This window comes from Trachurus japonicus, chromosome 15, assembly GCF_045865225.1.
Source record: "Trachurus japonicus isolate A0001 chromosome 15, Traja_1.0".
Lineage (NCBI taxonomy): Eukaryota > Metazoa > Chordata > Actinopteri > Carangiformes > Carangidae > Trachurus > Trachurus japonicus.
This window is the reverse complement of record NC_140921.1, coordinates 17,417,277-17,468,143: the sequence shown is the minus strand read 5'-3', so window position 1 is coordinate 17,468,143 and position 50,867 is coordinate 17,417,277. Positions and strand designations below refer to the sequence as shown.

The 50,867-nt window shown below is 43.0% G+C and overlaps 1 protein-coding gene across 1 annotated transcript; it reads left to right on the top strand.

The window, feature by feature from the left end:
- Nucleotides 1-3,250: 3,250 nt before the first annotated feature.
- On the top strand, nucleotides 3,251-50,198 carry LOC146973481 (zinc finger matrin-type protein 4). The gene is made up of 7 exons (XM_085800075.1): nucleotides 3,251-3,929; nucleotides 17,684-17,800; nucleotides 21,349-21,441; nucleotides 28,698-28,875; nucleotides 32,461-32,718; nucleotides 39,945-40,041; nucleotides 49,893-50,198. Exons 2-7 carry the CDS (start codon nucleotides 17,690-17,692, stop codon nucleotides 49,912-49,914), a joined length of 759 nt encoding a protein of 252 aa, XP_085656201.1. The 5' UTR covers nucleotides 3,251-3,929; nucleotides 17,684-17,689; the 3' UTR covers nucleotides 49,915-50,198.
- Nucleotides 50,199-50,867: the final 669 nt, after the last annotated feature.

Sequence of the window (50,867 nt, the reverse complement as noted above, 5' to 3'; positions counted from 1 at the left end):
AGGCATATCAGTTTTGTAAATAGTTTTGAAACCACAATTCTTGGAGCTGTCCTTGCCCCCCCCTCCTTCCAACTATAATGGGCAACCCACCCCGCTCAGGCTTGCCACCAACTGGCAGCGCCAGCAGGCTGCCCCCGGACCTTGGAGCAGTATCAAGCGGACTGGGGGCCAATATCCCCGCAGCCAAAACCCAACAGATGCATTGCACTGAAGCCGACATCACAAAATCAGGGGGCTAACGTTTGAAATGTTCTCCCCTCACACATAAACACGCGCATATTCACATCTAAATATAAACACAGCCTCAGCTAGGGAGTTAGCAGATGAGTGGAAATAAAATCTGGTGTATCAATTTAATCTCTGATGATTTCTCTTTGCCCTTGCAGCATTTATCTAAGGCCTGAGCTTTCCACCGAGTTCCATTTGTAATAGAAAAGATGAGGGTCCTCCCAGTGCTGGACAAGTTAACAGCAATATTATCATTAACTTTACTAATATATTTTAAGACTATTCGCAAAAATATTAAAGCTGTTATCAGAAGCGTTAGAGTTTACATTGTGTTTTGTTAATAATTCACTGTTTGAGCCTTTTTTACTTGTGAGCATATATAAGTCTGGAACATTTACTATAGATCACTGTAAGCACTCAAACTATTCACAGAGACCACTGAAGAAACTTTTATGTGGATGAGAAGCTCCTCACATCATTGTGATCCACATCCAACACACCAACTCTATAGATTAATTAATAAAAAAAAAAATCGCTTATTATTTTCAAACATCATATGCCCAAAGGGAATAAAATGTCTTGGTACTGTTTTGTATTCAAGGACGAGTCTTGATCACGTCACTATTCAATATTTCAGTGTGGGCTGTTATCAGCTGAAGTAACACATCTGTCACTGACAGAGTTATAAATCAAATTTATACATTTTTCCCCTCGTGTCCATCTCCGCCTCCCTCTGTCTCTCTCCTCACAGAGACAGTTTGATCTATATGACATCGCACAGCTGATCACTGCCAGTCAGTGAGGGAGAATAACTGATGTAAGACAAATTTTGGTGCTGTTTTTTCCCCATTTGAACCTCTCCCCCAGCACAGCTCTTCTGCAGCCCTGACATGCAGCTCTCTAATAGTGGATTAGCCCGGGCTTGTAAATGCTGTAAAGCTCAGAGAATGAACATCGATCTCTCAGTTTAATGAGAAATAACATGGGACAGACCCAAGCACCATCTCCCCCTCCCTCCATTTCAATCTCCATTTCTTTCTAACAAACTCAAGTGCACCCCTTCTCTTCTTAACACCAAAGCACCTGACAATCATAATTGTACTATGAATGATCTTGTTATTTGTTGTTCATTAGCATTAAAGATGATGTATTTGACTTGGGAAAATTAGCCAAAGGCAATGGCGCATGTTGTGTTAGGAGGAACGACTTTACTGTCTAGGGAAAAAAAAAAAGGACAAGTCACACAACGTTACACACACACTCACACAGGCACATCCTGCCCTCTTTCTCCAGACCAGTACTGGCACTATACGTCCTCAGGCCTGCCTTGGCTGGTGGCTTGATAAATTGGCCCTTTCATCTCGTCGATGTGCATTGTGTCAGTGGGTTCGTGTATATTTGGTTCTGTGAGTGCATGCTTGTGTGTGTGTGTGTGTGTGTGTGTGTCTGCCTGGGTACATTGTCTGAGCTGTGAAGTGTTTGGCTTCCTCACTGAGGGCTGCTGTCACAGCCTCTGAAAGCGTGTAATAGGCGCCCATTCTCCCGGAATGAATACACATACACCAGCGAGAAAATGTGGCATTTCAAAAAGACTTGGGATAATCGAACAGAAACATTATTTAAAAAAGGGGCATAGCAATGTCATTCTTTTCAGCTAAGCTCTAAATTGTGTGCATATGATTGTTTTGGGAGGTGTTTGCTGTCCACCGTGACTTAATGCCATTTTTTATAGATCAAGGGTGGTTATTGTTGGCTGCGCAAATCATTCTGGCACCAAATGTTGGGTTTCTGAGAGTTGGACTGTGATTCATTGCTGTGTAATGTCGTCTTGGTTTGATTGGGATTCAAAGGCAACTGTTTGTTTATTCAAATTCCTTAGAAGTACTTCCCCATGAAATATGGGTTCATTTACTGCAATTTGGTTTTGCTGAGATAATGATTTGTAGAGTCTGTGTGTGTTGTGTTCACGTGTGGAGGATCAGACCTACAGTACAGTGATATACCGCAATCACCCTTGTATTGTAAGCTCGATAACGAGTCAGTCTCTTGCTTTCAGGTCCTCAGCTGAACATCAGCACGCACAACATCAAAGGAAGCCACAGGAAAAGTGAACTACCGTGAAGTTATTTGCTTTGCTCGGCTTGAATAATAGGACCGCAACTACTCATTATTTTTTATCATATAGTTGAGCCTATAAGGGGCTGGAAAAAAAACTTCCCAGAACTGAATGTGCTGTCTTCAAATTGATGCCCAACAGTGGAAAGCTCAAGGGACTACAATATGTACACTCAAATATTACTAAAAACACAATCAATTTTAATTATTAGACTATTCATCTGCTTTTCTGTGTAGGTTTGCAGTCGCCAGTCTGTCACAGGGCAAATATATAGAGACAAACAACCTGCACACATGCTCACATTCACACTTACAGGCAATTTATAGTGGCCAATTACCCTAATGCACATTTCTTTGGACTGTGTGAGGGAGCCTGATAACCCATGCTGGCACAGGGACACCATGCAGACTCCACAGAGAGAGGCTCCCAGGAATCGAACCCTTCTTGCTGTGAGGCACTGTGCCGCCATATTAGAATATACAGAATTTTGCTAGTTAAAAGACTTAAATGTATAATCAATTATCACAATGATTGAGTTTTTTTTTTTTTGTCTATGGACTAGTTGGAATATCCCTTCATTGGGATGCATGCTGGTAAAATCATGCAGAAACTTTCAATACCCTGCTATATACAACCAGGATCCATAAAGTACTGTAAGCTACACTTTGGTTTATACTGAGCATTCATAATGTAACCATGGGGTAGAGTGAAATGTCATTGAGTGTGCTGCAAGGTGATACAGTCACACACCTGAGCAGCATCAACACTAATGAGCCAGTAGAGGTACATCATAATCACAGAGAAGACTTCGCTCTGTGTGTGTCTGTTCATGTTTTTATTTTTATGTAAGACGATATTCATGTGGGTGCTCTGCGCTGAAAACCTACTCAGTCGACCAGAGCTCCCACTCACTCTCTCTGCAAATCAAGCATTCAGTGTACACACACACACACACACACACACACAGGCTGAGAGAGCGGTGTCTCTCTGTCCGTCTCTTATGTCTGTCTCCATGTCTGTCTGTCCGTGTGTGTGTCTGTGTGCGTGTGTGTGTGAGTGAGTGTGTGTGTCTCATTCATCGCGGTGAAGGGCTGCTCACACTTTCTCCTCCTCCTCCTCCCTCGCTGGGGTAGCTTACTTTGTTTGTTGTTCTCCCTCAGCGGTGCCTTTCGGTCGGAGTAGTAGTGGATGATATCAACAGAGCTCCCGTCTCCTCCTCCTCCTCCTCTTCTTCCTCTTCTCCTTCTTCTTCTTCACCTCCGCGCGCGAGCACACGGAGCAGAGAGGAGTCGCCGGAGGACACGCGCATCACGACAGAGAACAGCGGAGGAGGAGGAGGGAGACTTGTTTCTTTTTTTTTCTTTTTTTCTTTTTTTGGGGAGTGGACGACGCGATTTAAAACAAGACAAAAACAACAACAAAAAGATAAAAGAATATATCAGTGTCGAGCAGCTGCGTCGCCGCCTGACGAGACGCTGGTTAAGTTTGGACGGATTTTACAGCTCAGGTGCGTTTGAGGATTACGGACGGGCAGCTGGCGGATGGTTGACGGTTTAGTGGAGAGGTGTCACTGCCTCTGCGCAAGGTGAGTGATGGACTCCCGGGATGAATGGGACACACTGACAAGTGCGACTTTGTTCAACAGATGAATTACTGACCGGCTCGTTATTTGGCTGCTGGGTTGTTTGACGTCTGCAGAACGACCAAAGTTTTGGCACCTTTAAAAAAACAAAACAAAAAAAAAACTCAATTTCAATGCCGTTCCTGCTGGGGACAGTGGAGTTTGTACGTAGCGACACCTGCTAACTTTGTGGTATTTTGAAAAAAAAGTCTGGTCACCTAATGTGCAAAATTTACTGCTTACAATTTTCTTGGATATTCTTATGTCTTTTACACAACAATTTCTGATAAAAGCAAGGTTTTCTCAACATCAACTCTGTTAGTGTTTTGATTGACTCAGGATGTCGACCACGAGGTGCTGGATTAATGCAGAGGCTTACAGTACTTCACAGCGTGGGTTTCAACTAAGGATTATTAGCATTTTCTGTTCGTAATCGATGCATTGATTGGTCTGGATACAGGATGACTGAGGATAGTGACAGACGTCCACAGAGTCTGAGCTAAGGTCTTTAAAGATTTGTTCACAGATCAGATCAGTTTACGGAGATACACGTACAAGGGCAGAAAAGTAGATCATCCTTTCACTGGAAAAGCTAAAGACAGAGAAACCAGGTTTGAGTTTCTGCTTTATCATTTTTCTGGCATTCAACCCAACTATATAATCTATTAATCATTTCAGCTTCAAAAAGTTAGGAACCTGTGGTCTGGACATGGTTAAACTTTCCCTGCCATCTAAAAACTTTTCACACCATTGCAAATCCGAGCTCTGCCCCACCTTAATGACTCTGTGTGAAATATGAAAATGATACATCTACCAGATTTATTATGGATTAGTTCTGAGACTCCGCTGCATCGCATTTCACTGGCTTCCATCCACCTCATTGAGAGAAGTCTCATTGCAAGTATTTGTCACTTTGGGAAGAATGTCCAGTCAGCTTCATACTGGCTGTCTGTGGCAGGATGATACCAGCTTATGGCCTTTCCACAGCACTCGCCTGCCTTTCACACACACACACACACACATACACAGTACAGGCTATCAAATATCACTCATTCAGACACACATGGGATGAAGTGTCACAATGTAAAACTATTCTGTTAATTTATGTTGTCACATGCCACCATCACTTCAGTCCCCAGAAAAGGACATTTAACCCCAAGCTGCAGTCGTTACAGTTCGTCTGTACGCTGCCTTTTCACTTCCACTGAGTTGCTCTGGGTGTATTCTTCCACCTGCAGCACGACAGTATGTGCTGAGCTGAGGCTTCATACTCTGTTTACATACGGTTATTGATCAGGAGTCAGCGCAAGAGATCTTCAGTCTTGGGCTGTGATCGATTCTGCCTGCACTGACTTCCACTGCTTCAGGTCGCTGCAACAACACTGGCAAGATTTCTCCCAGCATGGACAGGAAATAGAAAATGCTCATATGTTCAACATATTAGAGCTGCAACTAAATGGCAGATAATCGATTTATTGTGTGATCTAAAAAAAAAGAAGCACAAATCAGTTAAATAAATAAAATGACAAACAAAAGGTATTCCCAAACAAATGTCTAACCTGGAGCTGAAACAATTTGTTGATGTACTGAAATATGTTCAATAAAGAATAACATCTAGTCCTTGTATGAGCCTCTAAGTTGGTAGATTTGTTGTTTTACCTTCTGTGTTTGTACATTGGATTTCACTAAACTTTGGAGGACAGTCATAAACAAGACACCTGAAGACAGATATGATAGACAAGTGTCACATTTTCTGACATTGATAATTGTTTAACCAAGGAAACACTCAGCAGACTCAGTTCACTGTCGTGTAAGACAATGCAAAGCAGGAAATTACTTTTGGGAGGCTGGAATCAGAAAACATTGGCCATTGTTCCTTGAAAAACAATCATAAACCAAATATCTCAAGTGTTTGAAGACATTTTTTAGATCGACTGATTGTTATAATCAATGAATATTTGACACATTTCGTCATAATTGAAGATAATTTCATTGTCCTGACTGTTTAATGGGGGTGTGAGGAATCAATTCAACATTGTATCACGATATTATGTATGGCATTTTGGTTGGACACCAAGCATCAGGGTTTCATTCTTTTTTCTTTTTGGGACATAATTTGCAGTTGTACAAGGAAATGAATCATAAATGTATCATAACAAGCTCCTGCAACACTGAGGACATTGCAAAATGTTTAAAATCGCGATAATATCATAATGTTACTGAAGTATTGTGATGATATCGTATCATGTGGCCTACTGCATAAAGTTTAGTAGAATGTACTGTATAGAAACAAGGTAAAGGTAACAGCGCAGCTTGTGTTCATTCCAGCCATGTTCTCTACGCTATGTAACCTCGGAGCTACTGCTCAAAGTGAAGCTTTAAAGGGTAGCAAAAAATACAAAAGAAAAAAACAACAAAACAAGGCAAGTTAATTACCATGTTCACAATGTGGAACATGTGCAGTGGATCTCCCACCAGCTCTAAACCATCGAGAAGAACAGTAGCCTGTTTCACTCTCCCTCTTGCTGTCTCTCTGTCTCTCATGAGGTGCTGAACTGCATCTGGGGAGGAATCTGATTAACCGACTGGCATAATTTACACAATCCTAAAGGAATAAACATGAAGAGAAGTGGTGCTGTTCTTGAAAAGGGATCGTTTTCCCATACACACACACACACACACACACACACAGACACACACACACAAATAAAGCATGTGCACACTCGCATACAAACAATTAGACACACGCACAGTGCGAGAGCAATCATTTTGGCAGTGATGCTCTTGAAAAGTAGCTGCTGCTTCCTCGCCGTGTTCAATAGGACAGGGATTGATTGAGCAAGCACATACACCTGTGTGTGTATTTGTGCGTGCGTATGCTGGTGTTTGCGTTCAAAGGCGGGCAATTGTTCTGGTGTCTTTACGATTGATAGAGCACCACGTGTAGGTGTGTTATCTTTGTGTGTGTATGTTTTCCTCAAGGAGTGCTCCATAGCAACAGGCAGCACATCTTCTTCAAATATCTTTTTCTCACACACCGTATGCTGTGACCTTTCTGTGTGCACGCGAGCCTTTGCATGGGTGCATCAGCATCTGTGTTTGTGTGTGTGTGTGTGTGTGTGTATCAATGTACATCAGTGTGTGGGCCATTTGACCTTTCTTGGTGTACATTCATTAATAGCTGCATCATAACTAATATGGAAACGCACGCTGTGCCTGTGTACATGATCAAGATATTGACTGTCTGTCTCATAGCAGCATCAGTGCAGTGCCAACCATCTCCAAAGAGCTTTTTGTGTCTCTCTCTTGAACAAAGCAGATATCATCACAATTGTGCAGCAGTAATAATGATTTGCTATGCCGTGAACAAGTGGTAGTTTAGCATTTTTAGCCTATTTCATGTATCTCTCAGAGGGAACAAGAGAGACATCTTTAAAATATATCTTGACACAGCTGTCGTGTTATGTTAATATCAGTGTTAGACTAATAACTGGTTGCATATTTCATATCCGGGCATAGCCGACAAAGCTCTTTAGAAATCAATTTTCTTTTGCTCCATCACCAAGTTCGGAAACTGGCCCGCTGCCAGACAGGGAGGGAATAAGGGAAGGAGAGAGGGGGTATAGTGGGTACTGTGGGTGCATTAGTGAACGAGGAACCAAAAAGATGCGTATCAGATGTAGGATACATTCTTCTCCATGTTTCAATTTGTCTAAATAAGTCAATTCCTTTCTTGAAATGTCATAGAAGTCGTCACAGACACACCGAGGAACCAGATGCAAGGCGACAGAAGTGCAGACACTTGATCATAGCTCACAGCTTCCTGTTTATATAGGTTATGTGCTGCAAGGTCATGCCCTGTTTAGTGCATGCCAACGGGAGTGTTTGTGTGATGCACACACATCACAGCATGTAGTCTCAGCTCATACATATCAATGGCATATTCCTTTGTGTGCAAGTGCGTGTTGGCTCATAATTTACACAGCACAGTATGATGTTTATATGCTGGCAAGCATGCTTTATAGATGGGGGTAGTGTGTACGTGTGGAGACCATATAACTCATAACAAATAACTTACCACTCTATCAAAGACTCTGAGCTGTACTGTATGTGTAAAGGCTTGTTTGCCTCCTTTATCATTTGATTCTCAGGACATATGTTTTCTGAATATGACTTTGAGTTTGAGAAGAGAAAAGTAGCTGAAATATTTTGTTTATTTTCTCTTCTGGAAATATCTCTAGGAAAAGCAACAGAGACCAATTTCGTGTGACTCAAACAGACAGTTTGAAGAGTGGTATGCAAGGGAATATGATTAATTTAAATTTTAGCAGCACTCTTTTGATTTTAAGGCTTTTGCTACTAGTAGTTCCAAGATATTTTTTGCCCATCTCATTTACCTAAAATGGCTCGAGATTTTAGTTGCTTTTCTTTCTCGGGTTTTAACATGGAATTTATTGCCTATGATCGATCAGCCTTGTTCTTTTCAAAACAACCAAACACACACACACACACACACGGCCAAGGGCCAAGTAAATTCTACCAGTTGAACCCATCTTAGAGGACAAAGCTCCCATCAAGACTGAATAAACAAAAAATCAGTGCCGTGTGAAAGTTAAACATCGATCGTCATCACCAGCCCATCCTGAAAACATGTGGCGTTGCCCTTTATCACCTCTACAGTTGCTTGACCTTGATGTATATAATGACTTCACCGTGGTTACGGAGTGCATTATACAGCTGGTCGTTCACATAACAGCATTCAAGGGTGTATTTGTTTGCTTTTGTACAAACAAAACAATGTCAAAGAAAATACTGCACTCATACACATGCAGAGGCACACACCTCGCACACAAGGTGCATTAATGAGCAGCTTCTCTTTTTTTTTTTTTTTTTTTACCTCGGGCTTATTGTGGGGATCCCTCCAGGCATAGCAGCTTACAGTACATTTACTCAAGCAAACACACACACACACACTTAAACACAGACACACAAATACAATACAATGGGATCCCAGTGATTGACAGTTGATCCCACATGGATATTTGTGTACATGTCCCCTAAGGACCAAAATACATCATCAACCCTCAGCCATATTGTACTGAAACTATTTATACACCTGCTTTATAGTCAAACCACCAGACTTGCAGTAAGCGTGAGATTGAAATGTACTACACCGAGTGATATTGTATTGACTCAGCCTTTTGTGCCACAGAACAAGGGGCTTATTTTACTAATTAGTTAGATGGAAATTGTCATATTGCTAATTAGATGCTGCAGTCATATCAGTTCAATGGTGGGGACAATGAGGAGGAGAGGAGTGTGAGTTAGCGAGCATTGAGAGATGTGGTGAGTGGAAAGTCATTACAAATATTGTTTGAGTTGTGTCACCTCAGTTGTTCCACTCATTGCAATTTAATGGCTGATTTCTTTTACGCTTCCTATTCTTGTTTCCAATATCTGAATTGGATTTATTGTTTTGATGTCTCATTCCGGCTCAGTCTCTTAGGTAATGCTTGTCTTGTGTGTTCAGGTGCATGCTGCCTCATGGGAAATCTGTTCTGTCTCAGTTTTGCTCACTAGTACAGTATAACACATATTGTACTTGGAAATACAGCGTAATACTGTTCATGTTTGTTTGGGTTCAGGAAAATACATTGATGAAAATATTGAGTTCTTATATTACTATTGGTTGCTCTAATCCCCCTTCCACTCCCTGCCTTGCCTTGCAAAGAGGGCCGATGTGTGTATAGCAGTATCCGTGTATCATTCGTTCTTTCTATTTTCAATACACGGATTTAGCAGCATGTGTATTACACTGAGATGAATATGTGCTGCCACCAGCCAGAGTCCTTGAAGCCTCTGCTTCTGCGATCAGTGCAATACCAAGTTTAATGTCGCTCTTTTTATTGTTTTTATTGATCATACCATTTCCTTGGTTTTATTGGCTCTTCAGACAATGCTTTGACATCACTGCGACCTCAGGTCTACAGCACTGATGTATGGACTGCAGGTGTTTTGGTGCTGTGGTGGAAATTTGCTATGATTAGTATTCTCCTTGTAATAAGTAGTAACGTAGTCTTTGAAATAGTTGTAGTCAAACCTAGTAGCAATCCTGTTAACTCCATCAGTGGAGACATTTGTGTACTGACTACAATAAACCTGGGGGCAGAGGAAGGACACTAGGATGACCTATGTACAACCTTGTTTACTAACTGATCTAGGTTGTAAATTCCTATAGGTAAACAACAACTGGGGTAGACATTTGTTATACATCTGTTGAATTGTTTTATTGCCTGAGAAAGCTAGAAGTGTTTGTAGTAGTAATGAAGTAACCATGTGGGATATAAGAAGGGACTGCAATCTCTGTTCTGAGGGCACTAGCCTACTCTGAACTGCTATCTGCTGTGTAGTTCTGTGTACTGTTCCCTTCTCTATAGAGAATAAACTTGGGTGCATGCTACCTCTCCGGTCTTGTTCTTTGACTGTCCACCGGCAGAACCAAAATTTCCACGACAGTGCAAAAACCAGATCAGTGTCTCTAGCAGCCCTAAAGGTTTCATGGTGGAAATGTGAAGATGGAGGAAAGTCTGGAAAGTTACACTAAGAGCACAAGGCAAAAATGTACCAGAGTTTAAAGACAGTGCAATTAGTTGCTAATGGAACAGACAGACCCCAACAGTTTTGTTGCCACCCAGCATAGCATCCTCCATATGTTACAGTAACACAAGAAACCCCATTCAAACTTCAGGCCACCTTTTGTCACCCCCCATTAACTCAGTATGCCTCAGAGTCTGTTACTGAGCGCGCACACCCCCAGACAGACACGGGCAGAGGGAGATGTGCTCGGTTAAACTGGGAAAACTGGGATAATGGTCTTTATTCATCCTCTAATGAATCCATATTGTGGCCTACAGCAATAGTGCTATTAATACCATTAACAACTAATGGCCCAGGGAGAGAGATTTTCAGAGATAAAAGTACCACACTATCCTCATGAATAAAAAAGGTCTCATAAAGGCAGTGAGGTCATAAAGTTGAAACACATGAGATGAATACAAGTCGACTAACGTTTTGCCTTACTAACCGCCTTGCTCTGAGACAGCACTGGTGGGGAGTGGGGACCTCCTGTTCAATGTCACATATCCCCAGATGAACACTTGATGTTCTTTTGGACTTTAAAAACTCAATAAACAACCAAAAGGATTTTTTCTTCCGACTTGCAACTGTGCCATTTCCCTGCATCAGCCTCTATAAATGTGACTGCGATGGAACTAAAGAGGTTATATCGAAGGTTTACTGTGATGTTAATGTGGTCAGATACTGTACTCTTGTATCTCATCGGAGTCAATTGATCTATTGCCGCTCACAGCTCTGTGACACCAATAAGACAGTGTGCCGCCTTGAGCTAAATTGTTACATTGGCACCGATAAACTAAGATGATCAGCAAGTTATTGAAATTGAAATCCTGAGAGAACAATATCAAAAATAAAATCCAAATAGCAAACCATCCAATTGCTTTAGAGACATTTCACTCCAAGTCACAATTTGTGCCTCATGGTGGTCGATACGCCGTCTGGGAACCATGAGTGTCTGTAAGCTTGATTTATTCAGAAACTCTCATTAAGATCATGATCTCTTTCGTAGAGGCAGAACCAAGAATGATTATGTACACACATCGAAAATATAAACAATATCAGCAAGTATCCCTCAGAGGATATGAGCATCTCTAACTTCAAGTTGCGTCACCATTTATTCCAGTAGTACAGTGCATAATACAATAGCTTATCTTGCTGCTTTCCCAAGTGTATATAAGTCTAGCCTAAACCATTCCTCATGAATAATCTCTGCCCTCAAGGCCATATTTCCACCACTGGAAGAGGAAGGAGGTAGACGAACTGTGGAGAGGGAGACAGAGAGACGAGAAGCATAATGCGACTGTGTGACTATTTTTGAAAGTCAATATCAAGATGCTCCACACACAACTCAAAGAGGAGAATTGTGTCCAAAATAGAAATTGGGGCACAACAAACAGTGAGCAAAAGGGAGAGAAAGAGTCACAAAAATATGCGTATTCACAAGCACAGATGCACAAACACAGAGGGAGCTGACCTTGGCAATAAGTCCGCAGGAAGAGACAGAGACATACGTTGAAACAACCAGTGGTTAACAAACAGCCACTCTAATTTTGTGTCACTTATTTTGGAACCAAACAATTTAAGCTCTCCTTTTATTATATTCCAAAGCGAGACTTGTGTTTGTGCCCTGGCTGTATTTGAGTTTGGGTTTGTTTGCAGTTTGCAGTATTTAGTGAGCATGGTACAAAGTGAGCTCCTGCAGTGCAAACAGAATGGAGGTGGATTTGGATTCAGAGTCTTGCTCCAATGCCTTTGAAGACTTTATTCCCTCAGTCTAGTACCTTTGATTGCTACTGTACAAAGGGGAGGGCTTTTAATCTTGGAGAACGTAAAGAGAGGGGAGGGTGGTGTTCAGAAAGATTACATTACCGCGACTGAAACAGGGAAAAAATTGTAATGTTGAACATCAAAGTGACACAGTGGAGTGCCTTTGCGATATAGGGTTCCATATTATTAACCCTGCAACTCGTTCTCTTGTTATTCCCACTAGTGAGTCATTAGACAGGTCATTGGCTCACAGGCTGATGTCAATATTTCAGCATCTGTATGCATAATTTGACAGTTAAATCAGCGCAGCACTTCATTTCAACTGAAATGGGAACTATAAAAATGTGAGTGCAGGGAGAGTAAGAGGGGAATACTGTAGGCAGCCCAGTTCACAGGAGCACCAACACAGGAAGAGAGATACTGAGGAGGGAGGGAAGAAAGGTGGGAAGTTAAAAGAAGCCCCAACCACCTGCTGTTCTTTTCTCTTTATCCCTCAGTCACTGTATGTGTGTGCGTATGTGTGTGTGTCTTCCTCTCTTGTCCTCTACAAAGTGTGGGGCAAATTTCTCTCATTTTACCAATAAAGGTATGGTTTCAGGCAATAAGAGAACTGAGAATATATTTGTAATAGCAGCAGTCTGAAGCTCCCCTACTGGGGTAACACAGTACACTACATCTCAATAGGGCTTTCATTTTGTACAACGCTATCTAATTACAAGTAATATTACAAACTAATTAATATTCTAAGCCCAGGCGACAGACAACAGTCTAAGTGGATGCATTTATAAGGAAAGAACAAAAAGGCACGTCCAATTCAATGCCAGCTTTTTAATGAATGGTGGGCCAGAGGCTGAGATTACTGGGAGGGCTCAGAGTTCACATCCATGTTAAATACTTGATGTGGTCTTAAAAGAGAATCCCCTCAAGGTTCATTCTGTCTTCAGATGCCTCAGGCTTTCATGCTCTCACTAAGACTTGTCTACTTTTTTCAACCCTGTGTCATACCGAGTTTAGGGCTTTTTTTATGTTTAAAGTGAGCCACTGTTTGAGTATAATCATCTCTGTCCTCACTTGAACTGTTGTTACACATTTGTTGATGTTACACTGTATAGTTATCTCTCACTTGGATATTCCGACTCCAATTCTTTGTTATCACTGATAAACTTTTTAGATAAATTACATTTAAGGTGTTTTAAATAATGTAAATCTCTCTAATCATGACTGTGGGGGTGTAGTTTACTTTGACAACAGCTTGGCAACATAAGCCACCAACTGTCATCAGATTGTGAATCAAATATTCTAAAATCTTTACGTGGTTGACGTGCTGTGAGCTCGAAAAAGAAAAACACGATCACCAGAGTTCAGATGTCTCAAGTTGAAGTACAGTATTTAGTGTAAGATTGGTGCCAAGGAGAAAATGGTGAACAGTACAAAGACGAGCAAACAAGAGACTCGGTGGTGCCACGAGAATATCTTAAATGTTCGCTCCTGGATATCCCATAGTTGCAACACTTTCCCCTTTTACATGCATCACATTTAGTTCACAGTAACTGTTACAGAATGCGAGTTGAACATTACAAACCACACAGCTGTGATTGAACTGTGAAGCATGTATGAAACAAAAAGTCAATACATTGCTCTCCTGGACTGATGCCACAGCTGATGTTTGGTTTCACATGGTAATCGTTCGTCTTTGTTGTGTCACAGGCTAGGGTTCAGTTTGGATAATGTATTTTGCATCCATCTGTGCACCAATAAGGTGTATAAGGGTCATAACAACCTCACACTGTGAGACAATGGTTCACTGTTTGGTTTATATTATGACTGTCAATGTCAATCTTTGTCCTCTGTAGCAAGGAAACCCAAATCTGGTAGATAAGAATTCAGGGAAAAGAGTAACTTGGAGAGTGATTACTGTCCTTCACTCATCCTCCACTGGACTGGATGACCTATCTCTGTTAAGGGCTCTCTCAAAGAGAGGCGCCTTTGCTGCCAAATCTAACTGTATAATCATTGTTATAAAGGGCCAAATGGTTGGCTCTGTGATGAAACTGTCTCTAACTGAACTTTGGCAGTAAATCCTGTGCTCACATAGAACCCATCGCTCAAATTAAGAAGGCCATTGAGAAAATAGGGCCGTTTTTTAAAGGCTTTTAAATGTCTGACTGCTGACTTGAGATCAGCCTTATATATTTACAGTACAAACTCTTGTTACTTGACTTGTTACACACCTCTGTCAGCACTGATTGTACAGTTTCCTGTGACCTCTGTGTGATCTGGGTGAAAAAAAAGATGCAAATTAGACTGTAACTCTAGACTGCTGACCTATAGAGAGGAAACCAAAAGATGAACTGAAGTTGAACTGTATGCTGATACTAGATACTAAATTAAAACATGCCTATGTGGTTCACGCTGGCTTTGGAATTGATGAAATCTCATAAACATAACAGTAATAGTAAACACAGAATATCAGCTCTGGTTTGATGTGGTTGGAACTGAACCACATTTCCATTGAGATCTCTAAACCCATACATGAAGATATCACGCTCAGTGCACCAATTATAAACCTCCCCCTTCCTCTCCACCTCCTCTTTTCCCCATCTCTCTCCCTCCCTCTTTCATTATTTTTGCCACTATCTGCCTCTCAGTCTTTTCGCTTGGTTGGGCCTGCCATTCCATTAATCTCACCAACAGATTGCCTCTATTAATTAGTCTACATCTCCCATCTTGCATGTAATAATCAGAGGTAATAGAGATATTAGGGAAGATAAGGATATTTCTGTAGTCACAATCACTTTTAATTAGCCGGAAGATTAAAAGATAGACTCACTTCTGCCTGGCTGACGTCCAGACAGACAGCGCAAGGTCTTTTTGTTGCCACAAAATTCTAGGAGCAAATTTAATGCGTCAGTTTGCAAAATCTATTTGTTCCATCATGTCTCACAGGACACTTCTCAAAGTGGAGGTTATAATGCGTCCACGCCTCCAGACAAAACAAGTTTCTAACTTGTCATCGGTGGCATTTCAGAATGAATATTATACCTCACAGATGCTTACAACTTTCCGAGAACACATAAAGGAGATAATAGTCTAGGTGTGCTAAATCAGATGTTGCTGCTCTGCCATTTAATTTTAATGTATGGGGGTTGCACTGCAGGTTCAATTAGATAATGGAGTAAGTGTCTATACAGCATGTCTGTAGTTAATTGGAAGGTCCCGGGTGCACTAAACAGACAAGATGAACAGACAGGGGTAATTACCAGTATTGTGCTAAGGTGTATGCGCTCTCCTGTGTCCGTGTGTGCGCGCGTGTAAGAAAGAAAGAGTTAGTGCATGTGTGTGTGTGCGTACATGGAAGTGTTGAGCAAGTGTATTGGCTGAAGGTAATTATACACTAGACTTGAGATAAAGAATACCAATGTCGCTGCTTTTCCCTGCTGACACATGGAGTAGATTTTGTCTGATCTCATCACTCACGTTGCGATTCTCAGGAAACCGCACCAGATAAAGGGGCCTATTCTTTCAAAGTTACTTGAGCCGACCTCTGCAGCATCCATGTATCTCAGGCTATGAAATGCATTGCCCCTGCAAACACCCAGCCCTTCCTCGGGGCACCCAGCTCATCCAGTTTAATGGTTGATGTTCCGGGACCATTCCCCACAGACCCGTTACTCACCCTAACCCTGTCAAAGCATGTGCCTTCGGGGCTCACGTAATGAAGAGAATAGAAAATTGAACACAAGACCCAAGAGCACATCATTAAACCATTTTCTATTACGGTACTCAGTATGAAAGTGAAAGAAAACACTGGTGCCAGGTTGTTAAGAACCCAGAGCTACGGCTCCCAGTGGGACGCTCAGGTCTCTGTGGTTTAACTGGTTGGGCAATCCCAGTACTGACAAGGTTTTAACACACTTTTCTCAGCACGTTTCTCACAGGGGCACCTAGGCTGGAGACCTTTTAAGAGTTTACTTCAGAGACTATAATCCTCAACAAAGTTGCTCTTGGCTTTAATGTTCACTTTATGGCATTTTCGTTACCCATTTTCCCGTACTATTCGAAGGTAAGGTGGTGTCTGGTGTTTCTTAGCTAGAGAAGCTACAATTTTTACATTTTAGTTTGTTAACACAGACTTTGGGATTGTTTCTCACTACAGCACAGTGCAGAAAGATAAAGTTGGAAAGTTGAGTGGACCCCCAGAGACCTTAAACTGAAGACAACCTTGGTGTAGGAGAGATGAACATGTTCGCAAAAACACGCTAGTACGCCTAATTTTAGTCTTCTGTTTTATTCACTTCTGTGCCAACAACACAAGTACAGTGAGTGGCTGAGAGTGCTGCTAATACTCTGGCTGCTACTCCCAGAAAGTTAAGACCCAAGATTCTTAAACTTTCTTTAAACTCTTAAACAATGTTCCCCATCACTTTTAATTAGTGGCCAGAGGTCAGACAATGGCAACATCCTGCTCCAACGCAGTAAGCAGGTCAAAGCAGGTTGTTCCACTGCATTCATTTGTTTGGTGGAGTTACTGGTTATAATGCAGACCATGATTTAAAATGCCAAAAGAATAAACTGATGAAACAGCTGCTATTATACACGTATACACTGATAAAACAGCTGTTATTATTCACGTATACACTGATAAAACAGCTGTTATTATTCAAACAGCCAATGGTGCATCATATTGTGAAGATTAGGATTATATTTTACCAACTATAGTATGTACATACATAATCATAAACATATGGATTTATCAATAACCTAACAATATGAAAGGACCTCTGTTTTTACTATTATATTTACTGCATTCTGTACAATGATAGATGCACTTAAAATGTAAAAAAAAATGTCATTTTCTAATGTAAATCTCTGCAGGCCATAACAACGATATACACTAATGTGTTATGGTTTTCAGAGTTCCCCTGTTTCTGGCTACATGCTCAGTATTTCTGAATTATTCCCACAATATGTATACATGTATATTTATTTAAAAGTTTATTGCCAAGTAAATTACAGAAACTTGAGCCAGAGCCTCAGGGTATTGTTTCCAAGAACTGGAGCCAACCTCATCAATGACAGGATGTTCTGACAGAGAGGATCAACATATTTTGGGGTTAACTGTCATGATGAGTCTGTCATTTGGAAGAGAAAAGTGTTTCTGAATTGAGATGAGCTTACATGCATGCTACTGCACCTCTTACACATACTGCAAGGTTCACTGACATTTTATTCCGCTCTGAATTTTAATCATATTCATATTTGCGTATGTCTGGCCATGGGTGTGTGTGTGTGTGTGTGTGTCTTTGTGTGTGTAGTCTCAGATGAAGATGAAGTCTGCGGGCGTCGTGGATGGAGGCTTATTCACAGAGAGCTATTGTAACATCTGCAATGCCCAGCTCATCTCCGAGTCCCAGCGCACCGCTCACTATGAGGTGAGTCCGCCGTTGCTCAGGATTTTCCTCTTTTTGGCACACACACAAGGCAAACAGAGGAACACAAACAGAACAGATTGCACAAAACAAAACTTTAAAAAAAAACATGCTGCTACGATTACTGCTTTGACAGGCAGATTTATGCACTGTACACTTTGCATCAGCCTTATTTGTACCAATTTGTGCTTGTGCCGTTCAAAACAGTGCTCATCCATTATACATTGACTTAATGCAGCATGGTAATGCAAGTCACTTGCACACAAACAAACACACATATGCACTTTTTGTTGTAATGTAGTCTACCTCTCAGCAGTCTCCCTGGGAGTAATTTAATGAATGTCCATTAAATAATCAGCCCTTTGCATTATTTAACTAGAATATATGCATGTGTGTGTGGGTGCACAGGCACACGTGCATGTACACTTGCTTGCACGTACTGCATTGAGGTCGCTGTTGATTACAAGACACAACTGAGATTAACAAGCAAACTAATGAGGACAAGGATTTCATCTTGAGAAAATTAGGCAAGGACAACGACAGTGTGCACATGTCTGCACGCAAGTGGACCAACTGCATTCACCTGATGGTAATCTATTTCCGTCTCTGACCCTATGTCTCGCAAAAAAAAATGCACAGCTTTGAGTTGTGCAGACGAATGGGCACTGCATGAGTCACCGCATGTCCTCAATGTCACCCTTTACAAAGACTCTCTGCAGAGGTCAGTGGATCAAAGAGACAATGCTAGAAATAATTTGAGGGCACGTAGGTTTTGCGTGTTCGATTCAATCAGGATAAAGAGCGAGGGAAGGCAATAGCATATTTCATGCACAGGGTTACTGATGAGGTTTTGCATAAGACCTGGAGACAAGAACAACAGGCTAAAGAAAGGATTATTTTGTATTATTTTGGGGATGAATTACAGACTCCCCTTTGAAGCCTCTGGCGCCAGATGCTATTTAATAAACTTTCATTTACATTGCTCACAGAAATATGCATCTCTGTTATCCATTGGCCAGATCATAAATCTGATCACAGTCCATATTAATCCAAACTGTCTGTGATGCAGTCCTTCAGCTGAGCCTCTGATTGGTTGGGGCAATGTTAGCTCAGGCCTCCATTAAAATTGGCACAGGAGAGCCATCCCAAACCACAGCAGCAGCAGCAACACAACAAACTTATCAACCTTGGCCACTTCCACCCTTTGTATAACACAACATGGTGTCAGTCACAGTCAACATCTACTTCATATAGTCATATGTCTTGTAATGCTGCCACTGTTTGTGTGTTAAGCTTTGATAGCTACAGATCGCAGCAGCTACAGTAACATTAGCCTGTCAAAGCTAACAGCGACAGCTTAAACGTGAGCTGGATTTCCACAACATGAGCAGGCTACAGTCATCACCGTTCAGTCTGTCAATTGTCGATATAGTCTGATTAATGTGTGTGTTACTGTAGCAGCCAGGAAGTCAGTGTTTTCTGTTTGTTTTTTTTCTCTCTGGAGTTCTGGCAACATGACATCCTGACTACAGTAGTAGCATGTTATTTTGCTGTTGCCAAATGACTATAAAGAAAAATGTGTTAATTATTTGTTTGTTGGAGTACATTAAATGCCTAGAATAAAACTCAAGTTGATTGTTCTTATGTAAACAAGCCGAGACTGGAGACAATGTCTGAGCTGAGCACATCTGTCATAGTAACATTGTATATATTTATAATTATAAAAAATGTGTTTTGTCTTTTTAGTTTAAACAGTTAGCAAGTTAGCAAACAACTATCCACACCCTAACACACGGATGCCTCATATGAACTATGAGCAAAATACAAGTTTAAGTATCTTCACACATTTAATGCCCAACACACACACACACACACACACACACACCACTGTCAGTCTTAAGATATACAGTATATTCTGCAGTTACACACAAACACATGAGCACGATGTGGAGTATATTTTAATATAGCTGTCCTCTTAACCTGTCTGTCTCCTCCAATTCGATTGGACACTGAGAAAAACAGAGGAAGAGGAGACAGGAAGATGTGCACAAGCCATTAGAGAGGGGTGAGCACTGAGGGTCAGTGCAGAGTAACCATGGTGACACAAAGTCCTGCTTTTAGCCTGTATCCCAGAACCATCGACTACATGACCATTTATACACCTCTAAACACAAGCATATACTAAGACACACAAACACACGCGCGCGCGCACGCACACACACACTGACAAAATGCATTAAAGTAGTCTGACAAGTGAGGAGGCAAGTGAGGTAGAGGAGGAGGGGGGGGCTCTCTTGTCCTGGGGGCAAAGGATCCAATCTAAGCACTGGAGCAGCAACTACAGTGTCTTGTCAGAGTCTCCTGTTCGGGTTCTTTGTGTGCTATTCAGCCATGATACACACACACACACACACACAAGTACATCTTTATCTCAACAATGTAATTCCATAGATCTAACGGATTAAAGCGTAAAGAGAGTCCCTCTCAGGGAATTCTAGATAAAAATACTGACACATTTGACAAACACCCGCATTCTCATTCAATCGTCACATCCATCTATCATCAATCCAGAGTTTTCCCCCTTGATGCTTTTCATCATTATGATCGACTGGTATCCCTGCAGTCTACAGTGGTATATGGCAGTAAAAATACAATCTCTGCAACAGTGTCAACATTTGCTTCTAGAAAATTGTAGCAGCACAGGACTTTATAGATAATAATAGATGTTACATAGCAGGAAGGAGTGAAGGTCAGAGCATGCCAATAAAATGATCTGTATGGAGCAAGATAAGTGTCAACCTTGTACACAAACACACAGAGCTGTCTCACACATGTGCTGGTCTTTACCCCACAGTGTGCCCATGATTTTCATTGTTCTGCATTAAAGTGACAGTTAACAGCTTCAAGGACAGCTCACTGCCACTGTCCCTTCATATAGACTCTGCTGTATATCCCTGCTTGCTACTTGTTATAGCTTTTATAGTGTAAAGGCCTGGGACAAAAACACACCAGTCAGGGTGAAAATACAACAATAACAAATGAGTAACCGGTACAAAACCTTAATCAACAGTATAGTTAAATATTTGAACTATTAGTCCTTTTCTATTCTCTGCTTTTTTCTGATTTATTATAGTCTATTATCATCATGGGCTCCACAAAAAGATTTTTATTTTATTAGAAACCGGGATATCATCTTTTCAATTTTACAGTAATTCGAGCCACCAAAATGACTCTCTCACTGCCTTCAGAAGTTTACCAGGCGAGAGTGTGAAGGTGAAGTTAAGAGTCGCTAACCCCCTGCCACTTTCCCCATCCTACATCTTACTCAGGGCTGCCAGATAGCTGAGGCAGGCCTGGGCCATTAGTCACCTAGCCGGGGGCAAAATGTCTGCTAGCATCATCAGCTGAAAGAGAGATAAAAGCTCAAGAGCCAGTTGTCAAGGTGGAGTGACAGTCATTGATTTTTCTCCCCCTAACTCTGCTCACTTGATGAAATAAAGTTCAGTTTCTGTCTGAGACTCTTACTCTCTCCCTCTCCCTCTCCTTCTCAGAGTAAGAAACATGCCAACAAGGTACGCCTGTTCTACATGCTGCACCCAGAGGACGGAGGACCACCTTCCAAGAGACTGAGGCCAGATAACCCAGTACGCTCTCACTGAGTGTGTGTTTCTGTGTTTGTGTTAAGTAACACACAAAGCTAATTACATTTTATTAACTCCAATGAATATTTTTAATCATCTAAAGGGCCTGTTCTGCAGTGGTTGTGGAAGAACAGTAATTTGTGTGCTGAAATAGTTTGTGGATTTTGCAGCATGTTGTGTGTGTAGATGACAAAAATCTGAGTTGAGCTGACTTGCCTCAGTCTAATCTTTAACCAGGCATGTCCTCTCTCAGGCTTTCCCGTTGCAGCAAAGTGCTCATGGGAATATTTGTTTGATCTGCTGCATGCAGTTGTGTGCTGTAATTCTCCCATGAGAGGTTGTGACTTAGCTGTGGCGTTTCTGGTTAGGACTTAGCCGTGACAGATGCCGCCAAGCAGCCCTGTATCTGACTATTGCAGGCCATGGCTAGGGAGGTCAGTGTATTAGTGTATGTGTGTCTGTCTGTTTGTCTGTTTGTCTGTATGTATGTGTGTGTGCTGTAGGTGGGCCTTTGTGTTTGTGCATTTCTAGGGTCCTATTTTGCAATTGTACCAAATGCTGAGATGGCAGTTGCATCCGTAGTGAATTGTTAGGCTTCCGACTACTATTTTGCAGTCGATTAAAAATGTTTGCTTTTGTCCGTTTGTGATTTTGTATGCTTGTGTCTGTTTTTGTGTGTGTCTGTGTGTGAAAAGAAATGTGAATGTACAGTAATAGACTATTGTGAAAAGGGAGCTTTACTATAGTACACTGTGTGCCCTATTTATCTGGCAAGCCCATTGGTCCCACATGGAATAGTACACACACAATACATACAATACACACTACGAGGACACAGCTGGTGGAAAAATAAAGTTTGTCAAATTAACTGACAAATCTCACCGCGCCAAAGAGGGAGGAGGGAAGGAGGGGAGGAGGTGGAGCGTCTCCAAAAACAGTGCAGAGCCAGAGCCAAGACCTTGGGCCGTAATGCAGGGCCAATTACCTCAGTGCAGCAATGACCCTCTGTCCTCCACTGGCAGAAATATTCTTCATAAAAACTAAGGAACTGAAATGTTTGCAGATTGCACTTGACAAATGAGCAATGCAAAGTTTGACATCCTGGAAAAATAATGTTCAGGGCTGCTGCAAGCAGACATCATCAAAGGAATGAAGTTAAAGTTTATTTTCAGGTTTCTTCAATTAAAATCCAGTAGGGCTAAAACATAAAGACAAAGCTGGATTAACAGTTTCAAATATGCAGAGTCAAAACAACTAGGGCCAGATCTACTTAAGGTTTGCGTGTATAAAACGTGTGCAAACTCCATATAGCGTGTTTGCCTTAATGAATATGCAAATATGGGCATTTCTGCCAGAAGGCGCAAAATATTGGGAGGAGTAAATGCAAATAGATTTATTTAGTGCACGCAATGTGATTTACCAAACCTGAAACAGATTGCGGTGGCAGTTTGTCTTTATTCAGGACGTTTGAAAGGCAATTCTTAACTGGTAGAGCTTCGCGCACAAATGTCAGCAGTCATTGAATTGACATCTGCCAAGGCTAATGTTCTTATATCTCTGCATTTTCTCGCATCTGGGTCATTCCAGCGAACTGTAGCAGTTTTCCAGGTGTGTTAAAAGTCCTTTCACTCCGTCTCTGATCCCTCTGATCAGGGCTTTTACTTTAGACCCAAGTGTGAGCTCTGTGCCATAGCGCGCACCTCCAGCCCAAGAAATGACAGCAGATATCTCAGTTACGCTGCACCTGCTGCCCAGGTTTTATGATGAACCAAATTTTCTTTTGTTCTTTTCCTTATCGGCCTATCTCCTCATCTTCTCTTCACTTCATCAATTCTCTTCTTGTTTTACCAACCACAGATAATCTCCACGTTTCTTCTGCTGCGGCTCTACAACATTTACAACATTTATTTGCCCCTCTCCATTGATCCATCGGATCAAATTTTCATTCTGTGTTTGCGGTCATCCAGCTCTCTATCCACACTTTCCATGGCGGAAACGATTACCACGCGCAACACACTCATTTAAATACTGCGGTTTGCGCGTGTTGTCATTTAGCGGGTTACTCTTAGGAGATGCGCTAACCAAACATGCAAAATATTACCATATTACCCTTCTCTGGGATCTTAGTAGATCCGGTAGGAGTTCTTTGTTCTGGTCACATGTGTTTATAGACTGATGTTCTTTGCTGTTTTGTTACCTTGATTTGTTTTTACCAACCTTGTCAATGAGCCCTTCCCCTCACAGCTGACAGTCACACATATTGCACCTCAGCACATCACCATAACCCTTAACCCACATCTAAACTGTTAAATATTACTGGCCAAGTTATGCTCCAACATAACTGGTTTATACAACATAATGTCTCCCTGACATCAGCCATTTGTTTCTGTGGAGCAGTTGTGGAGTTCAGAGTGGGCTGCTCCCCCGTTGCCATCTTGGCAGTGCCCAACTCCTCCAAACTCCCAGTTAATCCAAAAATGAACAAAGAGGTTGGATTTTGGTGCACGCCTTAAATTATGCACAACTTTAAGGCCTAATAAAATTCAAGCAGACTAAATCTGCTGTAAAGTTGGCCGTTTGTACACGGGAGTCTTTAGGGATTGACTCGCTTTTGGAGCCAGACTCAACCGGCCAATCAAAGAAGTGCAATTTTCTGGCTCTTTCTGTGTTGGTTTTATTTTTTCATCCTCAGGGTCTGTCGCTCGGCCAGAAGGTGAATTTATTCACAGCTGTTCAGCTGCTCTTAATGGCCACACAGGTGGAGTGAAAGGCCGGCCATCAGGGAGAGCAGGGACACAATAATCTCTTAAATGGTTGGCTAACAGCACATATTTTTAGTCTCCCTCTCTTTCCTGGAAGGCTTTTCTAGTTTTACACTAGTTTGTACTTTTGGGGGCATTTTTTTGCCTTTATTTGATAGCATAGTTGAGAGAGACAGGAGGGGGAGGCAGAGAGAGGGGTATATGCAGAAAAGGGTGCCCGATGCGGGATTTGAACCGTGGCCGACTGCAGCAAGGACTATAGCCTGCTCAACCCACTGTTCCACACAACGCCCCCACAAAGTTTATACATGTCATGATGGAGAAATAGTTGTGTAAAGACCAACAAAGGAGACCTCACCAAATGGACAACTGAACCACAATTATTAACTGCCACAGTAAAACTAGACAAAATGTAAAACTTCAGATCGATAAAACATACAGTGAATCTGTTTTTATGTTAATTACTGAAATAGTTGAGCCATGTCTCAGCTTGTATGATAAAAAGTCTAATGGTGATAAGCCCACAACACACTGCAGACACTCATGAAGTAGACATGTGAAGGTGACATGGGTTTATAACCACACACTCACACATACTGTAGAAATCTACACACCTGCGTCTCCATCTGTCTCCCTAAGTGAATAAGACGTGACTCAGCCCCTCCTGGCTTTTACCTCATATGGGACACTGAACACACAAACAGGCCATGTGTGCACACACACATGCATTGCACACACAAACACCCACTCACCTTATCTACCGTACTGTAACACACTGTGAGCGCCGCAGCTCGCACTTTGTTCATAACCTTTCACACTGAGATCAGATATTGATTATCTGACAATGCTGGAGAACCCATGTAGGATGTGCGCTTCTCCAGAGATGAAATTCTCACCGTTCAATTTGGGATAAAGTTTCCTACTTTCATCTCTTTCTTTTTTTGTTCTCCCAGGGGGATGTTGCGCACGTCATCTCTCTGCACTATATCTTAGTGTTTTCGCCCTTGTGTTCTGGTACTGACTGACATGGTGCAGTCCAATGGGAACGGCAGGAAAGGATTTTCGCGCAGTGAATGAAATGCCAGCGTCTACCCAGTGTAAAATGCTGTGCCTTAAGGTTTGTGCGTTTGTGTGTAGGTGAAAGTGTTTGTCACAGAACAAACACAGAGAAAGTAGGTCGTAAAGGTGCTCCCAGATGAAAGGGGAGGGGGCTTGATTCGTTTTTCTCCCCCCATTTTCCACCCTGCTCTCTCCATCTCCCTCTCTCTCTCTCTCTCTGTGCAGTCTTCCACCTGCGCAAAGGGCAGGAGATAACAAAATGCTATTTTTCCTCGCCTTTTATTCTCCTCTATGCTATATTTGCACTGTCGCTCCTTTCAATTTACACTTCCAGTGCTTTCTCAAACTCCAAAAGAGAGTGTATGTTTCCCCGTGCTGCTCCGTGTGTATATTTAGCAATGTTTCCCACAGCGCCTCGACACAGAGCAGTGGGAGAAGTGAAGGAGGAGCAGAGAGAAAGCAAAACAGGAGACGAAGATAAACACAGCTAATTAGGAGTCTATTGTTAGGTGCATGAGCAGGATGAAGCCACCCAAACACAAAATATTCTGTGATATAGACATCACTGTCAGGCAGCAGATAAACAGGCTTACATGCAGCATGTGGACACGCACACAACAATTAGGTCGCATGCAAATAAGTCTCAACAGATGTGCGCGCGGTGCGACAGGTAGAGGCAGTGAGGGACGAAATGCGGAGCGGTGGACTGAAATGAGCGATGGCGGAGCTCTAGAAATCAAAAATGAACAAAAAAGAGATGATAACTTTAAGCGGAGACGGGCGATGGAGGAAACAGTGAGTCAGAGATGCTGATTATTGTTTAAAGTGGTTGAGGAGAGTGGCAGCTGTAATGAGCTGACAATTACTCATATGTCAGTCACCCACACGCGCTCGAGACTGTTCAAAACTTTCCCCGCGCTGTCGCTAAATCCCTGGTGTAACATCTGTCACTGAGCAACATCATTTGCCATGCCTTCCACTTTCAAGTACATACTTCTTTGTGTTTCAGTCCCGTCTCTGTCGGCTGCCTCTTTTACTTTTCAGTGGGCTTTGACAGATGAGACCACTGAAGGCTGCCACAGAGAATCATCTCATCCTCTTTGTCCTCAGCCAAAATAAATAAATTAATTAACTTGAAAAAAACACACAGTTGCGGGACATTGGCTCACTGTAGCTCAATATCCTCATCCTGGTACAATTTTTGCCCATGAAAGGAAAGAAACTGAGAAAAGTAGGCAAGAGGGGAAGTGGAGGGAAAGGACAATATGATGAGGAGGAGGAGAGGAGAGGAGAGGAGAGGAGAGGAGAGGAGAGGAGAGGAGAGGAGAGGAGAGGAGAGGAGAGGAGGAGAGGAGAGGAGGAGAGGAGAGGAGAGGAGAGGAGAGGAGAGGAGAGGAGACTTGTCCTCGTGGGCACTGTGCCTCCTGTGACACAATCATGAATAAAGATCATGGGATAAATATAGATAAGTTGTGTTTACTTTACATACAAAGACACTCACATGTGAACAAGTGTGGACATTAGTACACACTTCCCTTGTCTTCCATTGGCAACTTGAGTCCATGCACTAATAAAAACACAATGAAATGGATTTATAGCAACAGAGAGGGCGAAGGAAGCTGGTGGTGGAGAGGAGTCTGGGACAGTGCAGAGCAAGCATTTAACATGACCACAGCAGGGAGAGACACGGGAGAGGGGAGGAGGCGAGGCGGGGAGGGGGAGGAGGAGAGGGGGTGGCGAGGGCCTGCCAATACAGATAAATATTTCATCCCACAACACACAGTGTCACTGAGACTGGTGCCCAGAGGGTGAGGAGAATGCAGCGAGGGAGGGGGAGAGAGAGAGAGAGAGAGAGAGAGAGAGAGGAAGGAGCTGAGAGTGAGGAGAAGGCAAAAAGCAAGAGAGGAAAGCGAGTGAGAAAAAGAGAGAGAGAGAGGAAGAAAAGAGGAAGAGAGAGCTGGGACAGCTGAGAGACAAAGTTAAGCCTGGAAGGTAAAGGTGTCCTTAACTCTCACATCCACTGTCCGTGATGCTAACCAGGGCTGACATAAGAAAACACACATGCACGTTCACACACACATGCACCCGTGGACAGACACAGCGCACACCCACACACTCAATGGTGTCGCAGACACTTTTCTATTATTGTCCTCACTCTCGCCAAGACTGAGGCTTCTCTCCTCCAACTCCAACTCGATTTGACACCTGAACTAGAGAGAGCGCTGGTGTGAAAAGAAAGAAAGGGAGCAATAGAAGGGATGTGCAAGCAAATAGACAAGTGAGTTCAGAGGAGGCACACACACACACAGAGAATAAAAGCCTGGATGAACAGACAGTGAGAAGGTGGAGGTTCAGTGTGAAGAAGAAAGAAGGTGGGGGAAAAAAAGTTGTGAAAGTGTAGAATTCGAAAGGTTACACTGAAAACACAAACATATTCGATTCATTGGTGTTTATTTTATGCCATCTATTAACAGATATACTAAAAAGGTGTAGGCTGAATATTACAGCCATATGTGACTGTTCACACTCAGATCTCATTCCAAAACCACACACATTAATATGCTGCTATAACACCCCTCAGTGCTCCAGTGAGGCTGCACACCAAACACTGGAGCCCGGCTACAGAGACTTGCTTCCTTTCAGCCACGAGAGCATTAGAGAGAGAGAGAGGCCGTGAACTGATGTGGGGAACAAGGTCTGGCTCACAGTTTGTCCCACTTCATCTGAAAAGGTGCTGAATGGCTCTGCGCAGGCCACACAGGTTCTCCTCACAAAATGTCTCTCTAAATCACGCTTTGTGTAGAGGGGAGGTAATGTCGTGTCGAAACAGGGAGGAGGTTGAAAGCACAGAACAATATATCATTGTGTGCTGTAGTAGCATTTAGCTTTCTACTAACTGGGAACCAAGGAGCTCAGGCCAAACCATGAAAAACCAAAAAAAAAAAAAAACTGAACCAAAAATATGTGGACACACAGGCTCCGTTTTGTGTGTGTGTGTGTGTGTTTGTATTTGTGTCAATCAGGCTGGTTTGTCCTTTTGTTTGTGTTGGCCGTCTCCTGTGGGGAGCAGCTCCTCCTCATCATTAGTAATGAACCGGCAGTGGTGAAAGGGCCCAGCCACAGTCACAGCCCAGAGAGACAGATGAATATTTGATCAGCTCCCTCTTGCTTTTGTGTGCACGCGCCTGTGTGCATGTGTGTGAGTGTGAGAGAGAGAGCGAGGAAGCCCAGAGAGGTCAATGCTTTCCATTTCTAATCCCCTTGTGTTTCTTTCCTCTTTTTCTCACCTTCACCTCGCCCTGTCTCTTTTCACATTATTCCCTCCCTCACCTCCACCAATCTCTTCCTCCTCCTCCTCCTCCTCCTCCTCCTCCTCCTCCTCCTCTCCTCCTCCTCCTCCTCCTCCTCCTCCTCCTCCTCCTCCTCCTCTTTCTCCAGGACTGTGCAGAGACAGAGGTGGACAGGAACAAGTGCTGTACCCTGTGTAATATGTTCTTCACCTCCGCCATTGTGGCCCAGTCGCACTACCAGGGCAAAACCCACGCAAAGAGAGTCCGCCTGGTGCTGGGGGAGCCGCCCACCCTACCCACAGCCATGACCAGCCCCACAAACACAGGTACCGCTTCCTGTCTGTCTTGCTGTGTGGGGTTTTTCAGTTTAGCAGCAAGATCAAACGCACACATCCAGACAAGCACTGTTGGAGCCAAGAGCTGCGGAGCTTTCACACTTTAATCACAGGAGCTAAAGAAGTCAAGAGTGTGACTTAGTGTCACTTGAGTTTGAGGAGGCACAGGGAAGTATGAAACTGGTTCTGTGTCTTCAAGTTGCACTTGACAGTGAAAGCTCCACAAATCCAATCCAGTCCCCCGACTATAAACTACTACTTTGGTGATCAACCCTTTCAGTCCTAGTTGATCAATACTTCCACTAGAATCCACTCCTCGTGTTTGCAAACAGAGCCCAAGGCAATTGACTTGGTTGTAAAACACACTCTCACCTCTGTTTGCACACACCCATGTAATCCAGACATCCACTTTTTTTGCAACTATGCTGAGATGAGAACTATTTTTAGTTCAAAGCATATGTTTTTTTTTTTTTTTTATCTGAAGTGGATTTGGAGAGCTTTAGTCACGCTTCAGTCAAAACGTCTAGCCTAGATATCAGAGGAAAAATAAGATGTGCGCAAATGCTAACATGCCAGAGGCACAACAAGTGAAACTTTGAAGGTGAACACAGCCAGCCTTTACATTTTAAAAGGTCTTGTGATTAAAACAAAAAAAAAATCTCTCCAACAAATCAAAACACCCCTAATTGATTTTTGTTCATGCAAATGATTGTTTAAGATTATCTTTTTTTTTAAAGTGTCAGTGCTGGTGAGTCGTCTCCCAGGGAAATTTACATAATGTGATTCAAATTGGATTCAAAGTGAAAATTCACAGAGCTATAAACACAATCACTACAAAATGAAGTGTTATAATCAAGCCCCTGAGTGACTTTTCCTAAACCCTGGCCTACTTAGGAAAAGTGTCACTTCTGTACAGCCGTTGTCGTGGAGTTTCTGCGGTTTTGTGACAGTGGGACCTGGAGGAAAAGAAACAAGAGAATGAGAACAAGAGGAGAGGAAGAGTGACCTGGGAGAAGAGGAAGAGGAGGGGATTTCAGGAGAGATTAAAGTCAAAAGTAGCCTTCATGATCACTCTGAGATGAGTGCTCCGTGGAAGACGCACAGCCAACCTGACAGCCCCGCGCACGCTCACGCACGGAGACGGACACGTGCACACGCAATCATCAGAAATATACATAAGCAGGATGAGTGACGGATGCGCACGCCGACTTGGATCTAAGGACACATGGGCTCTAACGTACATATGGATACACACAGTGGAACATACACAGCCACAAAGAGCAGAGTGAAGAGAGAGGAAGCAAAGGGCCGTGTGCGGCAGAGAAACCCTTGAGAGGTGGAGGGCTGGGACTCTACCTGTGCTGCCTCCCCTTCTGCACATCCCCACACACTCAAACCCCCTCCCCTTGCGCACACACAGTCACGCACACACTCCCTGTGCCCCACTCCATGAAAAACACTTATTTCTGCTCCAATGTGCAGAGATCACAGTCAGGAGATATAAGGGAAGGGTGGGAAAACACGGTGTGGAGAGGAAAAATACATCCGAGGATCAGTCCCTGTTGCTGCTCTGCACGTGCTCTTCCTTCCACGCAACTGTCAGAGCTCGGGAGCTTCACTCGGGCCACGGCCACCACGCAAATGCTCTGTCAGAGTTTTTAGGATGGCTTTGTCTTTCAGATTAATGGCCGGGAAATGAAATGACAGCGAAAAGGGTTCCGGGGGTTGAGCTGTTGTAAGTGAGATGATAGCAGGGCAGAGGGAAACGCCAGCGAAGGGGAATGTGAGTGGGTGTGGTTGGCGAGATGAGCCGAGACACAGCCATAGATACAGTAACTATGTGAACAGGGCCTGAAGACACATCAAGGTATGAGCAACCAATCGGCTGGCAGGGCTGGAGTCAAGTCAACACAGGCGCACACGGAACAAAAAAAAAAAAAAAAAATACACATGAAGCCACACGCCTCACGCTCAGGGTCACTGGTCAACAAACACTGCATGCTTTTGATTTGATACCGCGGAGCTGATGGCTGTTGCGAGAGAAGTGGTGTGACTCACGTAGGCTCTAAAGCTTGTGTGAGTGGGCTTTTGTTCGTGATATAAAATGTTTAAACGTGCAATACTTGGACTGTGTAGTCATAGTGGGTATAACTTCAGAGTCATTGACACGTCGTAGATGAGAATCGGCACATTTGGACATGCCATCTGGCATTAGAAGCTTTCTCACACAGTTTGGCTGTGGACCTAACACCCCCTCCCTGTGTTCAAATAAACACTTTGAGGAGAGATGATTACTTTGGTCTGCATACTGTATCTCACACACAAGCAGCCTATTCTGGAGCTTCATTCATACACACACGCACACACACACGCACAAAAGCCTTCACGCGTTCTCTCAAGCGTAGATTATACATTCAATACGCCACCCAAACACCGACACAGATGCACATGCAACCACATGCACACAGCAAGAGCCACAACTGCATCCCGTGGACATGTCAGTGCCTGTTGGCTATTAATGGGCAATCACCATGGTAACCAGCATCATGTCACGAGTAGCAGGTCACCTGGAAGTCTGCCATTTCTTTTTTCTTTTTTTTTTTCCAGGAGAGATGAAAGGGAAGGAAAGAGATGAGAGAGGAGGATGTGGGTAAAAAAAATAAATAAATAAATAAACCAGGAACATTCAGAAGTGCAGTAGATGTGTGAGTAGAGTGTCAGTTTCAAGCACTTGCAGACTGGTCCCAGGAAAGCTGAGGACCGATTCCTGACTGTCATCCACGCTCCTGCCAGCACTGTGACCAGGACAAAGGACAAACTGTGCCCAGACAGAATGATGGAGAAGAGCACATCTTCCCTTCTATCACCATGAGCAAAGTGGGAATGCTGGACTTTAAGATGGATGAGCCGGCGGGCCAAGAGAGGAGTCGGCAGACCTCTGTGAGTGCAGTGTAGTGGGACAAGATGAAACATTTTAAAAGCCCAGACACGGAACTGTGGTGACGTCATCCATTGAGTCACTGCAAGTTACTCCAGATTCTCCACCTCCGTGCTTTTTCATGGTCTCTGAGCATTTTCACTCAGTTTGCAGACAACACCACCAGAGGAGAGAGGAGCCTGGACCAACAGTGTTAACAGGCCTGGTGATTCCACCTCACACATTACTTTATTTATACTATTTACTGTGGATTTTACTGCAGTTTTTACTTGTACTTGCCCTTTATAATCTGCATGTTGTGCAGTTGCAACAAACAGGGACCAATAACATTTTTCATATTCTGATTCTTCCACTGAAGTGGTCTATGGTCTGTGCTCCCCATCTCCATCAGCACAATTTAAACCTAGAGCTTTTAAAAATTCACATGTGAAAGCATGTGTTTGAAATGCCATGTGTGGCTATGAAAGAGAGCGAGTGTTTGTGCATCTGTGCAAAAATGAATGCTTGGCTTTATCATGTTAATCTAATTTCATGTCATTTTCACATTAAGAGCATCATTTGCATTTGAATTCACGGTAATGTCTCTCCCTTTTTATCCTCCCTTCTCTACCTCTGCCACCTCACCTCGTCTCCTCCAGATTCCTCCCCTTCCACCCCGCTGCCCACGGACCCCACGGCGTGCCCGCCTCCTCCCCCCGCCCTGCCCTGGCCCATGGCCGTGGTCGGCGGAAACGGCGGCAGAGAGGCCGGGAAGTACTGTTGCCTGTGCGGAGCCTGGTTCAACAACCCGCTGATGGCCCAGCAACACTACGAGGGCAAGAAACACCGCAGGAACGCAGCCAGGGCTCGCCTCCTGGAGCAGCTCGCAGGCAGTCTGGATGCCACGGAGAGCACAGGTCAGCCTCTTGGCCCTGAGCCCAACACAAGTGACAAGTGAAGGGCACCAAGGGTGATACGACTTTGTACGCGGAAAGATGATAAGGGGGAGATCACATTCAAGATCAGTGGCAGTGAGGGCGGACTTGTGAAATGTTCGTATGCCTTTTAATGTGGTGTGCATTACATGGATGTCGTAAGGAGGTAAGCCGCCCCAGTTATCCACGGATAAAATTAGCACCACGTCAGCCACTTACCGTAAAGATCAGCTTATCACATTTACCACACATTTGGTCAATCGCATGGATTCTCTATGAGCAAGCACTTTTATATATGTTCCCACCAAATTAATCCAGAGCTTCCCCTCCACCGTCCCATTGTTAATATATACAATAAAGCATTAAAGTCCCAGAGATGACTCTACTTGACTCCCTTTAAATTCAAATGCAGAATTTGACCATTTTACACATCCATATAAAAGCCATTGTGTAATATATTTACTGTATTAAAGGCGCCCTCCACCACTTTTATTTGTCAAAGCTTGTGAAGTCAGCCCATGAAAACAGTTGTATAATATAATTTGTGGCTCTGCAGGAGCTTTGCCAAGTCTGAGAAAATTACTCAAGTGACATCATGCAGATACCCCGTCTTGGGGCTCGGGAGCCACAGACTTTTATTAGAAAGCCTATCTCTCAAACTGGGTGTGTGTAGTTTGAAAGATATGGACGCTCACCAGCTGTGTGGTGGGTCCAACATAAAGATGCTATCACGTTGCATTATTGGAAGTGTAGGAGCCAGCGAGTTTAGAGCTTTAGCCACAGGAGGGCCACAGGGTCTCTGATGAATCAACGCTGCTGACCAGTGTTTTCTGCAGCCTCCGTTGAATAGAATGCCATTGCCATATTAAATCACTAGAGTAATCTTTGAAAGGTGTTTACTGGGTAAATAATTTGAAGAGTTGGACTCCAAGCCAATAAGATGAAAGCGTGGGCTCATCCATCATCCGGGGCAAATATTTCCTCTCTTCCTGATGTGAAATTTTGACACGTCTTTTTCATCATCCGTTTGCCACAGTCTAACCTTTCCATGAGATTTGTCTGGGGTCACGGTCTCCTCACATTACAGCAGAGCATTCACACTTGTTAGTGCTAGCATCAAGATGTGTCAAACTGTCACAGGGCCTCTGCTGGCATGCTGTACAGTATATACCGTACGTAGGAGACGGCAGCGCTGCGAGATGGGAAATTATACACTGACGTTTAATCTGACACATTTCATTGTAAATCTAATTAGTTACTATAGCACTATAGCATGTACTTTATTTAATGGCTTTCTCTCCTGCTTTATTCCACTCCCACATGCTCAAATGTAGCCACAAGAGTGACACTGATTTACTTGTTCATAACACACATTTCCGCCAGAAGGATATTCTAAGAAAAACTATTAATAGTACTTGGCACAGAAAGTGCATTTCCTTTTCTTGTTCCGATGATATCATCCAACATCATCCTATAGTACTGCACTATGCATCCAAACGTGCACACCAGTGTCACAACACCTCCTCTGCACACTAGTTTGACGCACTTGTAACACACACACACACACACAGCGAAATCAGTGCCACACACACATGCAAATCCTCCGTGAGCTGAAGCTGTGCCATTCACTGTGTGCTCCAGGTGCCATGACACAAACCATTATCTCAAGAAGCCAATCATATTAAAAGCGTGAGTCATGTTGCCGCCTACACTGGCTCAGAGGCTTTAAGCGGTGTCATGTTGGATATCGTCCTCCATCCACACACTGTGACCCAGATCCTACAACCTCAGCTACTTTTTGGGTAAATTTGACTCAAACCTCAGCATGGAAGTACAGAACACACAGAGGATTGTGAATGTATTAGAAACATATATATAAAAGCCGGATTTTTCTTTAGTCTAAGCCAAGATATCTGTACCAAGTGAAGAGTGACGCTCTACTGCAAAATCTATTCCCCGTCTACTTTTCAAGGGCAATGAACTGGTCTAAGATTTCTAAGTGAGCTCCCTGCTGACGTGATCTATCTCATGTGCCATCAATCAAGTGTTTGTTCCAGCGCCTTCAGTCTGAAGCGCTTTATTCATCACACACACACACAGCTCCGTTGTCAGTGGTCGTTTGTTCTCCGGTTAGACACTTTTCCGCTGGTGCAAGATTCTCACATCTGATTGGCTTTTATCACCACTTCAGGTGTGAAGTCACAGGTGTGCCGGGTGTAATCTCAGAGGGAGGGTTGAACGCGAGGCAGCAGCTGAGCAGAGGGAGAGGAAGAGGAAGGGGGTAGGAGGGGCCCGAGAGCAGATTCATCTCCGTCCTTTTGTCCTCCTTATTTTCTCTTTAAAGTCTTTTTTACGTCCCCCCACCCTTTCCCTGCTACTACACTCGGTCTTGTACCTTTGTTTGTTGTTGCTGGGGTTCTGCTGTGTGTAAACTTGTGTGAGTGTGTGTGTCTGTGTGTGCGTACACCACTGGGGGCTCAGATCTCTCGTCATGTCTCATCTGTCATCCTCATTAGTGCCCCCAGAGACTCAGGTGAATTATTTACACACCAATATTCCCCCTCTCTCTAAACGCCGACTACAAAGCCGGCTTTGCTGTACAGTCTGGTTGCATCCTATTGATGATGCTGACCTTTACTTGTGCTTGTGCATATTTTCTCCTCGTCTTTCTCCTCCGGCCTTCTGCCCCTCCCATTTCACACCCTCACAACCAAAACATATCAGAAAATCCCCATGACGTTTCTATCGACACCGTTTCTTACTCTTGGATTTTTTCTGTTGTAATTGTGGAGACAGGGCGCAGGGGAAAATGTCGTTATTTTCTATGGCTAGGTGTCAGACAAAAACCCTCGGAGATGGATTACAGAGGCGGCCGAGGGAGTTGCAGTGGGGGTTGCTCCTGGCGCGGGACGGAGCCCGGCTGACTCGGCTGTGTCTTTACATAAATCACGACAGGGGTAGAAACCCCTTAAGACAGAGCCGACGCATTGTCTCTTCTCTCCGGAGACTCTGTAAAGAATTAGAAGCAGTGAGATAAGTGTCTAGTGTCTAGTGTGTGTGTGTGTGTGTGTGTGTGTGTGTGTGTGTGGACCCAAGAGAGGGTGAAGTACCACAGAACAGAAAATTGTGTGTAATTGATTACGGTGCCTGAGTTGGGAGACAGAGTCTACCTCCTCTCCCATGAGACAGTGCTCACTGTGACAGTCACACAAGTAGGTTATATACATACAGTATAAACAATACATACTGTAGGAGTCTATAGGTGAACTATATCAGGGGTTCAAACTGCATCTGCAACATCAAGTACTGGAAAGTGTCAAGAATTGAAAACTGGCTTCTAATTCTTCAGCTTGTTTACTTATTCATTAACTCAGATGTTCTTTGATGACAGAGCTCCCTCACTGTGGACAGAGGTCGTATTAATCACTCTTCATACTGTACATCCTGAGCCATCTGAGCCCCGGTGGAACTGTCTCTCATCCTGTTTGCTAATTCAGCCCTGGAGGACGAAGTCAGCTGTCTGGAGAGCAGACTAATGACCATGAGAGGCGACAGCCTTTAGTTATGTAAATGTTAGTGGACTGTAGGTGTCCAGTCTTTCAGCTACATGGACTGAGATGCTCGTTGTTCTCTTATATGTGTTTCACAGTTGAACTGACTGACTGATGATTTCAACGTCCACCAGGGCTGAATGAATCCCATGCTGAACCGTCTCTGCTGCAGTTATCTCTCAGATAGCACTGCCATGAGGCCTTTGAGGGTTTCTGGACTATATTTGTCATAATTTTGGTTATGTACCATTATGTTATATTTGCATAAAGCAAGAATATTAGTCAGCTACTCACTACTAAATACCTTAGTAGTTCAATTTGAACAAATAAATAATGTGCAACAAATTTCCGAGTAATCGTGATAAACTATGAATAGTTGTATGATTAATCTGGATTTAATATTTTTATCAATAGATAGCCCTTAAACTACAGTTAATTACAGTTATTCATTAGTTGAGATGAGCCATAGAGCAAGTTGATAAACTGAAACGTGAGATAATCTAGTTGTTTTATTTAATTCAGTAGTTCAGGGAGAGTTTTCTTCCCCGTGTATGAATTTTTTTTTCTCTAAAACAGATGGTCTTCCCGATCACTTTACGATCCACTACAAAACTAATTAGTCTCTCTATAAGTCCTCCAAAGTTTGTTGCTTGGTAAAATTCCACTTGGATTCAGCCTGACTCTCACTCGATGCTCAGCCCCTCTCTGCTATGGTGTTTGTGATATATTCCTGGGAGACGTACTGTCAAGACTTTGCTGCAGAGTGTTGGTTTTGATTGCATCTCAATGGGGTTCTTTTTGGATCCAGTTCCTTTTTAATCTTGCAAAGCGCATGGTAAACTAATGGCGCACTACAGCACAAAGGCTCTGAGGGTAGTAAGAGCTCCGTAAACTATTACAGTATGCTGCCTCCACAGTGAATAAAATTACAGATGAGTACTTACAGTGAAATTCTCAGATGCAGTCAGGCCTGTAGGAATGAAGTGGAAAAGAGAGGGAAGTCCACTCTAGAATATGTAACCTGATAATTCAGTTGTGGTTGTACAGCGTATTTAGGGCTCATTTCCTCCTCACGCCTTTCAAAAACAAACCACTATTTAACCAACAATGTTCATGCAACACTGGATTTTACGATCTTCAATGCCGGGCACTACCTGAAAACCCACAAGAGACTCATAAATAAAAGAAGCTGCAGTTAGAGCTTGGCAGAGCGTCCTAATGGAAGGAGCCATGAACATCATGCTCCAAATGGATCATTAATGTAGCTGAGGTTAAAATATCAGACTCTGAAACTGCAGGAAGATGTTGAATGTATTTGCAAGAAGACTCTTCAAAAGAACATAATTTTCTCAATTTTCTGTGCACAAAATGCAGCTCATTACTTTTTTGACAAGCATTTAGGAGTCTCCCTGCCGGGGGTGCCAGCGGTGCCGCGAGGCTCTATACATTAAACGACAGCCACAAACAGCTCCACACCCACTGCCTCAGCTCATCTCACCCCCTCCTTTCTCTCTCCCTGGCATATCTCCTTGTGTAATTAACAAGGCTTAGAACACCCTCACAAATACTGCTCATGCTCACAAAAAACCCACATTCACCACCCTGCCCTGCATGCTGTCACTCGCGTTGTGCGCACACACACTTTCCCTGCATGTAATTAACATGGATTAGGACGCAGCGTGGGCTAATGCCAGAACAGCTTTTTTAACCAAAACACATTGTATGTGCATGTGGCCATGTGTGTGTATATGTGTGTGTTTGTGTGTGTGTGTGTGTGTGTGTGTGTGTGTGTGTGTGTTCAAAAGACTGGCACACAAACACACACTTCTGGCACAGACACAAACTGCAGCATATTGTACATCAGTGCTTCTCGGCCAGGCAGCGGGGAGGTGACATCAATCAGGCTAAAAGCAGGGAAAGCTGCCTTTGTATGTGCGCACAAACACACATGCACATAAAACACACTTAATCGCTTCTACAAGAATAGACCTCTTTGTGTAATCCTTGCGGCAGTATAGAATTACGGGGAAGAGAAAGGGAAAGAGAATGAGAGAGACTTATCATTCCTTTCTTTTCCAAATTATCTCTTCTCCAATTAATAGCCTTTTCATTAAGAGAGGATAGACGTAATGACATTTTGGCAGAAGGGGATGTACAGTACTATCGCATTTTTCTCCCTTTCACACACACAGAATTAGTGAGTAGCTCCTAATAGATGCAAAATATCAACATTGAAGCAAAGACAGTGCTTACTTCAGGCAACTAATTCAGCCGTGGGTTTGTTGTAAATGACTGTTTGTCCTTAATCACCCTGGAAACAGACAGATCATCTCTGTCTGACGATGACAGGGCGCTGCTACGCCACATTATGCAGCTCCATCCCAGTCTAAACGACCTCCCACCACCCCTAACAATATTACAACTTCATCTCCCAACATACTTCACCAATTACCGCCACAGAAGGTCAAAAGGTGATGGAGTACACAGACGACTCATAAATCTCAAGGACAGTAATGACAGCAGAGAAAAGGGCACCCACACACACAAACACACACGAGAGACAGAGCGCACCTGATTTCAGTCACAACAAACGCCCCCGGAACTACACACATTCATCTTCAAAATCTGAAAAGACAAAACCACAGACAAAAGAGGGGGAGTGTGCACAGGTGGATGTTTGAATGCTTTGTCATGTCACTGATTTGAGAAAAGTTCTGCAGCGATGTCGGTGTACAGTGTGCAAACTGCGAGGAAACAAACTACAGCTCTTCATTGTGTCTGGGAGAGAGGACAGAGTCGGTGACGTAATGATGCCGACTGTCCAGCCTTCACAGAGACACAGCATTTAATCTGCCCTTGTGAAAGAAATGTGATTTTAAAATCTCGGGAAGATATTTATGTGGGGTAGATACATAACTCTGTCTTCTCTCCTCTCCTTCATCTTTTCAATTCACACACATCCTAATTCTTTCAGAAATTTTCCACTTTTGCTCATTCGTTTACCCCCCACCCACCTCCCCATCGCTCTTCACCCCCTCTGTCACTATACCCCACCATCCTGATCCGTCTATTTTGGGGTTTTCATCTTGACCACCTGCAAACCCTCTAATTAGTTCACATCTGTGTCTGAGCTGCACCATCTTCAACACAAACACACACACACACACACACACACACACACACTCACCAATACAATACAATAATGCATGCACGCACAACCATTCACTGCACTACACTGTTCTTTTCTTACACCTTGTGTCCTAATTCTTCTCAACCTTTTGAAATTCAGCTTTCAAAAAGGAACCCCCCACACGCACACACACACACACACACACACACACACACACACACTACAAAGAGGAAGGCAGTGATCTAAAAATGTTACTGGCTTTCTGCTAATGATTAGTCTAATCAAATCTTTTTGCAGATGCACTCTAATTAGGAAAATTAGCCTGCACTGCAGAGTTTAAAATTAGACAGTTATTTGGTGTCAGTTCAGATTTTTATTGTTGCCTGTGATGGCCTCAGCACCACTGCTGCTCACGATCCAGATGATGATGATGGTGATGATGATGGTGACAGCTTTCGGGGGGTTTTAATGAGCCATATTGATTGAAAGTGCCTTCACAGTAATTGTGAACCTGTGTGTGTCTGCAGGGCTGCGCAGTAGTTACTCCTGCAGTGTCTGCAGTGTGGTCCTCAACTCCATTGAGCAGTACCATGCACATCTCCAGGGCTCCAAGCACCAGAACAAGTGAGTACAACAACATGGATGGATGGGTGGGTGGGTGGATGGATGGATGGATGGATGGATGGATGGATGGATGGATGGATGGATGGATGGATGGACGGACGGATGGACAATCATCTATATCCTAAGAAAAATAAAGTGTGAAACTCTCAGAAAGAGAGGACGCCTCTGATGTAGTGATAGGTGATGTGTGTAGAGGTGTGAAAGTGCAGCCGTTCAAAACACATTAACACCTCTGAACTGAAATAAGTCTTCTCCTATCCTAGCCTATATAATTGAGATGATGGATATGATGCAGTATTTGGAAGTCACCACTGCCAGAAAAGAAAACTGTAAACAATCTGCACAAACAGGTTTCTAACTGATTAAGAATTGAAGGAGGAGTGGGGATCCAGGTCTAAACAGAGGTGGTATGGTTTGTCTTACAATGATCCTGCTGCACATTTGTGTGTTTATGAGACGAGATTGAACCATTATTAGTGCGATGTGAAGCAGACAATGATGCAGGGACAAAACCGAGGGACAGGCAGTTCAACTTAATACGTGTTTATATTAAAATGCATATAGGACACATAGAGACTCTATAACTTTAGATATGTGATGACTAATATACTAATTAAGATGCATACGGTACCGGTATAAGCAGTGTAAAGAGATGTGCAGTAGACTGGGGCAGCAGAATGGAAACAGGGTTATTTTTCATTGTATAATATTCATAAAATGAAGGTTTGGTCATTTTCATTACTGACTATAGAAAAGGTAATCATAGCCAATGTATGGGGAATTATTTCCACCAGCAGGAAGAGAGCGTGTGATACAACAGTTACATTTCATGCATTTACAATCAGGTAGCTGTGGGCATGGTTGTAGGCAGTGAAGTGGTGTGTGTATGTGTGCGTCTGTGTCTGTGTGTGTCTATGTACATGTAGCCTATGCCTCTCTGTATTTAAAGTGATGTAATGGAAATTAAGTGCGTTATGAGTGGAGCATTTGTCAGATAAAAGGGCGCTAGAGTATATAAATGCGTCGCTGTGGCTGTTTCCTGTAAAGTACTCTTTCCTTTTTGTCTTATGGTGCGGAGTTGGGGCTCTTCAGCTGAAATAACTCTGCATTCACCCTAGAGCATAACTTGTCTGGGCTGCACATGCCAAACTTCTGCCAGTAAGTTTACTCTTAGACAGAGAGCGGTGGGTGTTGTGAGAAAAACAAGAATGGAAAAAGCACAGAGTGAAGGGGGAGGAGACAAACAGAAAGTAAATAGGATGGAGTTTCTTTTAGCCAAGGGCTTATTCCAAATGCTGATATCCACTGGTCACTGGGAAGAGTACAAGAGCGTCTGTATTATTTATGATGGGAATCATCACGTACGCTACATTGACTACATAGTGTGCCCATCTTAACAAAAAACGGGACATATTTTGTCTCCCTTTTTTCTCCCTTCAATTATCATCATTAAAAAATGGTCGTGGTTGGGCTGAAAACAGCACATCCTGCTGCATTAAAAAGGAACATGCAACCCAAAACACCACAGTCTAACTCATCTGTCTCTAGTGAGTGAGTCAAAGTGCAATCTCTCCATTCAGAAAGCATCACTGTGATTTGCTGAGGTGCAGAGATAGCAGCTTGTATCAGCACAACAGAAATGAAAGGTTACTTGATGCTGATCTGCTGTGATTTTTTTTTTCTTTTGAACCAGGGAGAGACATTTTGACAGGTGTAGTCAGGTTGAACATCGTCTGAAAAACTTCATCACAATGTTTGGGAACAACCGTTGATTACTCTACAGTAAGAGGGAAAATTGCTATTTCCCTCAACAACTATGGGCTACTAAGAGAGACTGAACACCTGCTGTACAGTAGCTTTGCTAATGCAGCAGTAGAATTCACTCACACTGTGTTGCAATATTACAATGATTCTGCACAGAAGCTATAAATCAAGGGGAAATATGGTGGCTCATAACCGGCAGTTTTACTGTCACAAAGCAGAAAAGGGGGCAGATACACTGAAGCAGAGATGTTTATGAGAGAGAAAGAGGGAGTCCGCAAGACTGATACACACCACAGACAGTGCTGTATGCACCACTGAAACAAGAGAGACAGATGGGAAGAGAGATGCAGCGAGACAGAAAAACACATCGGGTTTGAGACGGAGGCCAGAGAAATAAAAAGGGCAAAGAGACGGAAAAAGACTGAGATAAAATTGATGAGGAGAGACAGGCGGGCATGGAGAAATGTAGTAATACAGACAGAAACAGCATGTAGTGGAGATAGAAAGGTGCAAAGAGCAGAGGGAAGGAGGAGAGAAAGTCTCCTCACATCGTCCTGAGGTGGAGCTAGAGAGGTAAAGAGCAGATTTGGAGTGGGCATTGAAGTGAGCTGCTCAGAGCCGCAGGGCTTTGCTGTTTAGATTGGAGAGGATGGATTGACAGAGCATGGACGGATAGAGGACAGTGAGAGGCAGACTGAGAGGTACAAGCAAGATTTACAGGGGTGGTGCCGATAGGTCACTGGACAGAATGGGGGAAAGTCCTTCATCCATCTTATCACAGAGGCTCACCGGCAGTGGTCGGACGTGGAAGACGTTTAGTGGAGAAAGGCTTTACTCAACATTGTTCGCAGGGATGTCAACAGGAGGCGAGGAGATAATACATGACATTTCAGAGAACAGTAGGTGTTTGGTGACATCCTGAAGAAATAATGAAGTTATTCTGAGGGGTCTGGGGAAAGTGGCGGACCTCATGATGCATCCTTGGAGAAAAGATTATCAAATGACTCACAGGGAAAAGAGAAAAGTGGGATTGTGAGACAATAGTCAAGTTGTAATTCAGGATGCATAACTCTCAATGGAGCTCTTGACAAAACTTGAGTAGCTCAGTAGTTTTCTCAAGAGCTCCATTGAGAGTTATGCATCCTGATTTTTTCAATGTGGAGCAAATCATTGAACTACAGTGATTTGATGTCCCTGCCCAGTGTGGTAGTTTATAATAAGCATCTTCGTCTGATGTGCACAGCTGACTAAATAAGAAATGCATTAAATATTTTTTTTTTAAATTAACATTCTGAATAAACACATGTCAAATTTACTGACTTTTTGAAAATATGAACTACAACTGATAACAATTTGTGGGGTATATGTACTTTGTGATATCTGGAGAGGAAGCATTACTATGGCTCATGTAATTTAACAGCTGGATTGTCATTTTGTTTGGTCAATTAAATTCTCAAATATAATTTGTTTGACAAAAATTATATCTGAAACTGGCTATTCTGTGTTTTAATGCTCCAGTGCTAAGGATTGTGTGTAATCCCCTGCAGCAGTGTCTGCAGGATTGCAGATGTACAGACTGTGTGCATTAAGTGTGAAAAAGTCCATGAGAGAGGCCTCAAAGCACAAGAGACTTTACACTGGCACAGCCCTGAGCACTCGCAGACTTACTGCAAAATGCACACCGACTTCTGTTAAGTGCATGAGCACCAACACTGGTACTGCGAGTAAGCCTTTCCAGCTCTGTTCCTCTGCTGTATCGATCCTCTGGGAAACGCAGAACACCACCAAAGGTTCCAGCTCATCGACCTCACTTCCTCTGCTTTCACCCAGTCACTCAGGTGAAACACTATACAGGTATACATGAATGTATGGTAGAAACCACTTAAGGCGAAGTCTGAGTCATTCTATTACACTACACCCTCCTACATCAGTGTGCGATACATTTTATCCTGTGCGCGCAGCGGTATGTGGCATGATATGATGGCAACTAATGCCTCTGTCAAAATGTACAGTGCAGCACATTGTGCAAAGTTTCACTTTTCTGCTGATGTGTGAAATTAAATACACTCATGCATGCACACACACACACACAAAGACAAACAGTCTGGCTGCAGCACAAATATGAAAGTAGACAGCCTCTAGGCATCGCAAGTTTAGAAATAAGAGGAAATAAGAGTCCTTGCATAAGGGCTGTGTGTTTGTGCATTAGTGTTGGTTTGATTAATTTAGTTTTACCTGACACTATTAGGCAAGTCTCTGCTGCACAAATGTGTTTTATATTTGTGTATAGTGATGTGCATGTACGCACATATGTGTAAATGTAGAAACATGTGAGTGCTTATGGAGAAGAGGCTATAAAGACTGTGCTGTTCATATCGGCGGGTTATTTACAGGGTGGACACAGCTTTGCCAAAGTGACGCGAGAGCTTCCACCCTAACTTTGCCTGTGTGCGTGTTCATATGTATACTTGTGTGATGTGTGTGTTCGCTCTGAGTCAGGATGAGCTCTGGTATGTGTAAGGAGCTTTCCGAAGAAGACGAAAGCACGGCTGACGGCGGCGGGGGATTAGCTCTCACCGTAGAAACATCCGTGAAAACTGTGCATGTGTGTGTCTACAGTTACATCTGTTAGTGTGTACTTTAGTATGTGTGTGTGTGTGTGTGATGTTTGGCATTAGGACTGTGTCATCATCATAAAACAACAACAGATTTCTCTGTTCATTAAACAGCTGGATGCGTCTATCTGCCAGCTCTCCTTATCTATACCAAGCAACCGCTTCATACACAGTCGACTGCAGGTCATTTGAAGCGCTGCAGACTCCACACAGTCGCTACAGACCGGCTGCTGTAATTGGACCTGTACAGGATGATAACAGCAGAGATAGAACTAGATAAACTAGGCAGAACATTTCCACAGTTGTTAAACTGCAATTAAGCCAATGCACCGAAGCTGGCCGGCAGACAGGAAGCCAAATGGGCAACAGACAGAACTGAGTCAGATAGATGAACAATAAATCCCCATGTTGATTCCTGGCTCAAGTTATTTTAAAAACTTATGGCTAATTTGAAATAAGAATGGAAATTAAAGAATTAATATGTCAGCAGGCAGGAGATGGATTGTTGTTTTCTGGCTGTTCAGCTGTGTAAAAATCTGGCAACTCTTGTGCCGATCTGTTCCCAGTGGTGACGACAGTCGACAACTTCTAAGCAACTTTTTAAAAGTTATTTATTAGAGATAAACTACAATAATGTCGAGCTGACAAATTTAGGTCTTTTATGTACAGTACAATTAAGACATAAGGTTGGATGCACTTTGTGAAAAGTTTGTGTTTAAGTTTTTGTGTGTTATGTTCACTTTTTTATTACTTTTCATTATTTTATTAATGCATTTCATTGCAGCATATCAATTTAGTGTGCTGTGTGTTGTTGTGCTGTTACTGTTGTGCTCAAAGACTCCCATGAGTTAAGATTAGAGCAGGACGATATGACTGGAAATCAATATCAATTATTTCAAACTTTGACTTTGCTGATTATTGATGTCTTTTCTTAAAACAAGTGCTCTTTATGTTTGGAAATGTGATCGTGTCCAAGTGTTAAAACAAATCGGGAGAGTAACCTTTGGTCACTGAAACTGCTTTTCTGCAGTATGTGCATTTTACTTTTTGTTCACTGCAACAAAAATGCGCAAAAAAGATGGAAAGGGTGTTGTTTTTATGCCTAAGCTGTACTTGGCGAGTCGAACCAGCCAAAACACAACAAGGATCTGGAACCTAAAAGAGGAGCTTCTTCTGTTGCATATTTTAGGTATCTGACAGGAACCACTATGAGGGAATCTTAACGTGGCCCTTAGGCGAAACACACTGCAGCTTAAGGAAACAAACACATGCAAAAATACAAACACACCACAAATTCAGAAAACAACTTCATCAATCTGACAATGCATGGGCTGCAGAAACTGAACACCTGCAAATACGCCGATGAGCTGCAAAAACTCACAAACCATGTTTTGTGACCCTACTGCCCAATTCCCACATCTCACAAAAGGTCATTATTTTACAGGTTTTCCATGATGATTACCACCAATTGATAGTTTTAGGTTAAGTATATGATTCAAAATGTAATAAGAAAAGGGCCTTTTCCAGGAGATCGTTTTTATATTAAGTAATATATCTGTGCCAGAAAATGTTCCCTTAAAGCATTCATAGTCACAATAAAGAATATCCTCAAGGCAATCATGACTTTTATGTAACGTTTACCAGCAAATTCCTGCTGTCTGAAAAGGTTTTGATCAAGTGTATATGCATTAAAATAATAATAATAAAAGAACAAGACAGCACACTAATTAGGTCCTTTGAGTCTTAAACACAAAACAAAGCAACCAGTAAAGCACATCATTTGCTGTCTGTGTGCTTACATCTCTGACCAATGACACTGCATGGCTTTAACTACCCATATAATATTATTCATGTTCACATCTCTCACTCAGATTGTATGGCCTTTGCTGTCTGGGTGCTTTTTCATTATACAAGTATGACCTCTGGCCTGCCTTTATGTGTGTTTATGTGCATAGCGTGTGCTTGTGTATGACTGTGTGTGTGTGTGTGTGATGTTGATGTTGATGTTAACGCAGGGCCCAAGGGTATGATGCTGAGGTCGGGGACAATCCATTTAGCCTACTCACCCCGGTAATTATTCAGCATCAGTATCACAGAGGAGGACACATAGACAAACCACAAAACAAACTAATGCACATTTAAGAGGGGAAGGCACAGTGGGCGAGAGAGAGAGAGAGAGAGAGAGAGAGAGAGAGAGAGAGAGGGGCGAGTGTGAGAGATTACAGTGCTTAGTGTAAAGTAACTCTGAATGCAAATGGTTGAACTATCGACTTGCTAATAGAGCAGGCCTGCCGAGTGTGTGTGTGTGTGTGTGTGTGTGTGTGTGTGTGTATGTGCATGTGAATCCTCTCCTTGCTTGAGGCAAGGTGAAAGGTTAATTCAGGACTGTCGCTGGTTCGCTGTCCTCACACATGCCTTCTCTGTCACACTCTGAACACACACATGCAGGCTCAAGCCTTAGGCTGCCCTCGTTTCCCCCAAAGGCACTTGTCTTCCCTCACACCTTCTGCCTCCAAATCACACAAACACAGTCTTTGTGCGCAGGCACGTACATGCACGCGCACGCACACACACACACACACAGCCCTGAGCATCGCTGTCTGTGATGTTAATAAGGTGAGGGCGGTGAAGCTGGGGGTGGGGGGTCACGCCTGAATCATGACTCATCGCTCAGCTGCTTTAGCAACTGCTACTGCAGGACTGTGTTTACCTGGCTCACACACACAGGGTGCCAAGGTGACCTTCACATCCTCACTAACACCTAGCTCAGATGCAGAGGTACATGCACTCTCTGCACCTTCTCTCTTTCACACACACTCACACACTGAATATCTCACATCCCACATGTGTGGCCTTGAGACACATTATTGGATTACTGTATTAACAGTCACCTTCACTCAGACCACAACCTTTTATTTTACCCCCCCCCCCCCCAGTATACATGTACTATTCATCATCTTCTATGGCTGCATCCAAACTGTTAACAGTAACAATAATAATCTTAATAATAATATGTCTGGAGATGTACAGTATGTGAACTGTTGCAGACTATGTGCCATGTTAATCTACAGTATCTCCCATCAAGCCCAGTCAGAGGACTTGTCAGAACAATGACAATAAAGGTACTTCAAAGGTGTTCTTTCAAAGAACTCCACAAAAGCTGAATGTAAAAAGGCAAAGAAATCATCTCTTCTGCCTCGTGAAAGCGCCGCTCCGCTTTAGCATCATTCTGAAATCATTAAGCAGTTAATTGATTAGTCAACAGACGGAAAATTGCTCAGCAGTAATTCTGAGCAATCCATTTATCTGCCAAGACATTTGTGAAACAAAATCTTCTCAAATTAGAAGATTTGCTGCGTTGCTCTGTTTTATGCCATTGTGAATTTCATATCTCTGACTACTGGTCAGAAGTGGTGCTGGTCTAAATGGACATCATTTGGAGGACTTGGAGTTTTTAACATTTTACATTTGTGACAGTATGGTCTACACAAGTAATTCACAACCTAGTGGTCAGAAACCCTTATACTGGGCATGCACTGCACATTTCTCAGCTGCACGACTGATCATTCATAAGTGAAGTAGTAGAAATGGCTTAATTTTAATATGTCACAAATCACTGGACTAAAAGAAAGAAGAACATCAAAAAAACAACTGATTCTGAAAATAATAATAGCTGCAGCCGTACTTCTATGTGTAAGTCTATTTGTGCAATGTGCATATACACAGTATATGCCTCCCATTGCTTCATCTCTACCACTCTCTACCTGTCCCCTCCCAGAGCCCAATACATACTACCAGAGTCATGCCCCCCCCACCCCCTCCCCCCCTCAGTCCTCAGAGAGTCCAAAGTGCTGGATGAGTCCTGACAGAGCAGACAGGGTGTAGAGGCCATTGTTTTAACAGCCATTACTGGGATAGGTGCTGACAGCTATGGTGCCTCTGCATCCTTCCCTCGTTCTCCCTCTCCATCTCAGCTTTAGAAGTGTGTGTGTGTATATGTATATGTGTCTGTATGTGTGTGTGGCAACACTCCAATTAGGACATAATGGAGGAGTGGCATTTTAACAAGGACAGTGATGAACACACTGAAACTTTTTTATGGTGTGTTTTCATTTCACACAGAGGAGACTGATGGACAGGTATGAAGACAAACACTCTCACTGAGTCTGAGTCTGATTTTGTTTGTCTCTCTTAACTAGTGGTTCTCAGCTCACTGGTGGGTGGAGGGCAGAGAGCCACTACAGGGGAGATGTGGCTGACCAGGGAAAAATAACAGAGGGAAACTAAGTTGTACAGACTTCATTTTTGCAAACAAGACTTTGCTGAGCCTGTCAAGTTGACCAATAATTCAGCATGGCTCCTGTTTTATAGTCGCTTCCTCTATCATTATTAATGGTTGATTTAAAAAAAGAAAAAACTGTGGGGTTGGGGGGGGGGGGGGGGGTGTGTGTGTGTGTGTGAACTCTTCAAGCATGCCAGAAAAACGTTTTCAGATCCACTGGTGTAATCTGAGGTAAAAGCAGCCAGGGCCAGACTCCCACTGAGGCATAAACATTTCAGAACTACATCATCAAACAAAGTTAAAAAGCATCTCAAACTGACAAGAGAAACAATTATGCAAAAACGCTGCAGAGATGAAAGAGGTTCTGTAACTTAGTGCATTGTTGTAGACATTTTTGTTGTGACATTTAGCCAATTGAATAACCTGTGATGCTAATATTATATTTTCATCTCAGTTTTACTCTGCAGAGATCTGAGCTGCATGATTTTAGTCATTTAAACTTAATATATCTAAAATAACGCTCACTCAGCTAGGTGGGTGTTTCTTAGCATGAACTTAAATCAAACTTATCTCCTAATTCTCATTAAATGTGACGTGTTTGCCTCTGGAGTTGCATTTGTTTCAAAGTGATAAAGCTACAGAGTTGAAGCCGTAGCAGCGAACATTGTGGCAAACAATCAGTAGCTCCAGATAAAGGCCAGAGCCACAGTGATTACTGCACATTAACCACCAGGGTTTATGCTCCTATCTTTCTCCTTTGTTTTAATTTGGGGGACAGCCAGATAGAAGGCATAATAGATGGTTTCAATTATGAGAAGATTGTGAAACAGGAGTTGTGGTTAATGCTTCACATACTGTAGAGCTACCATTCCCAGTAAGGTCCTATTCTTTTCGGGGCAGCAGAGGAAATAAAAGCAACGTGAGGTCACAGTGTTACACGTGTGCACATTGGTCATGTTCCATTACCAACGAAGACTTTATTTATTTTGCTCATTACTAAGAGGGGTACGAGACACGGATTTACATGTAAATGAGGATTACTTACCGAGGACGGAGGATGGCAGGAAGTGAATATTTTTCTCCTCAGTGGGCTTGATGTTCCCTGTGGTTAAAGAGGCCTGTCTTGTCAGATCTGCCCGTGTCACAGGCAAAACAAGACTAACAAATTCTTTCCTGTGTTTTGGTTCCAGCCTGAAGCAACACCAGCAGTAAGCCACAGAGACAGGCCACTCTGGAAAGAAGAAGAGACGAAGACAAGATTATTGGAATAAACAGCTCCAGAAAAGAGGACTTGAGTCAGGAACTGAAGAGTCTGAGAAAGTAGCGCAGTGTTAACTTCAATGTGTGTGTGTCTACGTGTGTGAGTGTGTGTGCGTGTGAGTGTATGGGTGTCATGGGCATCCTTGCCTGCATTTGCAGTATGCATGTGTGGGTCATTGTGAGTGTGTTTATTTCTATCTTTGATCTAAAAATATATCTCTGAGATTTATTCAGCACCCAAGTGTTTGATATGAGTTCGACACCGACGGCCGTCAGAAGAACTGCGGCTGCATATTGCCATATAATTCCTGTGTGAACCACAATCCTAAAATTGAACTGATGTCAGTGCGTTGCCCAGAGAGGTAATAACCATTACAATGATAGTCATAGAGCAGCAGTAATAAGAACTTTATAACTAGACGTCCCCCAAGTGCTCTGACAGCGATCCAAGTGTGAACACAGTCTCCTGCTTCTATATGCATTTCATATTCAGCAGCACTGATCTTGGCTCATGCCTGGCTCACTCTCACACCACTTGAGACCTACTCAGGCCCGTGCTTTTAAAATACAAGGACAGGATAACCCTAAATGACCTCAGCCATTACAGATTGCATGAATCTCCATGAGTTAAAAAAAAAAAAAAAACAGTAAAAAGAGTATTTTTGATTTTCAAATCTCGTGTTGTCTATAAATGTAGTGTCACTTTTTTTCAGATGGTGGATGTGTCAATATAAAATCCATCTTTTCATATTCCAAATAATCATACAAGCTGGTGATGTTTCATGGTGACAGTGCGGAGGGGCAGTGGAGAGAAGCAGCACAAAGACTTTGAAGACTTTGACTTCTGAGGTGAGGGGGTCTGTGCAACTTTAGTGACTCGTATACTGTTGAAAACATTCCCACAG

Bases quoted from the DNA above. Each gene is read 5' to 3' on its own strand.
- LOC146973481 (XM_085800075.1), top strand. From the start codon at position 17,690: ATGAAGATGAAGTCTGCGGGCGTCGTGGATGGAGGCTTATTCACAGAG. The intron at 17,801-21,348 runs GTGAGTCCGCCG...TCTCCTTCTCAG, and splicing joins AGCGCACCGCTCACTATGAG to AGTAAGAAACATGCCAACAA. The intron at 40,042-49,892 runs GTGAGTACAACA...TTTTGGTTCCAG, and splicing joins GGCTCCAAGCACCAGAACAA to CCTGAAGCAACACCAGCAGT.